Source organism: Mustelus asterias, unplaced genomic scaffold, assembly GCF_964213995.1.
Source record: "Mustelus asterias unplaced genomic scaffold, sMusAst1.hap1.1 HAP1_SCAFFOLD_1621, whole genome shotgun sequence".
In the NCBI taxonomy this organism is placed as follows: Eukaryota; Metazoa; Chordata; class Chondrichthyes; order Carcharhiniformes; family Triakidae; genus Mustelus; species Mustelus asterias.
The window spans coordinates 19,812-83,676 of NW_027591566.1; the positions used below are offsets into that span (position 1 = coordinate 19,812).

Sequence of the window (63,865 nt, forward strand, 5' to 3'; positions counted from 1 at the left end):
CCCACTCCCGACAGATACGATGCTAAAGGTGTTCTGTCTGTCAAGAGTTTGATATCCAGTCATTAGCTCTTCACATTCCGTTGTTTATTGGGTTAACAAGCCGTGTTTCTAGTGGAATTATTGTCTTTCTAAGGTGACACTCTCACTCAGGTGGGGGGGGCTAGATGTTACAACGCTGCCAGATTTCTTTGGGAGAATCTTGCTGCTGAGGAGGGATTGCAGAGGGGCTCAGAGCTGCTTTGGGGTTATTGAATCCGCTTTGGAAGGAGTTGGTGGCAGCCACAGGGATTGGGGTTTGGGGGGGAGGGGGGGAAGAGCGGGGGTGTATGAAATCTGAATGAGGCGTTCCACAGCCCCCCCTCCCCCTAGTTTGCCAAGTGTTTTAGACTGGGGAGTGGTGTGACCTGTTACTGAGTCCCAGTGGCCGTCACTCGGGCGAGTGCCTGAGCAGTGACTGTGGGTCGGGGGCTGCCTGGTGCCCACTCCCGGTGTGTTTGCCAGCAGCTCGTCTTCGAGTTGGCTGACCAGCCGTGAAGGAGCTCTGGCAGCCCCCCCGTGGAGAGGAAGGAGTCTGTCTGAGCAACAGAAAGCTTTGCCGTGCTGCAAACCCTGGCCTGTTTCAGCAGCAAAATTCACCTCCCAAAACGCTACCGTTTCCTCTCTGTGCCATGATTAAGAGCCGCGATGTATTGTGACCTTCTACTGGCAGCGTTGGGCAACCTGGACTCTCCACTCTGACACAGCTGTCGGTCAAGAAATGCTGGGTCTGCCTCGGATTCTCGCATGGTGTTTTTTTTTTTAACCAGATTGACATTTTCACAGTCCTTTTTATCTTTTGTTTCAATAAAAAACCATTTTGAAAGCAATTCCGATCAGAAACGTTTTTATTCTCCTCTCCCGAGTCTTGCGCTCGGGGCCAGAACTGAGAGAGACTGAGTCGGTGAGGATTGTATTCACTGGAGTTTAGAAGAGCGAGTGGGGAATCTCAGAGAAACTTATAAAATTCACACAGGGTGAGACGGGGTAGATTCAGAAAGAATGTTCCCGATGGGGGGAGTCCAGAACTAGGGGGGGGGGTCGTAGTTTGAAGATAAACCTTTTAGAACTGAGGTGAGGAGAAAATTCTTCACCCAGAGGGTGGTGAATGTGTGGAATTCACTCCCACAGAAAGTAGTCCAAAGATGTGCGGGTTAGGTTGATCGGCTATGCTAAAATTGCCCCTTAGTGTCCTGAGATGTGTAGGTTAGAGGGATTAGTGGGTAAATGTGTAGGGATATGGGGGTAGGGCCTGGGTGGGATTGTGGTCGGTGCAGATGGGCCGAATGGCCTCTTTCTGCACTGTAGGGTTTCTAAGATTCTAAGAAAGTAGTTGAGGCCAAAACGTTGTGTGATTTCAGGAAGAAATTAGATATCGCTCTTGGGGCTAAAGGGATCGAGGGATATGGGGGGGGAAGCAGGATATTGAATTTGATGATCAGCCATGGTCAAAGTGAATGGCGGAGCAGGATCGAAGGGCCGAATGGCCTCCTCCTGCTTCTATCGCATCAAATCCATGATCTGGTCATTTGTTTCCCTGCTGTTTGCGGGAGGAATTTACCTGTGTGTCCTACAATTCCACTCCAAACAGGTGCTTCTGCTAACGATAGCGTGCATTCGGACCCAGAGTTTGAATCTGGAATGATCTGCCCGAGTGTGTGTGGGGTGGAGGCGGATTAAATTGTGGTTTTCAAACGGAGATTGCATCAGCAAGTGATGGGAAATGTTTACAGGGTTACACAAGTTCCCCGTGCGGAGTTAAGGTCCTGTATACAGAGCAAACGGCTTCTCCCCATGGTGTAAGCATTGGTTAACAGAGCAGCAATCCAACCTTCCTCACAAACAGATTGCTGGATGCCGGTGACATTATGGGACACGGGGATAGTGCAGGAAGTTGGTGTTGAGGTGGATCTAGCTGAATTGCTGAGCTGGTTCGATCAGTCACGTGGCTTTCTCCTGCTCCGGTCAACCTGTCAGTTAACAGGATGATGCAACATCCTGTTGGGCGGCACGGTGGCACAGTGGTTAGCACTGCTGCCTCACAGCGCCAGGGACCCGGGGCAGCACGGTGACACAGTGGGTTAGCACTGCTGCCTCACAGCGCCAGGGACCCGGGGCAGCACGGTGGCACAGTGGGTTAGCACTGCTGCCTCACAGCGCCAGGGACCCGGGGCAGCACGGTGACACAGTGGGTTAGCACTGCTGCCTCACAGCGCCAGGGACCCGGGGCAGCACGGTGGCACAGTGGGTTAGCACTGCTGCTTCACAGCTCCAGGGACCCGGGGCAGCACGGTGACACAGTGGGTTAGCACTGCTGCCTCACAGCGCCAGGGACCCGGGGCAGCACGGTGACACAGTGGGTTAGCACTGCTGCTTCACAGCTCCAGGGACCCGGGGCAGCACGGTGACACAGTGGGTTAGCACTGCTGCTTCACAGCTCCAGGGACCCGGGGCAGCACGGTGGCACAGTGGGTTAGCACTGCTGCTTCACAGCTCCAGGGACCCGGGTTCGATTCCTGGCTTGGGTCACTGTCTGTGTGGAGTTTGCACATTCTCCTCGTGTCTGCGTGGGTTTCCTCCGGGTGCTCCGGTTTCCTCCCACAGTCCAAAGATGTGCGGGTTAGGTTGATTGGCCATGCTAAAATTGCCCCTTAGTGTCATGAGATGAGTAGGTTAGAGGGATTAGTGGGTAAAATATGTAGGGATATAGGGGTAGGGCCTGGGTGGGATTGTGGTCGGTGCAGACTCGATGGGCCGAATGGCCCCTTTACTGTAGGGTTTCTATGATTTCTATGAACAAGGCAATGACATGGCAAATACCAAGTCTCCCTTTATTGCCAGGAGGTCAGAGTACAAGAGTGAGAAAGCTTTGCGGCAATGTTACAGGCTTTGGATTAGAGGGCAGCTGGGATACTCTGCATGGTTTGGGAGTCTTTACCTAAAGGATAGAATTTCCTGAGAGGGAGAGCAGCAGAGGTTCACCAGACTGATTCCTGGGATGAAATGGGCTGTTCCGTCAGTAGAATGGGTCTCTGTTGTCTGGAGTTTAGAAGAATGCAATCTTCATAAACAGAATTGTGACAGACTATCTCTGTGAGAACTGGGATTAAACCAGTGCATCAACCCTCCACCACTTGCCTTGCTGTGGCACTGTATGCATCTCGCATCAAATCTACAACAAATGTGAAACTTCAACTCACAATGCTGTCACAACCTGAACTCCAACCTCAAGTCATTGAGTTTCAAGGTGCCCATGTTTGTGTATTGCCCCCAACGTGGCAGCTCAGTCTTCACCTAACTGAGGAAAAGTGTGTTTGAGCAGCAAGATTTAGGGTTATAATACTCGCCCACTAGGTCTGCAAATTCCTGGAAGGTTCTGGTATCTGGTGCCTCCGGGAAAGTTAAGCTGCAAATAATGGCAAATGTCGATGGTCCGCAGTGATTACAAGAATAACCCTTTGCTTTTCATCTTCCACAATGTCAATAGCCCTAAAAAAGTGACGCTTGCGTTCCACACATTAGGCCGAGTCCTCTACAGCCGGGTCAGAAGAGTCTCATTCCCCAAACAGAGATGTGATACCTGACAATGGCTTACCCCCCCCCCCCCCCCCCCGAGTGAAGCCGGCTGTTAGCCAGCAGGTTCCTTAGGGTCATTCTTTTTCCTCATCGCCACCGAAATAACTCCTCAGAGGTCAGCATCCCTTCACCAGAGGTCATTACACCCCTCCTGGCGGTTCACACCCCTCGCTAAGGTCAGTATGCCCCTCGCTGAGATGAATACTCCCCTCACAGAGGTAATTACGCCCCTCCCTGGGGTCATTGTGCACCTCACTGAGGTCATTACACCCCTCGTTGGGGTCATTATGCCCCTCTGATTATGCCCGTCGTTCATGTTATTACAGCCTTGCTGGGGTGATTACAACCTCGCTGAGGTGATTACACCCTTGCTGGTGTCATTACACTCCTCATTGGGGTGATCACACCCTCATGGGATCATTACTGAAATGGTTGCTACGCGAGGACACAGGTTTAAGGTGCTGGGGGGTAGGTACAGAGGAGATGTCAGGGGTAAGTTTTTCACTCAGAGGGTGGTGGGTGAGTGGAATCGGCTGACGTCGGTGGTGGTGGAGGCAAACTCGTTGGGGTCTTTTAAGAGACTTCTGGATGAGTACATGGGATTTAATGGGATTGAGGGCTATAGATAGGCCTAGAGGTAGGGATATGATCAGCGCAACTTGTGGGCCGAAGGGCCTGTTTGTGCTGTGGCTTTCTATGTTCTATGTTCTATTACACTCCTTAGTGGGGTGATTACACCCTCGCTAGAGTCATTGAACTCCTCATTGGGGTGATTACACCCTCACTGGGGTCAATACACTCCTTATTGTGGTCATTACACTCTACATTGGGGTCATTACACTCCTCATTGGGGTCATTACACTCCTCATTGGGGTCATTACACCCTCATTGGGGTCATTACACCCTCACTGGGGTCATTACACTCCTCATTGGGGTCATTACACTCTACATTGGTGTCATTACACTCTTCATTGGGGTGTGTACATTCTCATTGGGGTCATTACATTCCTTATTGGGGTGATTACACCTTCACTGGGGTCATTACCCTCTTTATTGGGGTCATTAGACTCCTCATTGGGGTGATTACACACTCATTGGGGGTCATTGCAACCTCATTGGGGTGATTACACCCTTATTGGTGTCATTACATTCCTCATTGGGGTCATTACACCTTCCCTGGGGTCATTGCCCTCCTTATTGGGGTTATTACACCCTCATTGGGGTCATTACATTCCTTATTGGGGTGATTACACCCCCATTAGAACATAGAACATTACAGCGCAGTACAGGCCCTTCGGCCCTCGATGTTGCGTCGACCAGTGAAACCAATCTAACGCCCATCTAACCTACACTATTCCAATATCATCCATATGTTTATCCAATAACCATTTAAATGCCCTTAATGTTGACGAGTCCACTACTGTTGCAGGCAGGGCATTCCACGCCCTTACTACTCTCTGAGTAAAGAACCTACCTCTAACATCTGTCCTATATCTATCACCCCTCAATTTAAAGCTATGTCCCCTCGTGCTAGCCAACACCATCCGAGGAAAAAGGCTCTCACTATCCACCCTATCAAATCCTCTAATCATCTTGTATGCCTCTATTAAGTCACCTCTTAACCTTCTTCTCTCTAACGAAAACAGCCTCAAGTCCCTCAGCCTTTCCTCATAAGACCTTCCCACCGTACCAGGCAACATCCTGGTAAATCTCCTCTTCACTCTTTCCAATGCTTCCACATATTTCCTATAATGCGGTGACCAGAACTGTACGCAATACTCCAAATGCGGCCGCACCAGAGTTTTGTACAGTTGCAGCATGACCTCCTGGCTCCGAAACTCAATCCCTCTCCCAATAAAAGCTAACACTCCGTACGTCTTCTGAACAACCCTATCAACCTGGGTGCCAGCTTTCAGGGATCTATACACATGGACACCCAGATCCCTCTGTTCATCCACACTACCAAGTATCCTACCATTAGCCCAGTACTCTGTATTCCTGTTACTCCTTCCAAAGTGAATCACCTCACACTTTTCCGCATTAAACTCCATTTGCCACCTCTCAGCCCAGCTCTGCAGCTTATCTATGTCCCTCTGTAACCTGCAACATCCTTCCGCACTGTCCACAACTCCTCCGACTTTTGTGTCATCCGCAAATTAACGAACCCATCTTTCTACGCCCTCATCCAGGTCATTAATAAAAATGACAAACAGCAGTGGCCCCAAAACAGATCCTTGCGGTACACCACTAGCAACTGAACTCCAGGATGAACATGAAGGGAAAGTCAGGGAACCAAGAGGTGAAGGAATCAGTGGGAAGCGTAGCTGCTTAGGATTACAAAAAATCACGAAAAGACAGCACTCAGGAGAGGTTACGATAGTCCCCATCTCACAAAATATGACACAGTGTCTGGAAAGGCTCAGTAGACCAAGGTCCACCACACTACGAAAACAAAAAGGGACGGTCAATAGGGAATTAAAGGTGCTATATTTAAATGCCCGCAGTGTCCGGAACAAGATAGATGAGCTTGTGGCCCAGATTGTGACTGGCAGGTATGATGTGGTAGGCATCACAGAGACGTGGTTGCAGGGGGTTCAGGACTGGCAGTTAAACATCCAGGGATTCACAACCTATCGAAAAGACAGAGGGGTGGGTAGAGGGGGCGGGGTTGCCTTGTTAATTAGAAATGAAATTAAATCAATAGCACTAAACGACATAGGGTCAGACGATGTGGAGTCTGTGTGGGTAGAGTTGAGGAACCACAAAGGCAAAAAAACCATAATGGGAGTTATGTACAGGCCTCCTGACAGTGGTCAGGACCAGGGGCACAAAATGCACCACGAAATAGAAAGGGCATGTCAGAAAGGCAAGGTCACAGTGATCATGGGGGATTTCAATATGCAGGTGGACTGGGTAAATAATGTTGCCAGTGGACCCAAAGAAAGGGAATTCATTGAATGTTTACAGGATGGCTTTTTGGAACAGCTTGTGATGGAGCCCACGAGGGAACAGGCTATTCTGGACTTAGTGTTATGTAATGAGCCAGACGTGATAAAAGATCTTAAAGTAAGGGAACACTTAGGAAGCAGTGATCATAATATGGTAGAATTCAGTCTGCAATTTGAAAGAAGGAAGGCAGAATCAGATGTGAAGGTTCTACAGTTAAATAAAGGTAATTACAGGCGCATGAGGGAGGAACTGACAAAAATCGACTGGAAGCAGAGCCTAATGGGAAAGACAGTAGAACAGCAATGGCAGGAGTTTCTGGGAGTAATTGAGGACACAGTGCAGAGGTTCATCCCAAACAAAAGAAAGGTTATCAGAGGGGGGATTAGGCAGCCATGGCTGACAAAGGAAGTCAGGGAATGCATCAAGGCAAAAGAGAGAGCCTATAATGTGGCAAAGAGTAGTGGGAAGTCAGAAGATTGGGAAGGCTATAAAAACAAACAGAGGATAACAAAGAGAGAAATAAGGAAGGAGAGGATCAAATATGAAGGTAGGCTAGCCAGTAACATTAGGAATGATAGTAAAAGTTTCTTTAAATACATTAAAAACAAACGGGAGGCAAAAGTAGACATTGGGCCGCTCCAAAATGACGCTGGTAATCTAGTGATGGGAGACAAGGAAATAGCTGAGGAACTTAATAAGTACTTTGCGTCAGTCTTCACAGTAGAAGACATGAGTAATATCCCAACAATTCAGGAAAGTCAGGGGGCAGAGTTGAATATGGTTGCCATCACAAAGGAGAAAGTGCTAGAGAAACTAAAAGGTCTGAAAATTGATAAATCTCCGGGCCCAGATGGGCTACATCCTAGAGTTCTAAAGGAGATAGCTGAAGAAATAGTGGAGGCGTTAGTTATGATCTTTCAAAAGTCACTGGAGTCAGGGAAAGTCCCAGAGGATTGGAAAATCGCTGTTGTAACCCCACTGTTCAAGAAGGGAACAAGAAAAAAGATGGAAAATTATAGGCCAATTAGCCTAACCTCAGTTGTTGGCAAAATTCTAGAATCCATCGTTAAGGATGAGATTTCTAAATTCTTGGAAGTGCAGGGTCGGATTAAGACAAGTCAGCATGGATTTAGTAAGGGGAGGTCGTGCCTGACAAACCTGTTAGAGTTCTTTGAAGAGATAACAAATAGGTTAGACCAAGGAGAGCCAATGGATGTTATCTATCTTGACTTCCAAAAGGCCTTTGACAAGGTGCCTCACGGGAGACTGCTGAGTAAAATAAGGGCCCATGGTATTCGAGGCAAGGTACTAACATGGATTGACGATTGGCTGTCAGACAGAAGGCAGAGAGTTGGGATAAAAGGTTCTTTCTCAGAATGGCAACCGGTGACAAGTGGTGTCCCGCAGGGTTCAGTGTTGGGGCCACAGCTGTTCTCTTTATATATTAACGATCTAGATGACGGGACTGGGGGCATTCTGGCCAAGTTTGCCGATGATACAAAGATAGGTGGAGGGGCAGGTAGTATTGAGGAGGTGGGGAGGCTGCAGAAAGATTTAGACAGTTTAGGAGAGTGGTCCAAGAAGTGGCTGATGAAATTCAACGTGGGCAAGTGCGAGGTCGTACACTTTGGAAAAAAGAATAGAGGCATGGACTATTTTCTAAACGGTGACAAAATTCATAATGCTAAAGTGCAAAGGGACTTGGGAGTCCTAGTCCAGGATTCTCTAAAGGTAAACTTGCAGGTTGAGTCCGTAATTAAGAAAGCAAATGTAATGTTGTCATTTATCTCAAGAGGCTTGGAATACAAAAGCAGGGATGTACTTCTGAGGCTTTATAAAGCACTGGTTAGGCCCCATTTGGAGTACTGTGAGCAATTTTGGGCCCCACACCTCAGGAAGGACATACTGGCACTGGAGCGGGTCCAGCGGAGATTCACACGGATGATCCCAGGAATGGTAGGCCTGACATACGATGAACGTCTGAGGATCGTGGGATTATATTCATTGGAGTTTAGGAGGTTGAGGGGAGATCTGATAGAAACTTACAAGATAATGAACGGCTTAGATAGGATGGACGTAGGGAAGTTGTTTCCATTAACAGGGGAGACTAGGACGCGGGGGCACAGCCTTAGAATAAAAGGGAGTCACTTTAGAACAGAGATGAGGAGAAATTTCTTCAGCCAGAGAGTGGTGGGTCTGTGGAATTCATTGCCACAGAGGGCTGTGGAGGCCGAGACGTTGAGCGTCTTCAAGACAGAAATTGATAAATTCTTGATTTCTCGAGGAATTAAGGGCTATGGGGAGAGAGCGGGTAAATGGAGTTGAAATCAACCATGATTGAATGGTGGAGTGGACTCGATGGGCCGAATGGCCTTACTTCCGCTCCTATGTCTTATGGTCTTATTTCCCATCAACCACCACCCTCTGTTTTCTTACAGCTAGCCAATTCCTGATCCAAACTGCTAAAACACCCTCAATCCCATGCGTCCGTATTTTCTGCAATAGCTTACCGTGGGGAACCTTATCAAACGCTTTACTGAAATCCATATACACCACATCAACCGCTTTACCCTCATCCACCTCTTTGGTCACCTTCTCAAAGAACTCAATAAGGTTTGTGAGGCACGACCTACCCTTCACAAAACCGTGCTGACTATCCAGAATCAAATTATTCCTTTCTAGGTGATTATAAATCCTATCTCTTATAATCCTTTCCAAAACTTTGCCCACAACAGAAGTAAGGCTCACCGGTCTATAATTACCAGGGTTGTCTCTACTCCCCTTCTTGAACAAGGGGACAACATTTGCTATCCTATTTGTCCCACACACACTGACTCTCACTGGGGTACGGGTTCCACACACACTGACTCTCACTGGGGTACGGGTCCCACACACACTGACCCTCACTGGGGTACGGGTCCCACACACGCTGACTCTCACTGGGGTACGGGTCCCACACACACTGACCCTCACTGGGGTACGGGCCCCACACACACTGACCCTCACTGGGGTACGGGTCCCACACACACTGACTCTCACTGGGGTATGGGTTCCACACACACTGACTCTCACTGGGGTACGGGTTCCACACACACTGACTCTCACTGGGGTACGGGCCCCACACACACTGACCCTCACTGGGGTACGGGTCCCACACACACTGACTCTCACTGGGTCCCACACACACTGACTCTCACTGGGGTACGGGTCCCACACACACTGACTCTCACTGGGGTATGGGTTCCACACACACTGACTCTCACTGGGGTACGGGTCCCACACACACTGACTCTCACTGGGGTACGGGTCCCACACACACTGACTCTCACTGGGGTACGGGTCCCACACACTGACTCTCACTGGGGTACGGGTCCCACACACACTGACTCTCACTGGGGTACGGGTCCCACACACACTGACTCTCACTAGGGTACGGGTCCCACACACACTGACTCTCACTGGGGTACGGGTCCCACACACACTGACTCTCACTGGGGTACGGGTTCCCCACACACTGACTCTCACTGGGGTACGGGACCCACACACACTGACCCTCACTGGGGTACGGGTCCCACACACACTGACCCTCACTGGGGTACGGGTCCCACACACACTGACTCTCACTGGGGTACGGGTCCCACACACACTGACTCTCACTGGGGTACGGGCCCCACACACACTGACTCTCACTGGGGTACGGGTTCCACACACACTGACTCTCACTGGGGTACGGGTCCCACACACACTGACTCTCACTGGGGTACAGGTTCCACACACACTGACTCTCACTGGGGTACGGGTCCCACACACACTGACTCTCACTGGGGTACGGGTCCCACACACACTGACTCTCACTGGGGTACGGGTCCCACACACACTGACTCTCACTGGGGTACGGGTTCCACACACACTGACTCTCACTGGGGTACGGGTCCCACACACACTGACTCTCACTGGGGTACAGGTTCCACACACACTGACTCTCACTGGGGTACGGGTCCCACACACACTGACTCTCACTGGGGTACGGGTCCCACACACACTGACTCTCACTGGGGTACGGGTCCCACACACACTGACTCTCACTGGGGTACAGGTTCCACACACACTGACTCTCACTGGGGTACGGGTCCCACACACACTGACTCTCACTGGGGTACAGGTTCCACACACACTGACTCTCACTGGGGTACGGGTCCCACACACACTGACTCTCACTGGGGTACGGGTCCCACACACACTGACTCTCACTGGGGTACAGGTTCCACACACACTGACTCTCACTGGGGTACGGGTCCCACACACACTGACTCTCACTGGGGTACAGGTTCCACACACACTGACTCTCACTAGGGTACGGGTCCCACACACACTGACTCTCACTTGGGTACAGGTTCCACACACACTGACTCTCACTGGGGTACGGGTCCCACACACACTGACTCTCACTGGGGTACAGGTTCCACACACACTGACTCTCACTGGGGTACGGGTCCCACACACACTGACTCTCACTGGGGTACAGGTTCCACACACACTGACTCTCACTGGGGTACGGGTCCCACACACACTGACTCTCACTGGGGTACGGGTCCCACACACACTGACTCTCACTGGGGTACAGGTTCCACACACACTGACTCTCACTGGGGTACGGGTCCCACACACACTGACTCTCACTGGGGTACAGGTTCCACACACACTGACTCTCACTGGGGTACGGGTCCCACACACACTGACTCTCACTGGGGTACGGGTCCCACACACACTGACTCTCACTGGGGTACAGGTTCCACACACACTGACTCTCACTGGGGTACGGGTCCCACACACACTGACTCTCACTGGGGTACAGGTTCCACACACACTGACTCTCACTGGGGTACAGGTTCCACACACACTGACTCTCACTGGGTACGGGTTCCACACACACTGACTCTCACTGGGGTACGGGTCCCACACACACTGACTCTCACTGGGGTACAGGTTCCACACACACTGACTCTCACTGGGGTACGGGTCCCACACACACTGACTCTCACTGGGGTACAGGTTCCACACACACTGACTCTCACTGGGGTACAGGTTCCACACACACTGACTCTCGCTGCGGTACAGGTCCCACACACACTGACACTCAGTGGGGTACGGGTCCCACACACACTGACACTCACTGGGGTACGGGTCCCACACACACTGACTCTCACTGGGGTACGGGTCCCACACACACTGACTCTCACTGGGGTACGGGTCCCACACACACTGACTCTCACTGGGGTACGGGTCCCACACACACTGACTCTCACTGGGGTATGGGTTCCACACACACTGACTCTCACTGGGGTACGGGTCCCACACACACTGACTCTCACTGGGGTACGGGTCCCACACACACTGACTCTCACTGGGGTACGGGTCCCACTCACACTGACTCTTACTGGGGTACGGGTCCCCCACACACTGACTCTCACTGGGGTACAGGTTCCACACACACTGACTCTCACTGGGGTACAGGTTCCACACACACTGACTCTCGCTGCGGTACAGGTCCCACACACACTGACACTCAGTGGGGTACGGGTCCCACACACACTGACACTCACTGGGGTACGGGTCCCACACACACTGACTCTCACTGGGGTACGGGTCCCACACACACTGACTCTCACTGGGGTACAGGTTCCACACACACTGACTCTCACTGGGGTACGGGTCCCACACACACTGACTCTCACTGGGGTACAGGTTCCACACACACTGACTCTCACTGGGGTACGGGTCCCACACACACTGACTCTCACTGGGGTACGGGTCCCACACACACTGACTCTCACTGGGGTACAGGTTCCACACACACTGACTCTCACTGGGGTACGGGTCCCACACACACTGACTCTCACTGGGGTACAGGTTCCACACACACTGACTCTCACTAGGGTACGGGTCCCACACACACTGACTCTCACTTGGGTACAGGTTCCACACACACTGACTCTCACTGGGGTACGGGTCCCACACACACTGACTCTCACTGGGGTACAGGTTCCACACACACTGACTCTCACTGGGGTACGGGTCCCACACACACTGACTCTCACTGGGGTACAGGTTCCACACACACTGACTCTCACTGGGGTACGGGTCCCACACACACTGACTCTCACTGGGGTACGGGTCCCACACACACTGACTCTCACTGGGGTACAGGTTCCACACACACTGACTCTCACTGGGGTACGGGTCCCACACACACTGACTCTCACTGGGGTACAGGTTCCACACACACTGACTCTCACTGGGGTACGGGTCCCACACACACTGACTCTCACTGGGGTACGGGTCCCACACACACTGACTCTCACTGGGGTACAGGTTCCACACACACTGACTCTCACTGGGGTACGGGTCCCACACACACTGACTCTCACTGGGGTACAGGTTCCACACACACTGACTCTCACTGGGGTACAGGTTCCACACACACTGACTCTCACTGGGGTACAGGTTCCACACACACTGACTCTCACTGGGGTAGGGGTCCCACACACACTGACTCTCACTGGGGTACAGGTTCCACACACACTGACTCTCACTGGGGTACGGGTCCCACACACACTGACTCTCACTGGGGTACAGGTTCCACACACACTGACTCTCACTGGGGTACAGGTTCCACACACACTGACTCTCGCTGCGGTACAGGTCCCACACACACTGACACTCAGTGGGGTACGGGTCCCACACACACTGACACTCACTGGGGTACGGGTCCCACACACACTGACTCTCACTGGGGTACGGGTCCCACACACACTGACTCTCACTGGGGTACGGGTCCCACACACACTGACTCTCACTGGGGTACGGGTCCCACACACACTGACTCTCACTGGGGTACGGGTCCCACACACACTGACTCTCACTGGGGTATGGGTTCCACACACACTGACTCTCACTGGGGTACGGGTCCCACACACACTGACTCTCACTGGGGTACGGGTCCCACACACACTGACTCTCACTGGGGTACGGGTCCCACTCACACTGACTCTCACTGGGGTACGGGTCCCCCACACACTGACTCTCACTGGGGTACAGGTTCCACACACACTGACTCTCACTGGGGTACAGGTTCCACACACACTGACTCTCGCTGCGGTACAGGTCCCACACACACTGACACTCAGTGGGGTACGGGTCCCACACACACTGACACTCACTGGGGTACGGGTCCCACACACACTGACTCTCACTGGGGTACGGGTCCCACACACACTGACTCTCACTGGGGTACGGGTCCCACACACACTGACTCTCACTGGGGTACGGGTCCCACACACACTGACTCTCACTGGGGTATGGGTTCCACACACACTGACTCTCACTGGGGTACGGGTCCCACACACACTGACTCTCACTGGGGTACGGGTCCCACACACACTGACTCTCACTGGGGTACGGGTCCCACACACTGACTCTCACTGGGGTACGGGTCCCACACACACTGACTCTCACTAGGGTACGGGTCCCACACACACTGACTCTCACTGGGGTACGGGTCCCACACACACTGACTCTCACTAGGGTACGGGTCCCACACACACTGACTCTCACTGGGGTACGGGTCCCACACACACTGACTCTCACTGGGGTACGGGCCCCACACACACTGACTCTCACTGGGGTACGGGTCCCACACACACTGACTCTCACTGGGGTACGGGTCCCACACACACTGACTCTCACTGGGGTACGGGTCCCACACACACTGACTCTCACTGGGGTACGGGTCCCACACACACACTGACTCTCACTGGGGTACGGGTCCCACACACACTGACTCTCACTGGGGTACGGGTCCCACACACACTGACTCTCACTGGGGTACGGGTCCCACACACACTGACTCTCACTGGGGTACGGGTTCCACACACACTGACTCTCACTGGGGTACGGGTCCCACACACACTGACTCTCACTGGGGTACAGGTTCCACACACACTGACTCTCACTGGGGTACGGGTCCCACACACACTGACTCTCACTGGGGTACGGGTCCCACACACACTGACTCTCACTGGGGTACAGGTTCCACACACACTGACTCTCACTGGGGTACGGGTCCCACACACACTGACTCTCACTGGGGTACAGGTTCCACACACACTGACTCTCACTGGGGTACAGGTTCCACACACACTGACTCTCACTGGGGTACAGGTTCCACACACACTGACTCTCACTGGGGTAGGGGTCCCACACACACTGACTCTCACTGGGGTACAGGTTCCACACACACTGACTCTCACTGGGGTACGGGTCCCACACACACTGACTCTCACTGGGGTACAGGTTCCACACACACTGACTCTCACTGGGGTACAGGTTCCACACACACTGACTCTCGCTGCGGTACAGGTCCCACACACACTGACACTCAGTGGGGTACGGGTCCCACACACACTGACACTCACTGGGGTACGGGTCCCACACACACTGACTCTCACTGGGGTACGGGTCCCACACACACTGACTCTCACTGGGGTACGGGTCCCACACACACTGACTCTCACTGGGGTACGGGTCCCACACACACTGACTCTCACTGGGGTATGGGTTCCACACACACTGACTCTCACTGGGGTACGGGTCCCACACACACTGACTCTCACTGGGGTACGGGTCCCACACACACTGACTCTCACTGGGGTACGGGTCCCACACACTGACTCTCACTGGGGTACGGGTCCCACACACACTGACTCTCACTGGGGTACGGGTCCCACACACACTGACTCTCACTAGGGTACGGGTCCCACACACACTGACTCTCACTGGGGTACGGGTCCCACACACACTGACTCTCACTAGGGTACGGGTCCCACACACACTGACTCTCACTGGGGTACGGGTCCCACACACACTGACTCTCACTGGGGTACGGGCCCCACACACACTGACTCTCACTGGGGTACGGGTCCCACACACACTGACTCTCACTGGGGTACGGGTCCCACACACACTGACTCTCACTGGGGTACGGGTCCCACACACACTGACTCTCACTGGGGTACGGGTCCCACACACACTGACTCTCACTGGGGTACGGGTCCCACACACACTGACTCTCACTGGGGTAAGGGTCCCACACACACTGACTCTCACTGGGGTACGGGTCCCACACACACTGACTCTCACTGGGGTCCCACTGAACAGCTGGTCTCCCCGGAGCCAGAGGTCATGGTCATCGAGCGCTCCCAGGAGGATGAGTTTGTCATCCTGGCCTGTGATGGCATTTGGGACGTCATGAGCAATGAGGAACTGTGCGTGTTTGTCCGATCCAGGCTTGAGGTCACTGACGATCTGGAGAAGATTTGCAACCTGGTGGCAGACACCTGCCTGTACAAGGTAAGACCGAGAGGACAGGACCCACACACGGGGCACAGTCCAGAGGGCACAGCGCAGGCACCCAGCCTGTCTGTACAAGGTAAGACCGAGAGGACAGGACCCACACACGGGGCACAGTCCAGAGGGCACAGCGCAGGCACCCAGCCTGTCTGTACAAGGTAAGACCGAGAGGACAGGACCCACACACGGGGCACAGTCCAGAGGGCACAGCGCAGGCACCCAGCCTGTCTGTACAAGGTAAGACCGAGAGGGCAGGACCCACACACGGGGCACAGCACTGCCTGTACAGGGTAAGAGAGGGCAGTACCAGCAAACTCCCTATCACAACATAAAGTTGTGATCGTAGGGGATTTTAATTTTCCACATATAGATTGGGACTCCCATACTGTTAAAGGTCTAGACGGGTTAGAGTTTGTAAAATGTGTTCAGGAAAATTTTCTAAATCAATATGTAGAGGTACCAACTAGAGAGGATGCAATATTAGATCTCCTATGAGGAAACGAGTGAGGACAAGTGACGGAAGGGTGTGTAGGGGAACACTTTGGTTCCAGTGATCATAACGCCATTCGTTTCAACTTGATCATGGATAAAGATAGATCTGGTCCTCGGGTTGAGTTTCTAAACTGGAAAAAGGCCAAATTTGAAGAAATGAGAAAGGATCCAAAAAGCGTGGATTGGGACGGGCTGTTCTCTGGTAAGGATGTAAATGGAAAGTGGGAGACCTTCAAAGGAGAAATTTTGAGAGTGCAGAGTTTGTATGTTCCTGTCAGGATTAAAGGCAAAGTGAATAAGAATAAGGAACCTTGGTTCTCGAGGGATATTGGAACTCCGATGAAGAAGAAGAGAGAGATGTGTGACATGTATAGGCAACAGGGAGCAAATAAGATGCTTGAGGAGTATAAAAAGTGCAAGAAACTACTTAAGAAAGAAATCAGGAGGGCGAAAAGAAGACATGAGGTTGCTTTGGCAGACAAGGTGAAGGATAATCCTGAGAGCTTCTATAGGTATATTAAGAGCAAAAGGATAGTAAGGGATAAAATTGGTCCTCTTGAAGATCAGAGTGGTCGGCTATGTATGGAACCAAAAGAAATGGGGGAGATATTAAATGGGTTTTTTGCATCCATATTTACGAAGGAAACTGGCATGGAGTCTATGGAAATAAGGCAAACAAGTAGGGAGGTCATGGAACCTTTACAGATTAAAGGGGAGGAGGTGCTTGCTGTCTTGAGGCAAATCAGAGTAGATAAATCCCCAGGACCGGACAGGGTATTCCCTCGGACCTTGAAGGAGACGAGTGTTGAAATTGCAGGGGCCCCAGCAGATATATTTAAAATGTCGGTATCCACGGGTGAGGTGCCGGATGATTGGAGGATAGTTCATGTTGTTCCGTTGTTTAAAAAAGGCTCAAAAAGTAATGCAGGAAATTATAGGCCGGTAAGTTTGACGTCAGTAGTAGGTAAATTATTGGAAGGAGTATTAAGAGATAGGATCTACAAATATTTGGATAGACAGGGACTTATTAGGGAGAGTCAACAAGACTTTGTGCGTGGTAGGTCATGTTTAACCAATCTATTAGAGTTTTTCGAGGAGGTTACCAGGAAAGTGGATGAAGGGAAGGCAGTGGATCTTGTCTACATGGACTTCATTAAGGCCTTTGATAAGGTCCCGCATGGGAGCTTAGTTAGGAAGGTTCAGTCGCTAGGTATACATGGAGAGGTAGTAAATTGGATTAGACATTGGCTCAGTGGAAGAACACAGTAAGAGGTCTAACAACACCAGGTTAAAGTCCAACAGGTTTATTTGGTAGCAAAAGCCAAATAAAAGCCAAATTGCTACCAAATAAACCTGTTGGACTTTAACCTGGTGTTGTTACACTTCTTACTGTGTTTACCCCAGTCCAACGCCGGCCTCTCCACATCAGAAGAAGCCAGAGAGTGATAGTGGAGGATTGCTTCTCTGAGTGGAGGCCTGTGATTAGTGGTGTGCCGCAGGGATCGGTGTTGGGTCCATTGTTGTTTGTCATCTATATCAATGATCTGGATGATAATGTGGTAAATTGGATCAGCAAATTTGCTGATGATACAAAGGTTGGAGGTGTGGTGGACAGTGAGGAAGGTTTTCAAAGCTTGCAGAGGGATTTGGACCAGCTAGAAAAATGGGTTGAAAAATGGCAGATGGAGTTTAATGCAGACAAGTGTGAGGTATTGCACTTTGGAAGGACAAACCAAGGTAGAACATACAAGGTAAATGGTTGGACACTGAAGAGTGCAGTAGAACAGAGGGATCTGGGAATACAGGTACAGAATTCCCTAAAAGTGACGTCACAGGTAGATAGGGTCGTAAAGAGTGCCTTTGGTACATTGGCCTTTATAAATCAAAGTATTGAGCATAAGAGTTAGAATGTTATGGTGAGGTTGTATAAGACATTGGTGAGGCCGAATTTGGAGTATTGTGTACAGTTTTGGTCACCTAGTTACAAGAAGGATGTAAATAAGGTTGAAAGAGTGCAGAGAAGGTTCACAATGATGTTGCCGGGACTTGAGAAGCTGAGTTACAGAGAGAGATTGAATAGGTTGGGACTTTATTCCCTGGAGCGTAGAAGATTGAGGGGAGATTTGATAGAGGTGTATAAGATTTTGATGGGTATAGATAGAGTGAATGCAAGCAGGCTTTTTCCACTGAGGCTCGGGGAGAAAAAAACCAGAGGGCATGGGTTAAGGGTGAAAGGAGAAAAGTTTAAAGGGAATATTAGGGGGGGCTTCTTCACGCAGAGAGTGGTGGGAGTGTGGAATGAGCTGCCGGATGAGGTGGTAAATGCGGGGTCACTTTTAACATTTAAGAAAAACTTGGACGGGTTCATGGATGAGAGGGGTGTGGAGGGATATGGTCCAGGTGCAGGTCAGTGGGACTAGGCAAAAAATGGTTCGGCACAGACAAGAAGGGCCAAAAGGCCTGTTTCTGAGCTGTAATTTTCTATGGTTCTATTACATTCATTATTGGGGTCATTACACCCTCACTGGGGTCATTACACCCTCACTGGGGTCATTACACCCTCACTGGGGTCATTACACCCTCACTGGGGTCATTACACCCTCACTGGGGTCATTACACCCTCACTGGGGTCATTACACCCTCACTGGGGTCATTACACCCTCACTGGGGTCATTACACCCTCACTGGGGTCATTACACCCTCACTGGGGTCATTACACCCTCACTGGGGTCATTACACCCTCACTGGGGTCATTACAATTTGATTCCAGATTTTCAGTATTTGAGATTTGCTGAGTGATGATCATGTGATCAACAGCAATCACATGACCACACCCATCTCCTGGTCACATGGCCCAGTGCACTGGATGATCACGTGCTCCAGCCCACAGTTCCGGTCCTGTCACGTGGCTCGACGCTATTTCCGTTGAGGTCAGGCCCGCTGCGCCATTTCCGGCGGGGTCACGTGTGGCGCTCCATTTCCGCTCACCTTGCCGCCGCCGCCATGTCGTTGCTCCGAGGGATTGTCCGCTTGTCCGGCCCGCGGGCCCCGCTCCGCACCGGACCCAGTCTCAGCCTCAACCCGCGGGCCCCGCTCACCAGCAAGGTGTCCGCGCTGGAGATCGGCACCGGGGTGAGAGAACCCGCGGACCCGGCCCGGGGGGCCCGACACTGCGGCACTCCCTCAGCACTGACCCTCTGACAGTGCGGCACTCCCTCAGCACTGACCCTCTGACAGTGCGGCGCTCCCTCAGTACTGACCCTCTGGCAGTGCGGCACTCCCTCAGCACTGACCCTCTGACAGTGCGGCACTCCCTCAGTACTGACCCTCTGACAGTGCGGCACTCCCTCAGTACTGACCCTCTGACAGTGCGGCACTCCCTCAGTACTGACCCTCTGACAGTGCGGCACTCCCTCAGTACTGACCCTCTGACAGTGCGGCACTCCCTCAGCACCGACCCTCTGACAGTGCGGCACTCCCTCAGCACTGACCCTCTGACAGTGCGGCATTCCCTCAGTACTGACCCTCCCACAGTGCGGCACTCCCTCAGTACTGACCCTCTGACAGTGCAGCACTCCCTCAGCACTGACCCTCTGACAGTGCGGCACTCCCTCAGTACTGACCCTCCCACAGTGCGGCGCTCCCTCAGTACTGACCCTCTGACAGTGCGGCGCTCCCTCAGTACTGACCCTCTGACAGTGCGGCGCTCCCTCAGTACTGACCCTCTGACAGTGCGGCACTCCCTCAGTACTGACCCTCTGACAGTGCGGCACTCCCTCAGCACTGACCCTCTGACAGTGCGGCACTCCCTCAGCACTGACCCTCTGACAGTGCGGCGCTCCCTCAGTACTGGCCCTCTGACAGTACGGCACTCCCTCGGCACTGACCCTCTGACAGTGCGGCACTCCCTCAGTACTGACCCTCTGACAGTGCGGCACTCCCTCAGCACTGACCCTCTGACAGTGCGGCATTCCCTCAGTACTGACCCTCCCACAGTGCGGCACTCCCTCAGTACTGACCCTCTGACAGTGCGGCACTCCCTCAGTACTGACCCTCTGACAGTGCGGCGCTCCCTCAGTACTGGCCCTCTGACAGTGCGGCACTCCCTCAGTACTGACCCTCTGACAGTGCAGCACTCCCTCAGCACTGACCCTCTGACAGTGCGGCACTCCCTCAGTACTGACCCTCCCACAGTGCGGCGCTCCCTCAGTACTGACCCTCTGACAGTGCGGCGCTCCCTCAGTACTGACCCTCTGACAGTGCGGCGCTCCCTCAGTACTGACCCTCTGACAGTGCGGCACTCCCTCAGCACTGACCCTCTGACAGTGCGGCGCTCCCTCAGTACTGGCCCTCTGACAGTGCGGCACTCCCTCAGCACTGACCCTCTGACAGTGCAGCACTCCCTCAGTACTGACCCTCTGACAGTGTGGCACTCCCTCAGTACTGACCCTCTGACAGTGCGGCACTCCCTCAGCACCGACCCTCTGACAGTGCGGCACTCCCTCAGCACTGACCCTCTGACAGTGCGGCATTCCCTCAGTACTGACCCTCCCACAGTGCGGCACTCCCTCAGTACTGACCCTCTGACAGTGCAGCACTCCCTCAGCACTGACCCTCTGACAGTGCGGCACTCCCTCAGTACTGACCCTCCCACAGTGCGGCGCTCCCTCAGTACTGACCCTCTGACAGTGCGGCGCTCCCTCAGTACTGACCCTCTGACAGTGCGGCGCTCCCTCAGTACTGACCCTCTGACAGTGCGGCACTCCCTCAGCACTGACCCTCTGACAGTGAGGCACTCCCTCAGCACTGACCCTCTGACAGTGCGGCACTCCCTCAGTACTGACCCTCCCACAGTGCGGCACTCCCTCAGTACTGACCCTCCCACAGTGCGGCACTCCCTCAGTACTGACCCTCTGACAGTGAGGCACTCCCTCAGCACTGACCCTCTGACAGTGCGGCACTCCCTCAGTACTGACCCTCCCACAGTGCGGCACTCCCTCAGTACTGACCCTCTGACAGTGCGGCACTCCCTCAGCACTGACCCTCTGACAGTGCGGCACTCCCTCAGCACTGACCCTCTGACACTGCGGCACTCCCTCAGCACTGACCCTCTGACAGTGCGGCACTCCCTCAGCACTGACCCCCTGACACTGCGGCACTCCCTCAGCACTGACCCTGTGACACTGCGGCACTCCCTCAGCACTGACCCTCTGACAGTGCGGCACTCCCTCAGCACTGACCCTCTGACAGTGCGGCGCTCCCTCAGTACTGACCCTCTCCCTGTGCACCCAGGCTCTGGTTGGTGTTGTGTAGAGTGTGTCTGCAGTGAGGCTGTGACCGCCTTGTTCTCTGTACTGAGATCCCTGCAGCATTGCTGCTCTGCTGGGAAGAGTTCACTTTATCCCAGCCCTGCTTGGGCTAATTGTGCAGGGGCTTTCACAGAGTGTGATTGTGAGCTGCTGTCTCTCGGTGCCAGTGTAACTGTGCAGTCTGTCTGAACATTATTCCCATTAATGACACTAGCAGATCAGCAGCACAGTGGTTAGCACTGCTGCTTCACAGCGCCAGGGACCCGGGTTTGAATCCTGGACTCAGGTCACTGTCTGTGCGGAGTCTGCAGCTTCTACCAATGTCTGCGTGGGTTTCCTCCCACAGTCCGAAAGGTGTGCAGGTTAGGTGGTTTGGCTGTGTTAAATTGCCCCTTAGAGTCAGGAAGATTAAGGTAAATATATTAGCGTACGGGGATAGGGCCTGGATGGGACTGTAGTCGGTGCAGGCTCGATGGGCTGAATGGCCTCTCTCTCTACTGTAGGGATTCTATGATTCTGTCTCTTTCTCTTAAACAGGAGACGGTGATTGGACTCGGTGTCATGTCAGCTGTGATCCTGATCCCAGCAGCCTGGTTTCTGGCTCACATCGAGAAATACAAAAAGCGGGAATGACAGAATGTCCGGAGCCTGGGAGCAGGGACCGAAAAACCAAACTTTAACACTCCCCTCTATCTCCCTGACTGCATCGCTGGAGATCAACATTCCACATTCGCTGTCTCATTCATAGCCATTCTTTATTGCAATGTTAAACATTTTCTGTGTTAATTAGAGCTGATGTCACTTACAATAAACCTTATTTAAAATGAAGCTTATTTGAAATGCCTGGCGCCTTGGGGAAGGGACTAGGGGGTAAGTGTATTCACACCCTTATGATGAGTGTATATTGCAGTATACTGCAGTATTCACAGCAGTGTACACTGCTGAGACTTGTCTGTCTGTGGAGTGCAATGTGGGGCCCAGGCTTCCGTGTGTAAGAAGCCTGATCCGCCATCGCTCCCTTGGATTAGATTTCCAGTTCTACCCTCAAACAGATGTGTGTTTGGATCTGACCTGGATTTTGCAGTTGCAGACCAGCTGCAGGAGTCTCTCAAACTCGCCTCCTCGATACAACAAGGAACGACTCTCTCCACAGCCAGTCTCTAATGACCCCAAATGCAATCAGAGATTGTTAAGCAACACTGGGGAAGGACAAAGTGGAGGGAGGTGCCAGATTCAGGAGGGTCTGAGGGGATGGTAAGGAGACCGCACAGTGAAGGGCAATGAGCTAGACTTGGTGAGTGGGCAAGAACATTGCAAATGAATGTGGAGAGGTAATCCACTTTGGGAGAAGGGATGGATGTGCAGAGTAGTTGCTAAATGGTTAGAAATTAGAAAGTGTCGATGTACAGAGGGACCTGGGTGTCCTTGTCCATAAGTCACTGAAGGCCGGCATGTAGGTGCAGAAAGTTTTGAGGAAGGCTAATTTTTTAAATTATTCATTTGTGGGACATGGGCATCGCTGGCTGGACTAGCATTTGTTTCCTGTCTCTCGTTGCCCTTGGAGGGCAGTTAAGAGTCAACCACATTGCTGTGGCTCTGGAGTCACATGTAGGCCAGACCAGGGTAAGGACGGCAGATTTCCTTCCCTAAAGGACATTAGTGACCCAGATGGGTTTTTCTGACAATCGACAATGGGTCATCAGATTCTTAATTCCAGATATTTTTTATTGAATTCCAATTCCACCGTCTGCCGTGGCAGGATTTGAACCCAGGTCCCCAGGACATTAGCTAAGTCTCTGGATTAATAGTCTAGCGATAATACCACTAGGCCATCGCTACCTCAATGAAATGTTAGCCTTTATCGTGAGAGGATTTGAGTATAGGAGTAGTGGGGTCTTGCTTCAATTGTGCAGGATCTTGGTCAGACCGCATCTGGAGTAGTGTGTGCAGTTTTGGTCACCTTACCTCAGGATATTATTGCCTTCGAGGGAATGCAACAAAGGTTCATCGCTTTGTTCCAGGGATGGTGGGACCGTTCCATAAAGAGAGATTGGGTCAACTGGGCCTGAGATAAAGGAATAAACAGGGCAGATGCAGGTAAGATGTTTCCCTTGGTTTGGGAGTCTAGAACCAGGAGCACAATTTTAGTGAGCAGGAAAATGGGATAGAAACTGATAAGATTGGAGAGAACACAGTAAGAAGTCTCACAACACCAGGTGAAAGTTGGACTTTAACCTGGTGTGAGACTTCTTACTGTGTTCACCCCAGTCCAACGCCGGCATCTCCACATCAAGATTGGAGAGTACAGGAGAGCAGACAAAGCTTTTGAGCCTGTTCCACAACTTGATGAGAACATGGCTGTTCTATAATCCTATACCCAGCATTGGTTAACAAATCCATCAAAGTCAGATTTAAAATGAACAATTAACACAATACCCATGTTCTCTTTGAAATGTAGTTATGTTATCAGTAGCACAGTGGTTAGCACTGCTGCCTCAGCGCCAGGGACCCAGGTTCAAATCCGGCCTTAGGTCACTGTGGAGTCTGCATATTCTCCCTGCGTTTGTGGGGGTTTCTTCCCCCACTCCAAAGATGTGCAGGTTGGGTGGATTGGCCAATGTAAATGCATTGGTATGGGGCAGGCCTGGGTGGAATGCTCTTTCAGAGAGTCAGTGTCTATTTGAGGGGCCAAATGGCCTCTCAGCACTGTCGGGATTTTATGATTCCATTCTACCCCCACTGGAGGTTGTGGTGCGAGACCAGATTCTGAGCACTAGGCGATGGCCTAGTGGTATTATCGCTAGACTATTAATCCAGAAACTCAGCTAATGTTCTGGGGACCGGGATTCGAATCCCCGCCACGGCAGATGGTGGAATTGGAGTTCAATAAAAAATATCTGGAATTAAGAATCTACTGATGATCATGAAACCATTGTCGACTGTCGGGAAAACCCATCTGGTTCACTGATGTCCTTTAGGGAAGGAAATCTGTCGTTCTTACCCGGTCTGGCCTACATGTGACTCCAGAGCCACAGCAATGTGGGTGACTCTGAACAAGGGCAGCTAGGGATGGGCAATAAATGCTGGCCAGCCAGCGACACCCATGTCCCAGGAGTGAATGAAGAACCAGGATGGGGTGCTGGGACAGGGTTGGGTTGCAATAACCCTGAGGAGGAGGAGCCAAGGTTGGGGTTACACAGGATCAGTGCTGGGGGTTGGGGTTACACAGGGTCAGAGCTGGGGGTTACACAGGATCAGTGCTGGGGGTTGGGGTTACACAGGGTCAGTGCTGGAGTGTTGGGGTTACACAGGGTCAGTGCTGGGGGTTACTCAGGGTCAGTGCTGGGGGTTACTCAGGGTCAGTGCTGGGGGTTACTCAGGGTCAGTGCTGGAGTGTTGGGGTTACACAGGGTCAGTGCTGGGGGTTACTCAGGGTCAGTGCTGGAGTGTTGGGGTTACACAGGGTCAGTGCTGGGGGTTACTCAGGGTCAGTGCTGGGGGTTGGGGGTTACACAGGGTCAGTGCTGGGGGTTACTCAGGGTCAGTGCTGGGGGTGGGTTTACACAGGGTCAGTGCTGGTGGTTACACAGGGTCAGTGCTGGGGGTTACTCAGGGTCAGTGCTGGAGTGTTGGGGTTACACAGGGTCAGTGCTGGGGGTTACTCAGGGTCAGTGCTGGGGGTTGGGGGTTACACAGGGTCAGTGCTGGGGGTTACTCAGGGTCAGTGCTGGGGGTGGGTTTACACAGGGTCAGTGCTGGTGGTTACACAGGGTCAGTGCTGGGGGTTACTCAGGGTCAGTGCACAGGGTCAGTGCTGGGGGTTACTCAGGGTCAGTGCTGGGGTGTTGGGGTTACACAGGGTCAGTGCTGGGGTTTGGGGTTACTCAGGGTCAGTGCTGGGGTTTGGGGTTACACAGGGTCAGTGTTGGGGGTTACTCAGGGTCAGTGCTGGGGGTTACTCAGGGTCAGTGCTGGGTGCAGGTGGTGATGCCCCCCACAGTTGACCAGCCGTCCATGGGGGACCGGAAGTGACTTTGAGGGAACCGGAAGTGCTCTGCCGGAAGTGCCCGCGGGCTCCCAGCACCCCTCGCGCGAGAGGAAAATGGCGGCCGAAAAGCAGGAGCCGGCGGTGCTCGATGTGGAAGGTACCGGGGGGAGGGAGGCCGGAGAGAGCGGGGGAGAACCCCGGGGGGAGGGAGCCCGGGGAGGGGGAACCCCGGGGGGAGGAGAGAGAGAGGGGGAGGTACTGGGGAGTGGGGGGAGAGAGAGGAGGAAACAGGGGAGGGGGTGAGGAGGAGACAGGGGAGGGGGGTGAGGAGGAGACAGGGGGGGGGTGAGGAGAGGAGGGGGTGAGGAGGGGAGGGGAGGGGGTGAGGAGGGGAGGGGGTGAGGAGGGGGTGAGGAGGGGAGGGGAGGGGGTGAGGAGGGGAGGGGAGGGGGTGAGGAGGCGAGGGGAGGGGGTGAGGAGGCGAGGGGAGGGGGTGAGGAGGCGAGGGGAGGGGGTGAGGAGGCGAGGGGAGGGGGTGAGGAGGCGAGGGGAGGGGGTGAGGAGGCGAGGGGAGGGGGTGAGGAGGCGAGGGGAGGGGGTGAGGAGGCGAGGGGAGGGGGTGAGGAGGCGAGGGGAGGGGGTGAGGAGGCGAGGGGAGGGGGTGAGGAGGCGAGGGGAGGGGGTGAGGAGGCGAGGGGAGGGGGTGAGGAGGCGAGGGGAGGGGGTGAGGGGGCGAGGGGAGGGGGTGAGGGGGCGAGGGGAGGGGGCGAGGGGGCGAGGGGAGGGGGCGAGGGGGAGGGGGGAGGGGGCGAGGGGGAGGGGGTGAGGGGGCGAGGGGAGGGGGTGAGGGGGCGAGGGGAGGGGGTGAGGAGGCGAGGGGAGGGGGTGAGGAGGCGAGGGGAGGGGGTGAGGAGGCGAGGGGAGGGGGTGAGGAGGCGAGGGGAGGGGGTGAGGAGGCGAGGGGAGGGGGTGAGGAGGCGAGGGGAGGGGGTGAGGAGGCGAGGGGAGGGGGTGAGGAGGCGAGGGGAGGGGGTGAGGAGGCGAGGGGAGGGGGTGAGGAGGCGAGGGGAGGGGGTGAGGAGGCGAGGGGAGGGGTGAGGAGGCGAGGGGAGGGGGTGAGGAGGCGAGGGGAGGGGGCGAGGGGGCGAGGGGAGGGGGCGAGGGGGCGGGGGGGAGGGGGCGAGGGGGAGGGGGGGAGGGGGCGAGGGGGAGGGGGTGAGGGGGCGAGGGGAGGGGGTGAGGGGGCGAGGGGAGGGGGTGAGGGGGCGAGGGGAGGGGGTTGAGGGGGCGAGGGGAGGGGGTGAGGGGGCGAGGGGAGGGGGTGAGGGGGCGAGGGGAGGGGGTGAGGGGGCGAGGGGAGGGGTAGGGGAGGGAGGGGGTGAGGGGCGAGGGGAGGGGGGGGTGAGGGGGCGAGGGGAGGGGGGGGTGAGGGGGCGAGGGAGGGGGGGGTGAGGGGGCGAGGGGAGGGGGGGGTGAGGGGGCGAGGGGAGGGGGGGGTGAGGGGGCGAGGGGAGGGGGGGGTGAGGGGGAGAGGAGGGGAGGGGGTGAGGAGGGGAGGGGAGGGAGAGGGAGGGGGTGAGGAGGGAGGGGAGAGGGAGGGGGTGGGGAGTAACACCAAGAGAGAGGGGGGGAAACCGGGGGGAGGGAGGGAGAGAGAGGGGAGGGACAGGAGAGGGAAGCTGCTGAGGGGAGAGAGGGAGGGGGTCGGGGCAGGGGAGGGAGGGCACTGGGAGGGGGGGTGGATGGTGGGGGTTGGGACAATATGGGGGTGGGGGGGGAGGGTAATTGGGGGTGGGAGGATGGAGGGGGAGGGTAGTGGGGGGGGGGAGGATGGAGGGGGAGGGTAGTGGGGGGTGGGAGGAAGGAGGGGGAGGGTAGTGGGGGGTGGGAGGATGGAGGGGGAGGGTAGTGGGGGTGGGAGGATGGAGGGGGAGGGTAGTGGGGGTGGGAGGGTGGAGGGGGAGGGTAGTGGGGGGGGGTAGGTGGGTGGTACGGTGGGGTAGGGGGCAGCGAGGGGTGTGAGTGGGGTTGGGCTCCCAGGTGGGCGCTCAGCTTCATTCTCCCCATCCCCCTGACAATGGACATCTTTGGACCAAGAAACATCACTCTGGGAATCTGCTGGTGGTAAATGTCTTCTCTCTGATTCACTCCTGGTTTCTCAGCTCCATGTTTGACCAGCTGGGCTTTGACAAAGGGTCACCTGGACTCGAAACGTCAGCTCTTTTCTCTCCTTCCAGAGGCTGCCAGACCTGCTGAGATTTTCCAGCATTTCCTCTTTTGGTTTCAGATTCCAACATCGGCAATTATTTTGCTTTTCGCCACCAGCCAGTCCCCTTTCAAACTCAGCAAGCCGGCCCTGTCCGGGATGGAATCACGTGTACAAGTGGTTAATGTTTGTGCCATTTAGTTACCCCCTCGATCCACTCGTGGGGCCAGGTTGTCATGGTGATGTGTCCCTCTCCTAAGATCATTCCAAACAAGTGACCATGAGACCAATAAATCACCAACCAGAGCTGTGGATTGTCACCAAGAATGGTTAAATCACGGGGATAGTTGCAAAGTCTTGGCTTGTCAGGAAGCTCTTCCTCACAGAAAGGGGGAGAGGGAATCTGGAACGCTCTCCCACAAAAAAGCTGCCTGGGGTGGCGGAGTCAATTGAAAATGACAAAACTGAGGTTGAGAGATTTTGTTGGGTGGGTGGGTTAAGGATAACAACCAAAACAAGGTGATGTAGTTGAGATACGTAAGAACGAGGAGCAGGGATAGGCCATCTGGCCCCTCGAGCCTGCTCCGCCATCTAATAAGATCATGGCTGATCTTTTTGTGGACTCAGCTCCACTTACCCGCTCGCTCACCATAACCCTTAATTCCTTTACTGTTCAAAAATGTACCTATCCTTGCCTTAAAAACATTCAATGAGGGAGCCTCAACTGCTTCATTGGGCAGGGAATTCCACACATTCACAACCCTTTGTGTGAAGAAGTTCCTCCTCAACTCAGTCCTAAATCTGCTCCCCCTTATTTTGAGGCTATGCCCCCTAGTTCTAGTTTCACCTGCCAGTGGAAACAACTTCTCTGCTTCTATCTTATCTATTCCCTTCATAATCTTATATCTTTCTATAAGATCCCCCTCATTCTTCTGAATTCCAATGAGTATAGCCCCAGTCTACTCAGTCTTTCCTCATAAGCCAACCCTCTCAACTCCGGAATCAACCTAGTGAATCTCCTCTGCACCCACTCCAGTGCCAGTATATCCTGTCTTAAGTAAGGAGACCTGCACATGACTGTACAGATCAGCCATGATCTAATTGGAATAGTGGAACAGGATTGAAGGGCTGAATGGTCTCCTATTCCTTGTCAGGAGATGGAGTGAAGTGGAAACACTTTATAAATTTTGAAAAGAATATGAGTGATGGAATATATTCACTGAAAAAGTTCACGGGCTCCCAAGAAACCTGTCCCTTTTTGCAATCTTGCAGAGTCCCCGGACCATGTCTATGTTCAGTGTTATCGGCTACACTTCCTTTTTAGTTTCCTTAAAAACCTTTTATTGATGTTTTGTTTGCACTTCAGCCCCACGCTCCTGATCTACGGACACCCAGTGTGGAGGGAGGGGAGGGGGGGGGGAGGAGGACCTCCTTGTGAACCTCTGGTCCTGGCCAGACTCGCCGTAACGGCTCCAGGGCAGCGGGCAACCGAGGGGGTCATCCGACCTGACTGCATGCCCCTCTACCACGGTTACATTCGCGGCTGGGTGCCCCAGGAAAGGGAGCATGCGGTGTCCAAGAGCACCATCGAGGTCTTCCGTGCTCGTTGGGCACCGCAGGGACTGGGGTGTATTATCGACCCCCTTTAATCATATTTTAGTTTGATGTTTTGAGTTTCCTTTCCACTTTGTTTTCTGTTTTGGGAGGTTCCCTTTTTGGGGGCTGCCCCTTTTAATTTGTCCCTCAGTTAGTTTGATTTAGTTTAGTTGGTTCGTCAAAAAGATTAACTGGAATGTTCAGAAAAGCTGTTCACAAATCCTTTGGAACAGAACGATGGGAGATGCGAATGGTATTTTCTGGGGCTACGGACAATTCAGGTGGCCTGGTTCCTGAACCTGTAACTCTCTGTCCCCACTGGAGGCTGTGGCGTGAGAGCAGATCCTGAGCACTGGCTCAGGGTTCAATGGCCGAGTGGTATCATCACTACACTATTGTGTGGCTTCAGTTCTTTTTCCAAGCTGAGAGTGAATCAGACAGTGTTCCTGCTTGCAGTACATGACTCCTGCTGCGAGGTGTATGGATGTCGTGTGTGTGTGTGTGATCCTGACTGTTTGGGTCAGTGCTGGTGAATGGCTCTGTGGAATGAGATGTCTGGAGGGGGCAGAGATCAGGGCTAGAGAAAATGACACTTCCTTTTTGCCAATTGTACTTCCAGATCAAAGGCAATATTTGAGCGTAATGATTTGAGTGTCAGATTTGAAAGCAAGGCAATGAATTCCTTCCAGATCACAGTGCTTGGTTATGTGGGAAAACACAGATGGAAAGCTGAGCCCATCTGTCACAATCAGAGGGGCCATTACTTCTGTTTCGTTGGTGGGGAGGAGGCCACTTGGGGAGAGTTCACTGCTCTTTGAATAGTGAGTGCTGTGGCCTATTCTAACCTCGCCTCCATTTAAATCAATCCTTCCCTTAACATTGTGATGACCAGGAGTAGATTATTAGAGAAGTTTTAGCTGGACCATAGCTCAAGGTAATTGGGAAGAGCCAGCATGGTTTATGAAAGGGAAATCGTGTTTAACCAATGTACTCGTTCTTTGGAGGAGTAACATATTGTGGATAGAGGGTAACCTGTAGATGTACGGCACTTGGATGAGGTGCCACATCAAAGCTTATTGCAAAATTAGGAGCCAGTGGTATAGCTGGTAACATGTCAGCGTGGAGAGACGATTGGCTGGTTGGGAGAAAGCAGGAAGTACGCAGCAATGGGTCTTTGTCTGATTGGCTGGATGTGACAAATGGTGTCTCACAGGGTCTGTTCTTGGGCCTCAGCCCTTTTCAATTTACATCAATAACTCAGATGAGGAGAACAAAGGCACGGTCGCTAAATTAGCAGATGACACAAAGATAGGTAGGAAAGTATGTTAATCGAGTGCAGTGCGGAAAGAGGCCATTCGGCCCATTGAGTCTGCACCAACTCACCATTTCGTTACCGCACCCAGACCCCACATATTTACCCTGCTAATCCCCTTAACCTGCACATCTTTGGACTGTGGTAGGAAACCGGAGCAACTTTAATGGTGGCACACGGTGTAAAGCTTCCACAGCTTTCTGAGGGAAAGAGTTCCACAGACTCACCACCTTCTGAGAGAATAAAAAAAATCTTCTCATCTCCGTCTTAACTGGGAGGTTAACCGCTTATTTTTAAACTGTGACATAGAACATAGAACAGCACAGAACAGGCCCTTCGGCCCACGATGTTGTGCCGAGCTTTATCTGAAACCAAGATCAAGCTATCCCACTCCCTATCATCCTGGTGTGCTCCATGTGCCTATCCAATAACAGCTTAAATGTTCCTATAGTGTCTGACTCCACTATCACTGCAGGCAGTCCATTCCACACCCCAACCACTCTCTGCGTAAAGAACCTACCTCTGATATCCTTCCTATATCTCCCACCATGAACCCTATAGTTATGCCCCCTTGTAATAGCTCCATCCACCCGAGGAAATAGTCTTTGAACGTTCACTCTATCGATTCCCTTCATCATTTTATAAACCTCTATTAAGTCTCCCCTCAGCCTCCTCCGCTCCAGAGAGAACAGCCCTAGCTCCCTCAACCTTTCCTCATAAGACCTACCCTCCAAACCAGGCAGCATCCTGGTAAATCTCCTCTGCACTCTTTCCAGCGCTTCCACATCCTTCTTATAGTGAGGTGACCAGAACTGCACACAATGATCCAAATGTGGTCTCACCAAGGTCCTGTACAGTTGCAGCATAACCCCACGGCTCTTAAACTCCAACCCCCTGTTAATAAAAGCTAACCCTCTAGTTCCAGTCTTTCCCACAAGGGGGAAACCTTCTCCCAGCATCCACCTTGTCAAGCGCCCTCAGGATCTTATATGTTTCAGTAAGATCACCTCTCAATTAACTAAACTCCAGTGGATACAGGCCCAGCCTGTCCAACCTTTCCTTGTAAGATAAACAACTCCATCCCAGTTATCAGTCGCGTGAACCCTCTCTGAGCTGCCTCTAAAGCATTTATATCCTTCCTTAAAGAAGGAGACTAAATTCTTACACTACTCCAGATGTGGTCTCACCAACACCCTGTCCAATTGTAGCAAACCATCCCTTTTATATTCCATTTCTCTCGTAATAAACAACAACATTTCATTTTCCTACCTAATCACTGGCTGTACCTGCAGACTAACTTTTCCTGATTCATGTGCAGGACACCCAGATCCCTCTGTACCGCAGAGCTCTGTACGCCCAGATCCCTCTGTACCTCAGAGCTCTGTACACCCAGATCCCTCTGTACCTCAGAGCTCTGTACACCCAGATCCCTCTGTACCTCAGAGCTCTGTACGCCCAGATCCCTCTGTACCTCAGAGCTCTGTACGCCCAGATCCCTCTGTACCTCAGAGCTCTGTACACCCAGATCCCTCTGTACCTCAGAGCTCTGTACACCCAGACCCCTCTGTACCTCAGAGCTCTGTACACCCAGATCCCTCTGTACCTCAGAGCTCTGTACGCCCAGATCCCTCTGTACCTCAGAGCTCTGTACGCCCAGATCCCTCTGTGCCTCAGAGCTCTGTACACCCAGATCCCTCTGTGCCTCAGAGCTCTGTACACCCAGATCCCTCTGTGCCTCAGAGCTCTGTGCACCCAGATCCCTCTGTGCCTCAGAGCTCTACACCCAGATCCCTCTGTGCCTCAGAGCTCTGTACACCCAGATCCCTCTGTACCTCAGAGCTCTGTACACCCAGATCCCTCTGTACCTCAGAGTTCCGCTATCTCTCTCCATTTTAAAGTTAAAGTTTGCTTATTAGTCACAAGTAAAGCTTGCATTAACACTGCAATGAAGTTACTGTGAAAATCCCCTTGTCGCCACACTCTGGCGCCTGTTTGGATTACACTGAGGGAGAATTTAGCATGGCCAATCGCCCTAACCAGCACGTCTTTCAGACTGAGGGGGGAAACCGGAGCACCCGGAGGAAACCCACGCAGACATGGGGAGAACGTGCAAACTCCACACAGACAGTGACCCAAGCCAGGAATTAAACCTGGGTCCCTGGCGCTGAGAGGCAGCAGTGCTAACCACTGTGCTGCCCCGGATCCCTGGCGCTGAGAGACAGCAGTGCTAACCACTGTGCCACCGTGCTGCCCCGGGTCCCTGGTGCTGTGAGGCAGCAGTGCTAACCACTGTGTCACCGTGCTGCCCCGGGTCCCTGGCGCTGTGAGGCAGCAGCGCTAACCACTGTGTCACCGTGCTGCCCCGGGTCCCTGGCACTGTGAGGTAGCAGTGCTAACCACTGTGTCACCGTGCTGCCCCGGGTCCCTGGCACTGTGAGGCAGCAGTGCTAATCCACTGTGGTGCCCCGGGTCCCTGGCGCTGTGAGGCAGCAGTGCTAATCCACTGTGGTGCCCCGGGTCCCTGGCGCTGTGAGGCAGCAGTGCTAATCCACTGTGCCGCCCCGGGTCCCTGGTGCTGTGAAGCAGCAGCGCTAACCCACTGTGGTGCCCCGGGTCCCTGGCGCTGTGAAGCAGCAGTGCTAACCACTGTGCCACCGTGCTGCCCCGGGTCCCTGGCGCTGTGAGGCAGCAGTGCTAACCACTGTGTCACCGTGCTGCCCCGGGTCCCTGGCGCTGTGAGGCAGCAGTGCTAACCACTGTGTCACCGTGCTGCCCCAGGTCCCTGGCGCTGTGAGGCAGCAGTGCTAACCACTGTGCCACCGTGCTGCCCCGGGTCCCTGGCGCTGTGAGGCAGCAGTGCTAACCACTGTGTCACCGTGCTGCCCCGGGTCCCTGGCGCTGTGAGGCAGCAGTGCTAACCACTGTGTCACCGTGCTGCCCCGGGTCCCTGGCGCTGTGAGGCAGCAGTGCTAACCACTGTGTCACCGTGCTGCCCCGGGTCCCTGGCGCTGTGAGGCAGCAGTGCTAACCACTGTGCCACCGTGCTGCCCCGGGTCCCTGGCGCTGTGAGGCAGCAGTGCTAACCACTGTGCCATGAATTATTTCAATCATTTGCTGCTTTTCTATTCTCCCTGAGTAAAGTTCACTTTACACTCGATCTGCAAAGTGTTCACTCACTCACTTAACCTGTCTCTATTCTTTTGCAGATTCTGTATGTCCTTTTTGCAGCTTACTTTCCCCCGTCTTTGTGTCGTCGGCAAATTTAGCAACCATGCATTCGGTCCCTTCGTCCAAGTCATTGATATAAACTGTAAAACGTTGAGGTCCCAGCAACTCATCCCTGTGGCACTCCACTTGTTAACATCGTGCCAACCTGAAAATGACCCATTTATGCCCACTCGCTGTTTCCTGTTAATTAACCAATCATCTATCTATGGTGATATTTTTTGATTTTATTATTGTCACATGTATTAACATACAGTGAAAAGTATTGTTTCTTGCGTGCTATACAGACAAAGCATACCATTCATAGAGAAGGAAAGGAGAGGGTGCAGAATGTAGTGTTACAGTCACAGCTAGGGTGTAGAGAAAGATCAACTTAATGCGAGGTAGGTCCATTCAAAAGTCTGACAGCAGCAGGGAAGAAGCTGTTCTTGAGACGGTTATGTTTATCCCAAATGCCATCGATTCCCGGCTCGGGTCACTGTCTGTGTGGAGTTTGCACATTCTCCTCGTGTCTGCGTGGGTTTCCTCCGGGTGCTCCGGTTTCCTCCCACAGTCCAAAGATGTGCGGGTTAGGTTGATTGGCCAGGTTAAAATTGCCCCTGAGATTCGTAGGTTAGAGGGATTAGTGGGTAAATATGTGGGGGTAGGGCCTGGGTGGGATGGTGGTCGGTGCAGACTCGATGGGCCGAATGGCCTCCTTCTGCACTGTAGGGTTTCTATGATTCTATGAGGAACTCTTAATTTGCGTAGTAACCTTTGATGTGGCACCTTGTTAAATGCCCAATGATAACACGTTTACAGCCTCCCCGTTCTCCATGTTGCTTGTCACTTCACTGATCTCCAGTACGTGAGTCAAGCTTGACTTTTCTTTCTTCACCCTCGGCGAGATTGCATTGAGATTTTCTAAGTGCTCTGCTATAATCTCAGTAATAGATGGTGTTTTCCCCGTGGAAGATGTTAAGTTAACCGGCCTGTAGTTTCCTGTTTTGTGGAATAGTGGAATCACGTTCACTATTTACCGTTCTAATGGAATTGTTCCAGAATATAGACAGTTTGGAAAGTTAAAATCGATGTGTCTACAATTTCGGCAGTTAGTTCATTTCAGACTTGAGGATGAAATCCACCAAGACTTGGCAGGACTTGTCAGCATTTAGTTCAGGTCATTTTTCAGGACCCTTTTCCCAGTCAATGTCATTGTTTCGCCCTTTCTTTCACTTCCTGATTCACAATTATTTATGGAATGTTCTTCTTATCCTTTACAGTGAAGACAAACGCAAAATATCTGTTCAATTCATTTCCTTATTTTTCACTAATTCCCCAGACTCTCTGTAAAGAACCAACGTTCGCCCTGTGTTTATATTGCTAGCTGGCTTTCTCAAATGCCAGGTGATGCATTTTGGTCGATCGAACCAGGGCAGGACTTACTCAGTCAATGGTAGGGCGTTGGGGAGAGTTACAGAACAAAGAGATCTAGGGGTACAGGTTTATAGCTCCTTGAAAGTGGAGTCACAGGTGGACAGAGTGGTGAAGAAGGCATTCGGCATGCTTGGTTTCATCGGTCAGAACATTGAATACAGGAGTTGGGACGTCTTGTTGAAGTTGTACAAGACATTGGTAAGGCCACACTTGGAATACTGTGTGCAATTCTGGTCACCCTATTATAGAAAGGATATTATTAAACTAGAAAGAGTGCAGCAAAGATTTACTGGGATGCTACCGGGACTTGATGGATTGAGTTATAAGGAGAGGCTGGATAGACTGGGACTTTTTCCCCTGGAGCGTAGGAGGCTGAGGGGTGATCTTATAGAGGTCTATAAAATAATGAGGGGCACAGATCAGCTAAATAGTCAATATCTTTTCCCAAAGGTAGGGGAGTCTAAAACTAGAGGGCACAGGTTTAAGGTGAGAGGGGAGAGATACAAAAGTGTCCAGAGGGACAATTTTTTCACAGAGGGTGGTGAGTGTCTGGAACAAGCTGCCAGAGGCAGTAGTAGAGGCGGGGACAATTTTGTCTTTTAAAAAGCATTTGGGATAGCATCAGATAGCATTTATTAATCTTTTAGTCATTCTTTGCTGTTAAGAACATAGAACAATACAGCGCAGGAACAGGTCCTTCCGCTGAATATGAAGCCAAATTAAACTAATCCCTCTGCCTGCCCTTGCTTCATATCCCACTATTCCTGGTGTATCCATGACCTTATCTAAAAGCCCCTTAAACACCCCCATCGTATCTGCCTCCACCACCACCCCGGCAGCGCGTTCCAGACACCCACCACTCCCTGTGTAAAAAAAAAACTTGCTCCTCACATCTCCTTTGAACTTCCCCCTCTCGCCTTCAGCCCCCTCGTATTCGACATTTCAACTCTGGGTGAAAAAAATTCTGACTGACAACCCTATCTATGCATCCCATAATTTTACCGACTTCTACCAGGTTTCCCCTCGGCCTCCGCCACTCCAGAGAAAATAACCTTAGTTTGTCCAGCCTCTCCTTATAACTCATACCCTCTAATCCAGGCAGCATCCTGGTGAACCTCTTCTGCACCCTCTCCAAAGCCTCCACATCCGTCCTGTAATGTGGCGACCAGAATTGAATATTCTGCCCAATCTTCTGACCTGCCACACACCTTGGCAGAATTATATGCTTCTTTCAATTTAATACTATTTAACTTCCTTCGTTAGTCATGGATGGTATGTTCTTCCTTCAGAGTTTCTCACTGAGTGTTATGAAATATCTCCTTGAATGTTTGCCACTACATCTTGACTGATCTTTCTCTTAGCCTAATTTCCCAGCTCACTTTAGCCAGCTCTGTTTTCATATCCTCCTAATTCATGCAGTCATAGTCACACCCCAAGGTCCCTCTGTTCCTCTGAGCTTCCCAGTGTCCTGCCATTCATTAAATACTCCCTTGTCTTGTTACTTCCAAAGAGCATCACCTCACACTTATCAGGGTTAAACACCATCTGTCACTGCTCTGTCCATCTGACCAACCCATCTATATCTTCCTGTAACCTACAATCTTCTTCTTCACTATTAACCACCATACCAATCTTGGTGTCACCTGCAAACTTGCTTCACATTCCCCCACATTATCATCTATATGATTTATGTATATAACAAACAATAAGGGTCCCAGCACTGAACCTTGTGGTACGCTACTGGTCACCAACCTCCAGTCACTCAAACAGCCTTCTACCATCCTATTACTAAGCCGATTTCGGATCTATCTCACCAAGTTTCCCTGAATTCCATGTGTTTCAATCTTCTCCATCAGTCTACCATGTGGGACCTTGTCAAATACTTTGCTAAGATCCATATAAACTACATCAACTGCACTTCCCACATCCACACACCCGATCACATTTTCCAAAGCTTCTATCAAATTTGTTGTGCATGACCTCCCTGTGACAAAGCCATGCTGACTACTCCTAATGAACCCATGCCTTTCCAAGTGGAGATTAATTCTCTCCTTCAGAATTTTCTCCAGTAGTTTCCCGACCACTGACGTGAGACTCGCCGGTCTGTAATTCCCTGGTTCATTTCTAACACCCCTTTTGAAAAGTGGAACCACATTAGCCTCCTCAGTCCTCTGGCACTTCCCCCGTGGTCAGACAGGAATTAAACATTTGTGTCGGAGCCCCTGCAATTTCCTGCCTTGCCTCCCACTGCAGCCTGGGATACAATTCATCTGCATTTTTAAGCCTGTCAGAGCCTCCAATACCTCCGCATTCTCTCTGTCAAACTGAATTCTGTACCTACATTCTCCTTTAACTGAGTGAGGAGCAATGAGAAAACCATTTCACACCCTTCCAATATCCTGTGGCTTCACACACACATCAGCCCCTTGCTCTCTAATGGGCCCCACCCTTTCCCCGGTTAACCTCTTTCCCTTAATTTATAGAATATCTCCGGATTCTTCCTAATCTTATTCACAAGTCCTTTCTCATGCCCCCTTTTTGCTCTTCTAATTTCTTTCTCAAGTTCCCTCTTGCTCTTCCTATATTCCTCCAGGACCACAGCTGAATTGTTCCCTTTGGGCTTCACAGAATCCCTACAGTGCAGAAGGAGGCCACTCGGCCCATCGAGTCTGCACCGACCACAATCCCACCCAGGCCCTATCCCTGTAATCCCACATATTTACCCTGCTAATCCCCCCCGACACTATGGCCATGCTAAATTGCCCCAATCAACCTAACTCGCACATCTTTGAAGTGTAGGAGGAAACCCACGCAGACACGGGGAGAAGGTGCAGACTCCACACAGGCAGTGGCCCGAAGCCGGGATTGAACCCGGGTCCCTGGCGCTGTGAGGCAGCAGTGCTAACCACTCTGCCGCCGTGCTGCCCCGGGTCCCTGGCGCTGTGAGGCAGCAGTGCTAACCACTCTGCCGCCGTGCTGCCCCGGGTCCCTGGCGCTGTGAGGCAGCAGTGCTAACCACTGTGCCGCCGTACCACCCTGACTTGCTCAAAGCTTTTCTCCTCTTTCTCATCCAGTGCTGAATTATCCTAGACCCAGGGTTCCCTGAATTTATTGCCCCTACATTTCCACCTAAAGGGTTGGACTTGTACTCTCCCCAGTTCCTTAGTGAATGCCCCCCACTGCTCCGCTGTAGACTTTCCCGCAAGGAGCTCTTCCCAGCCCAGGTTGGCCAGATGCTGCTTTATCTGCCGTCCCCCAATCCAAAGCCATCTTTTGCAGGTCACCTTTGTCTTTGTCCATGACAAATTTGAACTGTACCGTGCTGTGTGATCGCTATCACTAAAATGCTCCCCACTGCCACATTGAACACGTGTCTGGCTTTGTTCCCCAGAGCCAGATCCAGCACTACTCCATCCCTTGTTGGGCCTTCTACATATCGATGCAAAAAACTGCCCTGTCCTTACTGAAGATTCAAGCACTAGTCTTAAGATCCGCTCCCTCAAGCTGAAGGTGAAAGTCCACCATGTTATGGTCGCTGCTGCCTAGGGGGCCCTGGTCTGAGCTGCCTGACAATGAGCTGGCTCTATGCGCAGACACAATCCCCAGCTGATTCACAAGGCCCACTCATTGTGATGGATTTTCTTCACTTGACAGCCATCCACATGAGTGACATCATTCAGCCCGGCGGCTCGAGTCAAGAGAATTCCCAAGCAGACTCCGTTCACAGAACCTCTGAATCAACAGGTGAGCTAGCGGGACCTGTCTCCGACTACACAGTGTCTGCTCTGAGCTGGAAGCCAGCAGGGAGTTAGTCTGGCTTCACTCCTCAGAGGTCACATTGAGTTAATGAATTTTGGAGTGAAGCTCAAAGCCAGCATGTCCCTGTTGGTGTGAAGGGCAAGGCTGGCAGGCGGAGGGAACACTGGATAACAACCGATATTGAGGCTCTGGTCAATAAAAAGAAGCAAGGATATGTCAGGAATCGGCAGCCCAAGGGGTGAAGTGAATCTCTTGAGGAGTATAGAGGGTGTCGGAGTACACTTTGGAGGGAAATCAGGAGGGCAAAAAGGGCACATGCGATATCTTTGATGTGGAGATGCCGGCGTTGGACTGGGGTGGGCACAGTAAGAGGTCTCTCAACACCAGGTTAAAGTCCAACAGGTTTATTTGGGATCACGAGCTTTCGGAGCGCTGCTCCTTCATCAGGTGAGTGGAGAGGAAGGTTTCACAAACACAGCATAGATAGACAAATTGCAATTATGTCTTGGCCTGTACAGGATGTGTTTGTGAAACCACCTCTCCACTCACCTGATGAAGGAGCAGCACTCCGAAAGCTCGTGATTCCAAATAAGCCTGTAGGACTTTAAGCTGGTGTTGTGAGACTTCTTACTGAGATAGCTTTGGCTGATAATGTAAAGGAGAATCCAAAGAGATTCTATAAGGATATTAAGAGCAAAAGAGTAACTAGGGAGAGAATAGGGCCCCTTAAAGATCAACAAAGTCGTCTATATGTGGAGCCACAGGAGGTGGGTGAGATCCTAAATGAATGTTCCTCATCAGTATTTACCGTGGAGAAAGACATGGAAGCTAGGGAACTCGGGGAAATAAATAGTGAAAAGCGTCCACATTACAGAAGAGGAGGTGCAGGAGGTCCTAAAATGCATAAAGGTAGATAAATCCCCAGGACCTGATCAAGTTTATCCCAGGACACCATGGGAAGTTCAGAAAGAAATTGCAGGGATCCTAGCGGAGATATTTGTACCATCAACTGCCATGGCAAATGTTGTGCCTTTGTTTAAGAAGGTGCAGGGAAAAGCCTGGGAACTACAGGCCAGTGAGCCTCACATCTGTGGTGGGTAAGTTGTTAGAAGGTATTCTGAGAGACAGGATCTACAGGCATTTAGAGACGCAAGGACTGATTAGGGACAGTCAGCTTGGCTTTGAATGGAAAATCATCTCTCTCAAATTTAGTTGAGTTTTTTGAAGGGGTAACCAAGAGAATAGATGAGGGCAGTGGAGTCGACATTGTCTACATGGACTTTAGCAAGGCCTTTGACAAGGTACCGCATGTTAGACTTGTCAGTAAGGTGAGAGGTTTATAAAATCATGAGGGACATGGATAAGGTGAATAACCAAGGTCTTTTCCCAGGGTAGGGGAGTCCAAAACTAGAGGGCAGAGGTTTACAGTGAGAGGGGAAAGATTTAAAAGGGTCCTGAGAGGCACCTTCTTCACACACAGGGTGGTGCGTGTACAGAACGAGCTGCCAGAGGGAGTGGTAGAGGCGGGTACAACACAAAAGTTTGGGACAGGTACATGGATGGGAAAGATTTAGAGGGATATGGGCCAAATGCAGGCAAGTGGGACCAGTTCACTTTAGGAAACGTGGTCAGCAAGGATGAGTTGGGCCGAAGGGCCTGTTTCCATGCTGTATATCTCTATGACTCTATAGACAGAGTCTAGGTTTGGAACCAGAACTTTACAAGACATTGCCTGGGTGCTGACTTTTACTGGACTACCAGCGCTTAAAGGAGTTTGCACCCGGCCTGCGCTTGTGCCTGCCTGTCGGCCTGCACTGGTGCCAGTCTGTGCTGGTGCTGGCCTGCGTGTGCATGTGCTGGCCTGCGTGCGCATGCGCTGGTGCTGGCCTGCGTGTGCACGCGCTGGTGCTGGCCTGCGTGTGCACGCGCTGGTGCTGGCCTGCGTGTGCACGCGCTGGTGCTGGCCTGCGTGTGCACGCGCTGGTGCTGGCCTGCGTGTGCACGCGCTGGTGCTGGCCTGCGTGTGCGCACGGCTGGTGCTGGCCTGCGTGTGCACACGCTGGTGCTGGCCTGCGTGTGCACGCGCTGGTGCTGGCCTGCGTGTGCACGCGCTGGTGCTGGCCTGCGTGTGCACGCGCTGGTGCTGGCCTGCGTGTGCGCACGGCTGGTGCTGGCCTGCGTGTGCACACGCTGGTGCTGGCCTGCGTGTGCACGCGCTGGTGCTGGCCTGCGTGTGCACGCGCTGGTGCTGGCCTGCGTGTGCACGCGCTGGTGCTGGCCTGCGTGTGCACGCGCTGGTGCTGGCCTGCGTGTGCACGCGCTGGTGCTGGCCTGCGTGTGCACGCGCTGGTGCTGGCCTGCGTGTGCACGCGCTGGTGCTGGCCTGCGTGTGTGTGTTTGTGTGCCTGTGTGGCGCTCCCTCAGTGCTGCATCAGAGTGTCAACCCTGGTTTTTCTGCTCAAACCCTGATCCCGAAAGCTTGTGATTCCGAGGTGAGAGTCCACCTGAGCTTGGAGCAGACGGACATCCTGGGCTTGGAGAGGGTGCAGTACCGACCCCAGGGCTGAAAGGGTAAAATGATGCAGACTGACGGCACTGATTGAGTTAGCAAGATGAAGGGGTGATGTAAGTTTGGGGTTTCTGGTAATTACAGGATTTGGTCGGGTCGACAAGAGAGAAACTATTTCCTCTGGTGTGGGGACTGAGTGCAGAACGAGGGAGGGGCAGAATGTTAAAATTTGGAGCCAGGCGGGAAGTCAGGAAGTAATCCCTCACACGAGGGGGAGTTGAGATCTGGAAATCACTGCCCCAAAAGCTGTCGAGGATTTGGAGGGGGGTCAATTGGAAAGAGAGATTGGTAGGTTTTAGTTGGGTGAGGGTTCCAGGATTCCAGAACCCAGGTGGGAAATACAGATGAACCATGATCCAATTGAATGGCAGGACAGGCTGAATGGGCTTTATGGCCTGCTGCTGGCCCATTGTTGCTGGATAATGCATATTGTTTATACTCAGATGTCAGACACAAGAGAGACAAGAGGCGGCAGACACACGGGGGACATTACCACCCGCAAGTTCCCCACCCAGTCACTCACCGTCCTGACGTGGAGATATATCACTGTCGCTGGGTCAAAATCCTGGAACTCCCTCCCTAACAGCACTGTGGGTGTACCTACACCATAGGGACTGCAGCGGGATCAAGAAGGCAGCTCACCACCACCACCTCAAGAGGCAATTAGGGATGGGCTATAAATACTGGCCAAGCCAGCGACTCAGCATCTCCTCGTGTGCCTTGGTCCTTGCTCCTGGGAAGCGTTTTGGGATGTTAATGGTGGTAACTCAGTACAAACTGTTGTTTGCTGCTCGGATTTGTGTGTGTGCTGTTGGAGTGATGGATTGTGGTGAGAGTGAAGGAGCGCTGTATGCTTTACTCATCTGCTATTCACCCTGAGAGGGCCTCACAGCCACCCCCAGTTTTACACTGACATTCAGTGAATAGTGTGGTAGAATGTGGAAATGGATTGGGCCAACGCCCCCCCACCCTCACCCCAACCCCAATCCAGACAGGGTTAGAAAAGAGAAAGGAGTGTTTTTTTTTGTGAAGGGGCGGAGGGGACAGGTGTGGGGTTACAACATGGGGATGGGTTGGTCTGTATTATATTCTCACTTTTCCATTGTCTTCCTGCAGCCATTAACTACCTGGCTTACGATGAAGCTATTATGGCTCAACAAGACCGCATTCAGCAAGAGGTGAGTCTTTGAGCCAAGAGGATGAATGGCGATATCTGAATGAGTGTAGCCATCCCCATCCTGGAAGCCTGGCTGTCCATGATTGAGCAGAATGACTGGACAGATAACTGACGCAATCGGAGTGTCCGGTCTGTCCGCGACTCCACGGGAGTGTCCGGCCTGTCCGCGACTCCACGGGAGTGTCCGGTCTGTCCGCGACTCCACCCGAGTGTCCGGTCTGTCCGCGGCTCCACCCGAGTGTCCGGTCTGTCCGCGGCTCCACCCGAGTGTCCGGTCTGTCCGCGACTCCACCCGAGTGTCCGGTCTGTCCGCGGCTCCACCCGAGTGTCCGGTCTGTCCGCGGCTCCACCCGAGTGTCCGGCCTGTCCGCGGCTCCACGGGAGTGTCCGGCCTGCCCGCGGCTCCACCCGAGTATCCGGCCTGTCCGCGGCTCCACCCGAGTGTCCGGCCTGTCCGCGGCTCCACGGGAGTGTCCGGCCTGTCCGCGACTCCACCCGTGTGTCCAGCCTGGCCGCGGCTCCACGGGAGTGTCCGGCCTGTCCGCGGCTCCACCCGAGTGTCCAGCCTGTCCGCGGCTCCACGGGACTGTCCGGCCTGTCCGCGGCTCCACCCGAGTGTCCGGCCTGTCCGCGGCTCCACCCGAGTGTCCGGCCTGTCCGCGGCTCCACCCGAGTGTCCGGCCTGTCCGCGGCGCCACCCGAGTGTCCGGCCTGTCCGCGGCTCCACCCGAGTGTCCGGCCTGTCCGCGGCTCCACCCGAGTGTCCGGCCTGTCCGCAGCTCCACCCGAGTGTCCGGCCTGGCCGCAGCTCCACGGGAGTGTCCGGCCTGTCCGCGGCTCCACCCGAGTGTCCGGCCTGTCCGCGGCTCCACCCGAGTGTCCGGCCTGTCCGCGGCTCCACGGGAGTGTCCGGCCTGTCCGCGGCTCCACCCGAGTGTCCGGCCTGTCCGCGGCTCCACCCGAGTGTCCGGCCTGTCCGCGGCTCCACGGGAGTGTCCGGCCTGTCCGCGGCTCCACGGGAGTGTCCGGCCTGTCCGCGGCTCCACCCGAGTGTCCGGCCTGTCCGCGGCTCCACCCGAGTGTCCGGCCTGTCCGCGGCTCCACGGGAGTGTCCGGCCTGGCTGCGGCTCCACCCGAGTGTCCAGCCTGTCCGCGGCTCCACGGGAGTGTCCAGCCTGTCCGCGGCTCCACCCGAGTGTCCGGCCTGTCCGCGGCTCCAGGGGAGTGCCCGGCCTGGCCGCGGCTCAGGGGAGTGCCCGGCCTGGCCGCGGCTCTACCCGAGTGCCCGGCCTGCCCAAGGTTCCACCCGAGTGCCCGGCCTGTCCGCGGCTCCACCCGAGTGTCCGGTCTGTCCGCGGCTCCACGGGAGTGCCCGGTCTGTCCGCGGCTCCACGGGAGTGCCCGGTCTGTCCGCGGCTCCACGGGAGTGCCCGGTCTGTCCGCGGCTCCACGGGAGTGCCCGGTCTGTCCGCGGCTCCACGGGAGTGCCCGGTCTGTCCGCGGCTCCACGGGAGTGCCCGGTCTGTCCGCGGCTCCACGGGAGTGCCCGGTCTGTCCGCGGCTCCACGGGAGTGCCCGGCCTGTCCGCGGCTCCACGGGAGTGCCCGGCCTGTCCGCGGCTCCACGGGAGTGCCCGGCCTGTCCGCGGCTCCACGGGAGTGTCCGGCCTGTCCGCGGCTCCACGGGAGTGTCCGGCCTGTCCGCGGCTCCACGGGAGTGTCCGGCCTGTCCGCGGCTCCACGGGAGTGTCCGGCCTGTCCGCGGCTCCACGGGAGTGTCCGGCCTGTCCGCGGCTCCACGGGAGTGTCCGGCCTGTCCGCGGCTCCACGGGAGTGTCCGGCCTGTCCGCGGCTCCACAGGAGTGTCCGGCCTGGCTGCGGCTCCACCCGAGTGTCCGGCCTCAGTTACAGAGTGGAAGCTGTAAATAATCTCACCCCTGTGCCCTTTCCCCCTATCCTGACCATTTCCTCCACTCTCGCCACCCCACTCACCCTGCTCTCCGTCTGCCCCTTTGTACCCCAACTCAGATCATCGGGCAGTTAGAACATAGAACATAGAACATTACAGCGCAGAACAGGCCCTTCGGCCCACGATGTTGCACCGACCAGTTAAAAAAAAAAACTGTGACCCTCCAACCTAAACCAATTTCTTTTCGTCCATGAACCTATCTACGGATCTCTTAAACGCCCCCAAACTAGGCGCATTTACTACTGATGCTGGCAGGGCATTCCAATCCCTCACCACCCTCTGGGTAAAGAACCTACCCCTGACATCGGTTCTATAACTACCCCCCCTCAATTTAAAGCCATGCCCCCTCGTGCTGGATTTCTCCATCAGAGGAAAAAGGCTATCACTATCCACCCTATCTAAACCTCTAATCATCTTATATGTTTCAATAAGATCCCCTCTTAGCCGCCGCCTTTCCAGCGAAAACAATCCCAAATCCCTCAGCCTCTCCTCATAGGATCTCCCCTCCATACCAGGCAACATCCTGGTAAACCTCCTCTGCACCCTCTCCAAAGCCTCCACATCCTTCCTGTAATGTGGGGACCAGAACTGCACACAGTACTCCAAGTGCGGCCGCACCAGAGTTGTGTACAGTTGCAACATAACGCTACGACTCCTAAATTCAATCCCCCTACCAATAAACGCCAAGACACCATATGCCTTCTTAACAACCTTATCTACTTGATTCCCAACTTTCAGGGATCTATGCACACATACACCTAGATCCCTCTGCTCCTCCACACTATTCAAAGTCCTCCCGTTAGCCCTATACTCAACACATCTGTTATTCCTACCAAAGTGAATTACCTCACACTTCTCCGCATTAAACTCCATCCGCCACCTCTCGGCCCAACTTTGCAACCTGTCTAAGTCTTCCTGCAAACTACGACACCCTTCCTCACTGTCTACCACACCACCGACTTTGGTGTCATCAGCAAATTTGCTAATCCACCCAACTATACCCTCATCCAGATCATTAATAAATATTACAAACAGCAGTGGCCCCAAAACAGATCCCTGAGGTACACCACTTGTAACCGCACTCCATGATGAATATTTACTATCAACCACCACCCTCTGTTTCCTATCCGCTAGCCAATTCCTGATCCAATTTCCTAGATCACCCCCAATCCCATACATCTGCATTTTCTGCAGAAGCCTACCATGGTGAACCTTATCAAACGCCTTACTAAAATCCATATATACCACGTCCACTGCCTTGCCCCCATCCACCTCCTTGGTCACTTTCTCAAAAAACTCAATAAGGTTAGTAAGGCACGACCTACCTGCCACAAAACCATGCTGACTATCACCTATCAATTCATTACTCTCCAAATAACTATAAATCCTATCCCTTATAATTTTTTCCAACATCTTGCCGACAACAGAAGTGAGACTCACCGGTCTATAATTCCCGGGGAAGTCTCTGTTCCCCTTCTTAAACAATGGGACAACATTCGCTAACCTCCAATCTTCTGGTACTATACCAGAGGCCAACGACGACCTGAAGATCAGAGCCAGAGGCTCTGCAATCACTTCTCTTGCCTCCCAGAGAATCCTTGGATAAATCCCATCCGGACCAGGGGATTTATCTATTTTCAGACCCTCCAGAATATCCTGCACATCCTCCTTATCAACTGTAATACTGTCTATTCTACTCCCTTGCAACCCAGTGTCCTCCTCAGCTATATTCATGTCCCCTTGCGTGAACACCGAAGAGAAATATTGGTTCAATGCTTCACCAATCTCCTCCGGTTCCACACATAACTTCCCTCTGCCATCTATAACTGGCCCTAAACTTGCCCTAACCAACCTTCTGTTCTTGACATACCTATAGAACGCCTTAGGATTCTCTTTAACCCTATCCGCCAAAGTCTTCTCATGTCCCCTTTTAGCCCTTCTAAGCTCGCTCTTCAACTCCCTCTTAGCCAATCTAAAGCTTTCTAGTGCACTACCCGAGTGCTCACGTCTCATCCGAACATAAGCCTCCTTTTTCTTTTTAACCAACAAAGAAACTTTTTTGGTGCACCACGGTTCCCTAGCCCTACCAATTCCTAGTTGTCCATCTAGTGGGGCCCCCGGGGTCAGAGGTGAGCGTACAGTTCACTACTCAGTTGGACGTCATTGCGACTGAAGGGGAAATGAGTGGGGAAATGGGGTTGTGTCTGCGGGCCCCGCTAGATTGTCTGGATCTGCCGTCTGTCACACTGTGTCCGTCTCTCCATCCCACAGATTGCCACAACAAACCCACTGGTATCAGAGAAGTTAGACCTGTCAGTGCTTTATAAAGAATATGCAGAGGATGACGAAGTCTATCAGTTAAAAGTCAAGGTAAGGGTATTTTCTGCATGGAAAGGCCAGTTTGTGCGCGTGCGTGCGTGCGGTAACTGGGAGTCTGTGACTGAAGCAATGCAGCCCAGATGGGCCAGGAGTTGATGTTCACGTTGGTTTCCATCACCCTGTGTCCTGTTGGTGTGTCTCACTTGTAATTCCTGATTGTCTGGATGTCGGATGTCATAGTGCGGCGCTCCCTCAGCACTGACCCTCTGACAGTGCGGCGCTCCCTCAGCACTGACCCTCTGACAGTGCAGCACTCCCTCAGCACTGACCCTCTGACAGTGCAGCACTCCCTCAGTACTGACCCTCTGACAGTGCGGCACTCCCTCAGTACTGACCCTCTGACAGTGCAGCACTCCCTCAGTACTGACCCTCTGACAGTGCGGCGCTCCCTCAGCACTGACCCTCTGACAGTGCAGCACTCCCTCAGTACTGACCCTCTGACAGTGCGGCACTCCCTCAGTACTGACCCTCTGACAGTGCGGCGCTCCCTCAGTACTGACCCTCTGACAGTGCAGCACTCACTCAGCACTGACCCTCTGACAGTGCGGCACTCCCTCAGCACTGACCCTCTGACAGTGCGGCGCTCCCTCAGCACTGACCCTCTGACAGTGCAGCACTCCATCAGCACTGACCCTCTGACAGTGCGGCGCTCCCTCAGCACTGACCCTCTGACAGTGCAGCACTCCATCAGCACTGACCCTCTGACAGTGCGGCACTCCCTCAGCACTGACCCTCTGACACTGCGGCACTCCCTCAGCACTGACCCTCTGACAGTGCAGCACTCCATCAGCACTGACCCTCTGACAGTGCGGCACTCCCTCAGTACTGACCCTCTGACAGTGCGGCACTCCCTCAGCACTGACCCTCTGACAGTGCGGCACTCCCTCAGTACTGACCCTCTGACAGTGCGGCACTCCCTCAGTACTGACCCTCTGACAATGCGGCACTCCCTCAGTACTGACCCTCTGACAGTGCGGCGCTCCCTCAGCACTGACCCTCTGACAGTGCGGCACTCCCTCAGCACTGACCCTCTGACAGTGCGGCGCTCCCTCAGTACTGACAGTTTGGGAGTGTCAGCCAGGATGATGAATTGAATTTCTGGTCTGGCGAATCAAACTCCCGACCCAGTGAACAGAGGGATGGAGCATAGCTGAGAGTTTAGTGTCGCACCCAACACCTCAGCCCCTGCCCATGGCCCCTTCCCCTGCCATCATGGAAGGTGCAACACCTGCCCATCTACCTCCTCCTTGCTCACTGTCCCAGGTCCCAAACACCCCTTCCAGGTGAAGCGGTGCTTCCCATGCCCCTCCTTCAATCTGGTCTATTCGCTGCTCCCAGTGCGGTCTGCTCTGCATCAGAGACCAAACGCAGACTGCGTGACCGCTTTGCTGAACACCGTCCGTAAGCAGGACCCAGACCTTCCTGTCGCTTTCCACTTCACACCACCCAGTTCTCCTGTCCACATGTCTGTCTTTGGCCTTTTGTGATGTTCCAGCGAACCCCAACACAAACTGGAGGAACAGGAGCTCATCTTCCGATCGGGCACTTTACAGCCATCGGAACAGCACAGAGAGTTCAACAACTTCAGAGCATGGGACTCTTCCCCCCCCCCCCACTCACCCCCCCCCCCTTCACCCCCCCCCCCCCCTCTGTGTGCCCCCCCCCCCACCCCTCCGTGTCCCCCCCACCTCCGCCCCCCCACCCCTCCGCGCCCCCACCTCCGCAGGCCCCCCCCCTCCGCAGGCCCCCCCACCCCTCCGCGCCCCCCCCCCCCCCGCGCCCCCCCCCCCCGGCTCCACCCCTCCGCGCCCCCCCCCTCTCCGCAGGCCCCCCCCCCTCCGCAGCCCCCCCCCCCCCCTCCCCCCCCCCTTATCCAAATACAGCCCCATCCCCATTTGAGGTGTGTGTACAGGCCTACTCCAGGGAGCAGGCTGGGACTGGAGTAGCATGCCGATGCCTGGAGACAGCAGGGTTTGGCTATCAGTTCTGTCTCTGGCGCTGACACTGCCATTCCCACTGAAATTCCTCAGTGGCTGCCAAGTCCCAGACTGTACGATTCCAGCTGGCCAATCTTCATCTCGTAATTCGACCAAGAGAGGCATCGGGTTGGTGTAGAATTCACTGAGCTTGAAGGGGGTCAGAGCTCCAGTGGATTGTGTGTCCTGTCTCTGTTCCCCATGTCTCCTCTGTGTCTCAGTGCAGAGGAGAGAAGTTTTACCTCTATCTTCATTGGCGAATCCATGATGGTAACGGGATTAGACCCACAATGTTGCTGTACCGCTAATTTCTAACAATTGCAATGTGATTTAAGGACTGTTTTGTTGGGGGAGAGGGTACAGATAGAGAACATTTTGACTTGATTTATTATTGTCTCACATATTAGCATACAGTGAAAAGTATTGTTCCTTGCGCGCTATACAGACAAAGCATACCGTTCATAGAGAAGGAAAGGAGAGGGTGCAGAATGTCGTGTTACAGTCATAGCTAGGGTGCAGAGAAAGATTAACTTAATGCAAGGTAAATCCATTCAAAAGTCTGACAGCAGCAGCAGGGAAGAAGCTGTTCTTGAGTCGGTTGGTATGTGACCTCAGACTTTTGTATCTTTTTCCCGACGGAAGAAGGTGGAAGAGAGAATGTCCGGGGTGCGTGGGGTCCTTAATTATGCTGGCTGCTTTTCCCGAAGCAGCGGGAAGCGTAGACAGAGTCAATGGATGGGAGGCTGGTTTGAGTGATGGATTGGGCTACATTCACGACCGTTTGTAGTTCCTTGCGGTCTTGGGCAGAGCAGGAGCCCCATACCAAGCTGTGATACAACCAGAAAGAATGCTTTCTCTGGTGCATCTGTAAAAGTTGGTGAGAGTCGTAGCTGACATGGCAAATTTCCTTAGTCTTCTGAGAAAGTAGAGACGTTAGTGGGATTTCTTAACCATAGTGTCGGCGTGGGGGGGACCAGGACAGGTTGTTGGTGATCTGGACACCTAAAAACGTGAAGCTCTCGACCCTTTCTACTTCATCCCCGATGCATGGGGCCATGTTCTCCACTGCGCTTCCCTGAAGTCACTGACAATCTCCTTTGTTTTGTTGATATTGAGGGAGAGATTATTGTTGCCGCGCCAGTTCACCAGATTCTCTATCTCATTCCTGTCCTCTGTCTCTGTCAGTGTTTGAGATCGGGCCCAGCCTGCCTTCTGTTGATTTCTTCTTGTTTCCTTACCGCAGGATTTGCATAATCGGTATTGCTGCATTCGGAAGACCAGACCAGATGGTAACTGTTTCTACCGAGCTTTTGGTTTTGCACATCTGGAGGCGCTCCTTGAAGACAGCAAAGAGTTACAGAAGTACGAAACCCCCCCCAAGGAGCTCAGCCCTGACTCACTCAGGCCCTGCAGCCAGCCCCACGCTAGCTCATCATTGACCAGTCATTTGGCTCACACCACTGAGGGTTGGGCGGCCTGTTAAGCGGTGACGGGCAATTCTGTCAGAGAGAATTTGATGAGTCCTGTTTCTTCAGTGAGAAAGCAAACCGACTTTTCCCCTTTGTGTTTCAGATTTAAAGCTATTGCCTCCAAAAGCAAAGAGGACCTGGTAACCCAAGGATTCACTGAATTCACAATCGAGGATTTCCACAACACAGTTAGTATAGCTCCCATCCACCTTTTTGACTCCACAGCTGGATATTAATCTTGGTTGGCTGCCGTGGCCAGGGGTGGAGATGGGTTTTAGCACTTGCCCCACCTGCCTCAGGGATCTCCAGCCATTGCAGAGACTCAGAAAACACAGGGACTCAAGAAATAGGAACAGGAGTGGACCATTCAGCCCATCGAGCCTGCTCCACCATTCCGTACAATCTGGGTGATCTTTGTGCTTCAACTCTACTTTCCTGCCCCTTCCCGTTGGTTATCTGAGAGACCTCTTATAGAGTCAGAGAGGTTTACAGCATGGAAACAGGCCCTTTGGCCCAACTTGTCCATGCTGCCGTGGCCTCTGAATCCAATTCAACATTCTTCAATATCAGTGCTGCAAGCCTAACCTCCAAATACGTTGGAGAGGGAGAAAAGTTAGTTAGAGCTAGTCCCAATTGCCCGCATTTGGCCCATATCCCTCTATACCCATCTTAGCCATGTAACTGACTAAATGTGTTTTAAAAGACAAAATTGTACCCGCCTCCACTACTACCTCTGGCAGCTCGTTCCAGACACTCACCACCCTCTGTGTGAAAAAATTGCCCCTCTGGACCCTTTTGTATCTCTCCCCTCTCACCTTAAACCTATGCCCTCTCGTTTTAGACTCCCCTCCCTTTGGGAAAAGATATTGACTATCCAGCTGATCTGTGCCCCTCATTATTTTCATAGAATCCTCCAGTGCAGAAAGAGGCCATTCGGCCCATCAAGTCTGCACCGACCACAATCCCACGCAGGCCCTATCTCCATATCCCTACATATTTACCTACTAATCCCTCTAACCTATGCATCCCGGGACACTAAGGGGCAATTTAGAATGGCCAATCAACCTAGCCCGCACATCTTTGGACTGTGGGAGGAAACCGGAGTACCCGGAGGAAACCCACGCAGACACGAGGAGAATGTGCAAACTCCACACAGACAGCGACCCGAGCCGGGAATCGACCTCAGGTTCCTGGAGCTGTGAAGCAGCAGTGCTAACCACTGTGCTAGCATGCCGCCCCATTTTATAGACCTCTATAAGGTCACCCCTCAGCTTTCTACGCTCCAGAGAAAACAATCCCAGTCTATCCAACCGCTCCTTATAACTCAATCCATCAAGCCCCGGTAACATCCTAGTAAAACTTTTCTGCACTCTAATCTCTCTGTCCAGCCTTAAATATGTTCCAGGATGAAGGACTCACAACCCTCTGGGGTAGAGAATTCCAAAGGGGTGGCACAGTGGTTATCACTGCTGCCTCACAGCTCCAAGGACCTGGGTTTGATTCCCAGCTTGGGTCACTGTCTGTGTGGAATTTGCACATTCTCCCTGTGTCTGTGTGGGTTTCCTCTGGGTGCTCTGGTTTCCTTCCACAGTCCAAAGATATGCGGGTTAAGTGCACTGGTCGTGCTAAATTGCCCCTTCGCGTCCTGGGTTGTGTAAATTAGAGAGATTAGCGGGTTAATATGTAGGGTTACGGGCATAGGGGCTGGGTGGGATTGTTGTTGCTGCAGACTTGATGGGCTGAATGGCCTCCTTCTGCATTGTAGAGATTCTACGAACGATTCACAACCTTTTGAAGTAATTTCTCCACATCTTAGTCCTAAAGAGTTGACCCCTTATCCCTGAGACTGTGGCCCTGTGTTTTAAATCCCCCCCCCAAGCAGTGGAAACAATCTCTCTGTCTCACTTAGAAAGGCACGGATTGCTCAGGGATAGTCAGCATGGTTTGTTAGGGGAAGATCATGTCTTACTAACTCAGTGGGATTTGTTGAGGAAGTAAGCAGGAGGATTAATGAGGGCAGCACAGTGGATATTGGCTATATTGGTTTCAGGAAGGCATTCGGCAAGGTCAAAGGCAAACTGGTCAGAAAAGGGAGATCTCATGGGATGCAGACGAGGATGATGGGTTGGATCCAAAATTGGCTCTGTGACAGGTAACAAAGGCTGATGGTTAATGGATGATTCTGCCAATGGGAAACAGTTTCTGGTAGACAAGCCTCAGTTGTGTTTACAGTGATGATTTAGGCTTAAACGTGGGAGGTATGTTTGGGAAGTTTGCAGATGACACAAAAAATGACTATGTAGTTGATAATGAAGAGGATAGGAAGTGAAATCAATGGTTTGGTTGATGGATAGAGAAGTGGGAAATGGAATTTGACCTGGAAAAGTGTGAGGTAATGCATCTGGGAGCGCAAACAAAGCAGAGAATACTCAATAAATGGGAAGATATTGAGAGGGGTTGAGATAGTGAGAGACCTTGGAGTGCATGTCCACAGATCCCTGATGGTGGCAGGACAGGTGGACAAGGAGGTCAAGGAAGCATATGGAATGTTTTCCTATGTTGGGCGGTGATGTAATGATGGAACTGTCTGAGATACTGGTTAGGCCACAGCTGGAGTTCTGTGTACACCTCTGGCTATCACATTACAGGAAAGACGTCATTACTCTGGAGCGACCGTGCAGAGGAGATAGAGTCATAGATTTACTAGAATGTTGCCAGGGCTTGAAGATTGTAGCTATGAGGAGGGATTCAAGAGGTTAGAGTTGTTTTCCCTGCAGCAGAGGTGATGAAGGGGTGACCACCAGTGTTACCATTGCTAAACTATTAATCCAGAAACTCGGCTAATGCTCGGGGGGGGGGACCCGGGTTCGAATCCCCGCCACGGCAGCTGGTGGAATTCGAATTCAATAAAAAAATATCTGGGATTAAGAATCTACTGATGATCCATTGTCGATTGTCAGAAAAACCCATCTGGTTCACTGACGTCCTTTAGGGAAGGAAATCTGCCATCCTTACCCGGTCTGGCCTACATGTGACTCCAGGGCCACAGCAATGCCCACTGAAATGGCCCAGCAAGCCACTCAGTTCAAGGGCAGCTAGGGATGGGCAATAAATGCTGGCCCAGCCAGCGACACCCATGCCCCACGAATAAATAAACAGAATTATGAGGGGGGGGTAGACAGGGAGGTCTAGTTTCCCCCTTGGCTGAGGGGTCAATCAGCAGTGGGTATATATTTAAGCTGATTGGTAGGAAGATCAGAGGGGACAGGGGGAAAAGTCTTTTCACCCAGAGGGCGCTGGCGAAGTTGGCCGAAACGCTCAACCCGTTAAAAAGGTAACTGGATCGGCATCTGAAACCTGCAGAACTACAGAACAGATACTGGAAAGTTGGATTAAAATGAGCAGACACGATGGGCTGAATGGCCTCTTTCTGCGCTGGAACCTTTCCGTGGTTCCTATCAAAACCTCTTCAGGATTCTGTAGGTTTCAATGAGATTGCCCCTCATTCTCCGAAACTTAATCCACCCAATATGCTCACTCCCTCATCATGCGGCAAACCCCCTCACCCCAGCAGCCGATCTAGTGAGGACGTTACCCGGGGAGGTTTTATCTAATCCCCGAATGTCGCAGTCTGCTAGCGAGGGGAAGTGTGCACAGTAAGAACTGGGAAAACTGCCCCCCCGAATCATCCCCACAGCTCAACTGTCTCCTGTACCTAAATCCTTCCGAGGGTGAGGAAGTTTTAAACAAAAGGTCTAAACAGAAACAGTCTCAGGTCAGTGCCTTTATGTGTTTGTCCAGGAAATGTTCAGAGAGATCGACAGCACAGAAAAAGGCCCTTCAGCCCATCGAGTCAGCGCCGGTCAAAGACAACTATTCTAATCCCATTTTCCAGCACTTGGTCCATTGCCTTAGAACAATACAGCACAGGAACAGGCCCTTCGGCCCTCCAAGCCCGTGCCGCTCCCTGGTCCAAACTAAACCATTCTTTTGTATCCCTCCATTCCCACTCCGTTCATATGGCTATCTAGATAAGTCTTAAACGTTCCCAGTGTGTCCGCCTCCACCACCTTGCCTGGCAGCGCATTCCAGGCCCCCACCACCCTCTGTGTAAAATACGTCCTTCTGATATCCGTGTTAAACCTCCCCCCCCTTCACCTTGAACCTATGACCCCTCGTGAACGTCACCACCGACCTGGGGAAAAGCTTCCCACCGTTCACCCTATCTATGCCTTTCATAATTTTATACACCTCTATTAAGTCTCCCCTCATCCTCCGTCTTTCCAGGGAGAACAACCCCAGTTTACCCAATCTCTCCTCATAACTAAGCCCCTCCATACCAGGCAACATCCTGGTAAACCTCCTCTGCACTCTCTCCAAAGCCTCCACGTCCTTCTGGTAGTGTGGCGACCAGAACTGGACGCAGTATTCCAAATGCGGCCGAACCAACGTTCTATACATCTGCAACATCAGACCCCAACTTTTATACTCTATGCCCCGTCCTATAAAGGCAAGCGTACCATCTGCCTTCTTCACCACCTTCTCCACCTGTGACGTCACCTTCAAGGATCTGTGAACTTGCACACCCAGGTCCCTCTGCGTATCTACACCCTTTATGGTTCTGCCATTTATCGTATAGCTCCTCCCTATCCACAGATCTCTAAAGGTTGCCAGTCAAGTGGATAGAGCTGTGAAGAAGGCCTATAGTGTGTTAGCTTTTATTAACAGGGGGTTGGAGTTTAAGAGCCGTGGGGTTATGCTGCAACTGTACAGGACCTTGGTGAGACCACATTTGGAATATTGTGTGCAGTTCTGGTCACCTCACTATAAGAAGGATGTGGAAGCACTGGAAAGAGTGCAGAGGAGATTTACCAGGATGCTGCCTGGTTTGGAGGGTAGGTCATATGAGGAAAGGTTGAGGGAGCTAGGGCTGTTCTCTCTGGAGCGGAGGAGGCTGAGGGGAGACTTAATAGAGGTGTATAAAATGATGAAGGGGATAGATAGAGTGAACGTTCAAAGACTATTTCCTCGGGTGGATGGAGCTATTACAAGGGGGCATAACTATAGGGTTCGTGGTGGGAGATACAGGACGGATATCAGAGGTAGGTTCTTTACGCAGAGAGTGGTTGGGGTGTGGAATGGACTGCCTGCAGTGATAGTGGAGTCAGACACTTTAGAAACATTTAAGCGGTTATTGGATAGGCACATGGAGCACACCAGGATGATAGGGAGTGGGATAGCTTGATCTTGGTTTCAGATAAAGCTCGGCACAACATCGTGGGCCGAAGGGCCTGTTCTGTGCTGTACTGTTCTATGTTCTACATTATTTCTACCAAAATGCATCACTTCGCATTGATCAGGATTGAACTCCATCTGCCATTTCTTTGCCCAAATTTCCAGCCTATCTATATCCTTCTGTAGCTTCTGACAATGCTCCTCACTATCTGCAAGTCCTGCCATTTTCGTGTCGTCCGCAAACTTACTGATCACCCCAGTTACACCTTCTTCTAGATTGTTTATATAAATCACAAACAGCAGAGGTCCCAATACAGAGCCCTGCGGAACACCACTAGTCACAGGCATCCAGCCGGAAAAAGACCCTTCCACTACCACCCTCTGTCTTCTGTGACCAAGCCAGTTCACCACCCATCTAGCCACCTCCCCCTTTATCCCATGAGATCCAACCTTTTGCACCAGCCTACCATGAGGGACTGGTGAGCAGTGATCATAATATGGTAGAATTCAGTCTGCAATTTGAAAGAAGGAAGGCAGAATCAGATGTGAAGGTTCTACAGTTAAATAAAGGTAATTACAGGCGCATGAGGGAGGAACTGACAAAAATCGACTGGAAGCAGAGCCTAATGGGAAAGACAGTAGAACAGCAATGGCAGGAGTTTCTGGGAGTAATTGAGGACACAGTGCAGAGGTTTATCCCAAACAAAAGAAAGGTTATCAGAGGGGGGATTAGGCAGCCATGGCTGACAAAGGAAGTCAGGGAATGCATCAAGGCAAAAGAGAGAGCCTATAATGTGGCAAAGAGTAGTGGGAAGTCAGAAGATTGGGAAGGCTATAAAAACAAACAGAGGATAACAAAGAGAGAAATAAGGAAGGAGAGGATCAAATATGAAGGTAGGCTAGCCAGTAACATTAGGAATGATAGTAAAAGTTTCTTTAAATACATTAAAAACAAACGGGAGGCAAAAGTAGACATTGGGCCGCTCCAAAATGACGCTGGTAATCTAGTGATGGGAGACAAGGAAATAGCTGAGGAACTTAATAAGTACTTTGCGTCAGTCTTCACAGTAGAAGACATGAGTAATATCCCAACAATTCAGGAAAGTCAGGGGGCAGAGTTGAATATGGTTGCCATCACAAAGGAGAAAGTGCTAGAGAAACTAAAAGGTCTGAAAATTGATAAATCTCCGGGCCCAGATGGGCTACATCCTAGAGTTCTAAAGGAGATAGCTGAAGAAATAGTGGAGGCGTTAGTTATGATCTTTCAAAAGTCACTGGAGTCAGGGAAAGTCCCAGAGGATTGGAAAATCGCTGTTGTAACCCCACTGTTCAAGAAGGGAACAAGAAAAAAGATGGAAAATTATAGGCCAATTAGCCTAACCTCAGTTGTTGGCAAAATTCTAGAATCCATCGTTAAGGATGAGATTTCTAAATTCTTGGAAGTGCAGGGTCGGATTAAGACAAGTCAGCATGGATTTAGTAAGGGGAGGTCGTGCCTGACAAACCTGTTAGAGTTCTTTGAAGAGATAACAAATAGGTTAGACCAAGGAGAGCCAATGGATGTTATCTATCTTGACTTCCAAAAGGCCTTTGACAAGGTGCCTCACGGGAGACTGCTGAGTAAAATAAGGGCCCATGGTATTCGAGGCAAGGTACTAACATGGATTGACGATTGGCTGTCAGACAGAAGGCAGAGAGTTGGGATAAAAGGTTCTTTCTCAGAATGGCAACCGGTGACAAGTGGTGTCCCGCAGGGTTCAGTGTTGGGGCCACAGCTGTTCTCTTTATATATTAACGATCTAGATGACGGGACTGGGAGCATTCTGGCCAAGTTTGCCGATGATACAAAGATAGGTGGAGGGGCAGGTAGTATTGAGGAGGTGGGGAGGCTGCAGAAAGATTTAGACAGTTTAGGAGAGTGGTCCAAGAAGTGGCTGATGAAATTCAACGTGGGCAAGTGCGAGGTCGTACACTTTGGAAAAAAGAATAGAGGCATGGACTATTTTCTAAACGGTGACAAAATTCATAATGCTAAAGTGCAAAGGGACTTGGGAGTCCTAGTCCAGGATTCTCTAAAGGTAAACTTGCAGGTTGAGTCCGTAATTAAGAAAGCAAATGTAATGTTGTCATTTATCTCAAGAGGCTTGGAATACAAAAGCAGGGATGTACTTCTGAGGCTTTATAAAGCACTGGTTAGGCCCCATTTGGAGTACTGTGAGCAATTTTGGGCCCCACACCTCAGGAAGGACATACTGGCACTGGAGCGGGTCCAGCGGAGATTCACACGGATGATCCCAGGAATGGTAGGCCTGACATACGATGAACGTCTGAGGATCGTGGGATTATATTCATTGGAGTTTAGGAGGTTGAGGGGAGATCTGATAGAAACTTACAAGATAATGAACGGCTTAGATAGGATGGACGTAGGGAAGTTGTTTCCATTAACAGGGGAGACTAGGACGCGGGGGCACAGCCTTAGAATAAAAGGGAGTCACTTTAGAACAGAGATGAGGAGAAATTTCTTCAGCCAGAGAGTGGTGGGTCTGTGGAATTCATTGCCACAGAGGGCTGTGGAGGCCGAGACGTTGAGAGTCTTCAAGACAGAAATTGATAAATTCTTGATTTCTCGAGGAATTAAGGGCTATGGGGAGAGAGCGGGTAAATGGAGTTGAAATCAACCATGATTGAATGGTGGAGTGGACTCGATGGGCCGAATGGCCTTACTTCCGCTCCTATGTCTTATGGTCTTATGGTCTTATGGTCAAACGCTTTACACCCTTGTCTGCCTTGGCGTCACAAATACACATCGAGAAACTTCTTCAATGTTATGAGGGCCTCTGTCTCCATCACCCTTTCAGGCAGTGAGTTCCAGACTCCCATCAGCCGTTGGATGAAAAGGATTTCCCTCACACCCTCCCTCTCTCTCTCTCTCTCCTGCCTCTTCCCTTAAAGCTGTTTTGCTGCTGTTTTTCAATGCCAGGATTGCATTTTCCTTGACATTATTTAGTAACAATAATAAAGGATCGAGCTTCCAGACTGCAAGTACTTTTTACAAAGGCAGGCTTCATCATAGCTGAATGAAATTTCACTGGCTGTAAGTTTTCATAGAATCCCTACAGTGCAGAAGGAGGCCATTCGGCCCACCGAGCCTGCACCGACAACAATCCCACCCAGGCCCTACCCCCCGTAACCCCACATATTGACCCTGCTAATCCCTCTATGCATCCTGGGACACTAAGGGGCAATTTAGCATGGCCAATGCACCTAATCGGCACATCTTTGGAGTGTGGGAGGAAACTGGAGAACCCGGAGGAAACCCACGCAGACACGGGTGAGAACGTGCAGACTCCACACAGACAGTGACCCAAGCCGGGAATCGAACCCGGGTCCCTGGAGCTGTGAGGCAGCAGTGCTAACCCACTGTGTCACCGTGCTGCCCCGGGTCCCTGGCGCTGTGAGGCAGCAGTGCTAACCCACTGTGTCACCGTGCTGCCCCGGGTCCCTGGCACTGTGAGGCAGCAGTGCTAACCCACCGTGCCACCGTGCTGCCCTGGGTCCCTGGCACTGTGAGGCAGCAGTGCTAACCCACTGAGCCACCGTGCTGTCCCGGGTCCCTGGCGCTGTGAGGCAGCAGTGCTAACCCACTGTGTCACCGTGCTGCCCCGGGTCCCTGGCGCTGTGAAGCAGCAGTGCTAACCCACTGTGCCACCGTGCTGCCCTGGGTCCCTGGCACTGTGAGGCAGCAGTGCTAACCCACTGTGTCACCGTGCTGCCCCGGGTCCCTGGCGCTGTGAGGCAGCAGTGCTAACCCACTGTGTCACCGTGCTGCCCCGGGTCCCTGGCGCTGTGAGGCAGCAGTGCTAACCCACTGTGTCACCGTGCTGCTCCGGGTCCCTGGCGCTGTGAGGCAGCAATGTTAACCCACTGTGCCACCGTGCCGCCCCGGGTCCCTGGCGCTGTGAGGCAGCAGTGCTAACCCACTGTGTCACCGTGTCGCCCCGGGTCCCTGGCGCTGTGAGGCAGCAGTGCTAACCCACTGTGTCACCGTGCTGCCCCGGGTCCCTGGCGCTGTGAGGCAGCAATGTTAACCCACTGTGCCACCGTGCCGCCCCGGGTCCCTGGCACTGTGAGACAGCAGTGCCAACCACTGTGCCGCCCCTAAAACTGTGGTTTGGAACCAGCGGGATCTGGTATCTGTGTTTTGTTCAGGATTTAAAGACTGCTTTGCGGGAGGGGCAGGGTGGGTGGGGGGGGAGAGGAGGGGTGGTTATGATCCCGATGGTTCCCTGGTTGGATTTTACAGCCTGTTTCCTTGTCTGGTTTAGTTTATGGATGTCATTGAGCTTGTGGAGAAACAGGGATCATTGGTTAACCTGATGACAGCGTTTAATGATCAAAGCACATCCGACTACCTGGTGGTTTACCTGCGACTCCTGACCTCTGGCTACCTTCAGCGAGAGTCAACCTTCTTCGAACACTTCATCGAGGGAGGCCGCACTGTTAAAGAATTCTGTCAGCAGGTGAGGATTGGCCAGTGCACCAGCCCCCTCCCACTCTGCTCTGAGTTGCCGCCCCCCCCCCCCACACCTCCTCCCCGCTCTCCCCCCCCCCCCCCCCCCCCCCCCCCCCACATCACCACCCCCAACACTTAGAACTCCCTGGTCCAAACTAGACCATTCTTTTGTATCCCTCCATTCCCACTCCGTTCATATGACTATCTAGATAAGTCTTAAACGCTCCCAGTGTGTCCGCCCCCACCACCTTGCCTGGCAGCGCATTCCAGGCCCCCACCACCCTCTGTGTAAAATACGTCCTTCTGATATCCGTGTTAAACCTCCCCCCCCCCCCCCCCCCTCACCTTGAACCTATGACCCCTCGTGAACGTCACCACCGACCTGGGGAAAAGCTTCCCACCGTTCACCCTATCTATGCCTTTCATAATTTTATACACCTCTTGTATATCCAGACAGCTGCTTTTATTATCCCAGTGGCCTGTTGAGGACCAGATCAGAAACTCCAAGGTATTTTATGAAATTAGCCGAGATCCTAATTATTACATTCCATAAGGTGTTTCGCTCCAGGTATGATTCAAGCTTTATCAAAACAAACTTTATTTAAGAACACAGAACATAAGAAAAAGAATTAGCCTAACTTTTACCAATTAAAATACTCAAACATGACAAAATCCAATTCCTAACAGCTAGCTATCTCTGTTGTTCCAATTCAGCAGTATCCCCCACAAACATGAATCCCTTGTTTAGACACTTCTGGAGAGTGATCCAGACAGACACTTGTCTTCTAATTGTCATGCAGCAAATTCCAGAGACGGTTCCGCCCCCAGTCAGTAGAATTTCAGAGGAAAAAGGTTTATTTCTTGACAGATTCGAGTCTCCACCTCAAACAGAGCAAGAGATGCAGAGAAAGTAACCTTCTCTAAAAATCCCAAGAGCGGACTGCCTTGAGTTCTCTGTGGAAGCCGAGCGACACCCAGTCATTTGACCTTTCCTGTCAATCAACCCAATCAAGCCCCACTCTGAAATATCCCAGGGGAAAACACGAACCAGCAAAACCCGGTATTAATTCAGATCAAAGTGCACTTCCATCAATTAGTATCAATGATGTCGCTGCAGTGACAGTGCAGTGCTCCTGGAGCCAGAGGAAACCGCTTCGGTCAAATGGAAAGGGACCAGGAAACACATTCAGCACAGAAACATGACTGGAATAGATTTCTAAAAGGCACAGTATCGTCACAGGGCACCCCCTCCCCCCCAATCCCCCCTCCCCCCCCGATCCCCCCCTCCCCCGATCCCCCCTCCCCCCAGATCCCCCCTCCCCCACCCGATCCCCCCTCCCCCGGTCCCCCCTCCCCCCCGGTCCCCCCTCCCCCCCGGTCCCCCCTCCCCCCCGACCCCCCCTCCCCCCCCGATCCCCCCCTCCCCCCCCGATCCCCCCTCCCCCCCCGATCCCCCCTCCCCCCCCGATCCCCCCTCCCCCCCCTCCCCCCCCGATCCCCCCTCCCCCCCCGATCCCCCCTCCCCCCCGATCCCCCCTCCCCCCCCGATCCCCCCTCCCCCCCCGATCCCCCCTCCCCCCCGATCCCCCCGATCCCCCCTCCCCCCCGATCCCCCCGATCCCCCCTCCCCCCGATCCCCCCTCCCCCCAGATCCCCCCTCCCCCACCCGATCCCCCCGATCCCCCCTCCCCCCCGATCCCCCCTCCCCCCCGATCCCCCCTCCCCCCCGATCCCCCCTCCCCCGATCCCCCCTCCCCCCCGATCCCCCCTCCCCCCCGATCCCCCCTCCCCCCCGATCCCCCCTCCCCCCCGATCCCCCCTCCCCCCCGATCCCCCCTCCCCCCCGATCCCCCCTCCCCCCCGATCCCCCCTCCCCCCCGATCCCCCCTCCCCCCCGATCCCCCCTCCCCCCCGATCCCCCCTCCCCCCCGATCCCCCCTCCCCCCCGATTCCCCCTCCCCCCCGATCCCCCCCGATCCCCCCGATCCCCCGATCCCCCCTCCCCCCCGATCCCCCCTCCCCCCCGATCCCCCTCCCCCCCCCGATCCCCCTCCCCCCCGATCCCCCCTCCCCCCCGATCCCCCCTCCCCCCCCGATCCCCCCTCACCCCCGATCCCCCCTCCCCCCGATCCCCCCTCCCCCCCGATCCCCCCTCCCCCCTGATTCCCCCTCCCCCCCGATTCCCCCTCCCCCCCGATCCCCCCCGATCCCCCCTCCCCCCCGATCCCCCCTCCCCCCCGATCCCCCCTCCCCCCCGATCCCCCCTCCCCCCCGATCCCCCCTCCCCCCCGATCCCCCCTCCCCCCCGATCCCCCCTCCCCCCCGATCCCCCCTCCCCCCCGATCCCCCCTCCCCCCCGATCCCCCCTCCCCCCCCGATCCCCCCTCCCCCCCCGATCCCCCCTCCCCCCCCGATCCCCCCTCCCCCCCCGATCCCCCCTCCCCCCCAGCCCCCCCTGCCCCCCCAGCCCCCCTGCCCCCCCATCCCCCCTCCCCTCCCCTGCGAGGCCCCTCCCCCACGAAGGCCCCTCCCCCGCGATTGAATGGAGGGGGGTACAGTGGGAGTGGGAAAGGGAGTACAGTGGAAAGTGGGAGGGGAGTCCAGTGGGAAGTGGTGGGAGGGGGACGTTGGGAAGTGTGGGTGGGGGTACAGTGGTAAGTGGTCGAGGGGGTACAATGGGAAGCGGGGGAGGGGAGTACAGCGGGGCGAGGGGAGTATGGCAGGGTGATGAGGCAGCAGTGGGAGGAGGGAGTACAGTCTGAAGCGGGGGGAGTGGGTACAGCGAGGGGGGTACAGTCTGAAGCGGGGGGAGTGGGTACAGCGAGGGGGGGTACAGTGTGAAGCAGGGGGAGGGGGTACAGTCTGAAGCGGGGGGAGTGGGTACAGCGAGGGGGGGTACAGCGAGGAGGGGTACAGTGTGAAGCAGGGGGAGGGGGTACAGTGTGAAGCGGGGGGAGTGGGTACAGCGAGGGGGGGTACAGTGTGAAGCGGGGGGAGGGGGTACAGCGAGGGGGGGTACAGCGAGGAGGGGTACAGTGTGAAGCAGGGGGAGGGGGTACAGTGTGAAGCGGGGGGAGTGGGTACAGCGAGGGGGGGTACAGTCTGAAGCGGGGGGAGTGGGTACAGCGAGGGGGGGTACAGCGAGGAGGGGTACAGTGTGAAGCAGGGGGAGGGGGTACAGTGTGAAGCGGGGGGAGTGGGTACAGCGAGGAGGGGGTACAGTGTGAAGCGGGGGGAGGGGGTACAGCGAGGAGGGGGTACAGTCTGAAGCGGGGCATGGAGGGAGGATTATTCACAGCTTATTTGC

At 53.3% G+C, this 63,865-nt stretch overlaps 3 protein-coding genes across 3 annotated transcripts in view; all 3 read left to right on the forward strand.

Moving 5' to 3' along the window:
- The window catches only part of LOC144488504 (amino acid transporter heavy chain SLC3A2-like), a 20,590-nt gene extending 19,724 nt beyond the window's left edge, over positions 1–866 (forward strand). The window contains exon 3 of the mRNA XM_078206552.1: positions 1–866. This exon is cut by the window's left edge and continues 374 nt beyond it. The gene's annotated coding sequence lies outside the window, so the exon portion shown is untranslated.
- An 18,547-nt stretch (positions 867–19,413) lies between these two features.
- LOC144488505 (cytochrome c oxidase subunit 8A, mitochondrial-like) lies at positions 19,414–22,598 on the forward strand. Its single transcript, XM_078206553.1, has 2 exons — positions 19,414–19,593; positions 22,308–22,598. Exons 1-2 carry the CDS (start codon positions 19,465–19,467, stop codon positions 22,401–22,403), a joined length of 225 nt encoding a protein of 74 aa, XP_078062679.1. The 5' UTR covers positions 19,414–19,464; the 3' UTR covers positions 22,404–22,598.
- Positions 22,599–25,731: 3,133 nt separating this feature from the next.
- LOC144488506 (ubiquitin thioesterase OTUB1-like) lies at positions 25,732–60,565 on the forward strand (the record flags this gene model as incomplete). Its single annotated transcript, XM_078206555.1, has 7 exons — positions 25,732–25,915; positions 39,168–39,257; positions 42,958–43,019; positions 47,258–47,356; positions 50,585–50,703; positions 50,914–50,998; positions 60,371–60,565. Coding segments are annotated over exons 1-7 (693 nt in total), but the record flags the coding sequence as incomplete, so codon positions are not given.
- Between the last annotated feature and the right edge of the window lie 3,300 nt (positions 60,566–63,865).

What these genes read in the sequence shown, in the direction of transcription:
- LOC144488505 (XM_078206553.1), top strand. Translation starts at nt 19,465, where the DNA reads ATGTCGTTGCTCCGAGGGATTGTCCGCTTGTCCGGCCCGCGGGCCCCG. An exon ending in CGCTGGAGATCGGCACCGGG is followed by an intron (nt 19,594 to 22,307) that starts GTGAGAGAACCC and finishes TCTCTTAAACAG; the next exon opens with GAGACGGTGATTGGACTCGG.